General features: G+C 47.5%; 3 long non-coding RNA genes and 1 pseudogene across 5 annotated transcripts; 1 reads left to right on the forward strand and 3 right to left on the reverse strand.

Moving 5' to 3' along the window:
• Nucleotides 1-17,529: 17,529 nt before the first annotated feature.
• Nucleotides 17,530-21,592, reverse strand: LOC123092534 (uncharacterized). The gene is made up of 4 exons (XR_006444715.1): nt 21,140-21,592; nt 20,780-20,985; nt 20,013-20,217; nt 17,530-19,413 (listed from the first exon to the last, which is right to left on the reverse strand). It is a non-coding gene; the product is annotated as an uncharacterized lncRNA (long non-coding RNA).
• A 2,432-nt stretch (nt 21,593-24,024) lies between these two features.
• LOC123092533 (protein TIC 55, chloroplastic-like) lies at nt 24,025-25,523 on the forward strand (annotated as a pseudogene).
• Nucleotides 25,524-38,232: 12,709 nt separating this feature from the next.
• LOC123094938 (uncharacterized) lies at nt 38,233-39,054 on the reverse strand. The gene is made up of 3 exons (XR_006446048.1): nt 38,956-39,054; nt 38,325-38,439; nt 38,233-38,249 (listed from the first exon to the last, which is right to left on the reverse strand). It is a non-coding gene; the product is annotated as an uncharacterized lncRNA (long non-coding RNA).
• A 10,447-nt stretch (nt 39,055-49,501) lies between these two features.
• On the reverse strand, nt 49,502-53,112 carry LOC123092535 (uncharacterized). Of its 3 annotated transcripts, XR_006444718.1 has the most exons (4): nt 52,580-53,112; nt 50,929-51,075; nt 50,779-50,837; nt 49,502-50,169 (listed from the first exon to the last, which is right to left on the reverse strand). It is a non-coding gene; the product is annotated as an uncharacterized lncRNA (long non-coding RNA). The 3 variants fall into 3 exon arrangements; XR_006444716.1 differs by lacking the exon at nt 50,779-50,837 and having other exon boundaries at nt 52,580-53,111; XR_006444717.1 differs by having other exon boundaries at nt 49,502-50,837; nt 52,580-53,111.
• Between the last annotated feature and the right edge of the window lie 18,977 nt (nt 53,113-72,089).

Raw genomic sequence — 72,089 nt, forward strand, 5'->3', positions numbered from 1 at the left:
GACTGGACATGGGAGAAACGGGTGAGGGGTGGACAGTTTTGCAGAGTTCGGTTGGACAGAGCACTTGCCTTGCCAAGCTGGTCGAGCCTATTTCCTTTTGCTTGTGTTGAACACTTGACAGCGGTCAAGAGTGATCACAGTCCGATTCTACTTATGAATGACCTCGAGGCAGGAAATCTTTGTATAGCTTTGAAGAAAACGTTTCGATAGGAGTGTGCCTTGAAAGCCGATGATCGGTTTAGAGAAGTTGTGCAGTCAGCCTGGAACGGTGATTGAGGGAGTCCTGGATTAAGGGGTCCTCAGACGGCTGGACTACATGGCGTGGACCGGACTGTTGGGCTATGAAGATACAAGATAGAAGACTTCGTCTCGTGTCCGGATGGGACTCTCTTTGGCGTGGAAGGCAAGCTTGGTGTTCGGATATGTAGATTCCTTTCTCTGTAACCGACTTTGTACAACCCTAGCCCCTCCGGTGTCTATATAAACCGGAGGGCTTAGTCCGTAGAGGCAATCATAATCACATTGTCTAGACTTCTAGGGTTTTAGCCGTTACGATCTTGTGGTAGATCTACTGTTTTAGGCAATATTGGGCTTTATTATCCACTTTTATGTTATTTTTGGGACTAACCTATTAACCGGAGGCCCAACCCAGATTTGTTGTTTTATGCCTATTTCAGTGTTTCGAGGAAAAGGAATATCAGACGAAGTCAAAACGGAACGAAATCAACTGGAGAAGTTATTTTTGGAAGGAAAGCCACCCAATGGACTTGGAGTGCACGTCAGGAGATACGTGAGGTGCTCACGAGGGTGGGGGGCGCGCCCACCCCCCCGGGCGCGCCCCCCTGCCTCGTGGGGCCCCTGTAGCTCCTCCAACGTACCCCCTGCACCCATATATACCTACGTACCCTAAAACTTCCAAAACAGAAGATAGATCGGGAGTTCCGCCGCCGCAAGCCTCTGTAGCCACCAAAAACTTCTCGGGAGCCCGTTCCGACGACCTGCCGGAGGGGGATCCCATCACCGGTGGCCATCTTCATCATCCCGGCGCTATCCATGACAAGGAGGGAGTAGTTCACCCTCGGGGCTGAGGGTATGTACCAGTAGCTATGTGTTTGATCTCTCTCTCTCTCTCGTGTTCTCTCTCGTGTTCCTCTATGACACGATCTTGATGTATCCCGAGCTTTTCTATTGTAGTTGGATCTTATGATGTTTCTCCCCCTCTACTCTCTTGTGATGAATTGAGTTTCCCCTTTGAAGTTATCTTATCGGATTGAGTCTTTTATGAGAACACTTGATGTATGTTTTGCCGTGATTATCTGTGGTGACAATGGGATATCATGTGCCACTTGATGTATGTTTTGGTGATCAACTTGCGGGTTTCGTGACATTGTGAACCTATGCATAGGGGTTGGCACGCGTTCTTGACTCTCCGGTAGAAACTTTGGGGCACTCTTTGAAGTACTTTTATGTTGGTTGGATGAATCTGAGATTGTGTGATGCATATCATATAATCATGCCCACGGATACTTGAGGTGACAATGGAGTATCTAGGTGACATTAGGGTTTTGGTTGATTTGTGTCTTAAGGTGTTATTCTAGTACGAGATCTTTTATAGATTGATCCAAAAGAATAACTTTGAGGTGGTTTCGTACCCTACCATAATCTCTACGTTTGTTCTCCTCTATTAGTGGCTTTGGAGTAACTCTTTGTTGCATGTTGAGGGCTTGTTATATGATCTATCTATGTTATTATTGTTGAGAGAACTTGCACTAGTGAAAGTATGAACCCTAGGCCTTGTTTCCTATCATTGCAATACCGTTTACGCTCACTTTTACCACTTGTTAGCTTGCTGTTTTTATTATTTCAGATTACAGAAACCTATATCTACCATCCATATTGCACTTGTATCACCATCTCTTGCACCTATACAATTTACCATTGTATTGGGTGTGTTGGGGACACAAGAGACTTTTTGTTATTTGGTTGCAGGGTTGTTTAAGAGAGACCATCTTCATCCTACGCCTCCTATGGATTGATAAACCTTAGGTCATCCACTTGAGGGAAATTTGCTACTGTCCTACAAACCTGTGCACTTGCAGGCCCAACAACGTATACAAGAAGAAGGTTGTGTAGTAGACATCAAGCTCTTTTCTGGCGCCATTGCTGGGGAGGCTAGGTAAAGGGCACTCACTCACACCCCATCAACTAAGCTCTTTTCTGGCGTCGTTGCCGGGGAGGTGAGTGCTTGAAGGTATATCTTTAGATCTTGCAATCGAATCTTTTTGTTTATTGTTTTAGCACTAGTCTAGTTTATAAAAGAAAATTACAAAAAAATGGAGTTAAGTTTGTCTCATACGCTTCACCTTTTTAATATCTTTCGTGAGTATGATGGAAAGGATAATTGTGCTCAAGTGCTAGAAGAAGAAATCTCTAAATTTTTTGGCACTAAATCTTTGAATGATGAGCATGTCAACTTTTGTGGAGTGCATGTTTGCATGAACACACCAAATAGAGAAGATATTTATTGCAAGAGGCATAAGTACTTAGAAACCAAATTTTTGCAAGAAGAGCTAGATGAATGTGCTGAAAGATTCAATATTTTTCGCGCCCATTGTGAACTTTGCAATGAACATGGTCATTTAAAGCTCCAATGCTATTTGTTTCATGATCAAGTCGTTTCCAAATATTGTGATAATTTGATTACCCTTCAGCATCATAAAGAGCTTAGCCTTCTTTTGGGTTATGAAGAAATGAAACGTATAACTAAGGATATTCCAAAATTTGCCCTTGATAAAATTCTTGATTTTGATCTAGAAAAGATTTATATGTATTGTGCGGTGAATTGCATTGAAAATCCTTATATTGCCAATTACATAAAGAAAAGAAAACAAATAGAAGATTTAGAGAATACTAATTAAAGGGAAGAGACTTCCCAATATCCTCCTATTATTTCTTATGATGAATCAGGTAACGAGGAGGAGCCTTCTATTCAACCAATCTCATCAATAAGGAGCTCAAAGAGGAAGGTTGAACCCACACATAATATGAAGAAGAAGAAGAAGAAGAAAAGAAGGAGCAACAAAGGTAGAAAGGTATCCCTCCCAAATGATGTTGCTCCTACAACTCATTGTGATGATGATAATTGCTATACTATTGGTGCTATCAATATTTTTAACGATGAGAGTGATTATGCTTACGATATGAAAGGGCCCAAGCTTGGGGAAGCTATGTTTGATGAGGATGAAATATTTGAGAGTATATTTTCTGGAATTAATGCTATGTTTAATGAAGATGATATTTTTAGCATCCCAAGTTTTGATATGCAAAGTTGTTATGATGATAGCATGCCTCCTACTTATGATGATTATTGTGATGAAACTTATGCTATAAAAAGTAGTGATGATTATATTTATGAATCTTGTCATGATTATGATTACCCTTTTTCTAAACATTACTCTTTTAATGTGGAAACAATTTTTAGTGTTCAAGTCTCTTATGATACTCCCACTATTATTCATGAGAAGAATTTTGCTTATGTGGAGAGTAGTAAATTTTCTATGCTTGAAGATCATGAAAAGAATGCTTTAGGTGCTGGTTACATTGTTGAATTCATTCATGATGCTACTGAAAATTATTATGAGGGAGGATCATATGCTTGTAGGAATTGCAATAATGTCAAGTTTCCTCTCTATGTGCTTCAAATTTTGAAGCTATGCTTGTTTTACCTTCCTATGCTTGTTGATTATTGTTCACATAAGTTGTTTACTCACAAAATCCCTATGCATAGGAAGTGTGTTAGACTTAAAAGTGCTAGTCATATGCTTCATGATGCTCCCGTTATGTTTCAATTCTTATCTTTTATGTGAGCATCATTGTCATCATCATGCCTAGCTAGAAAGGCATTAAAGAAAAGCGCTTGTTGGGAGACAACCCAATATTTATCCTTACTGTTTTTGTGTGTTCACATGATTATGCTACTTTATTAATCATGTTTTATAGCTTTTATTTCAATAAAGTGCCAAGTAAGACCTTTAGGATAGCTTACGGTGATAGTTGTGTTGCTCCTGCTGAAAATCAGAAACTTTTGCACCCAGTAAATTAGTTTTGTTAATTCCCAGAAACGCGATTCTGATCTTATTCTTTTTGATCTGGATTGGTAGACGAATTGCTTAGGACTTCCTAATTTGGTAGGATTTTTTGAGTTTCAGAAGTATATGTTTGATACAGATTACTACAGACTGTTCTGTTTTTGACAGATTCTGTTTTCTATGTGTTGTTTGCTTATTTGGATGAATCTATGAATAGTATCGGAGGGTATGAACCATAGATAAGTTGAAATACAGTATATATTACACTAATATGAATTTAGAATGAGTTCATTACAGTACCTAAGTGGTGGTTTTATTTTCTTATACTAACGGAGCTTACGAGTTTTCTGTTGAGTTTTGTGTTGTGGAGTTTTCAAGTTTTGGGTGAAGATTCGATGGACTATGGAATAAGGAGTGGCAAGAGCCTAAGCTTAGGGATGCCCAAGGCACCCCAAGGTAATTTTCCAGGACAACCAAGAGCCTAAGCTTGGGGATGCCCCGGAAGGCATCCCCTCTTTCGTCTTCGTTCATCGGTAAGTTTACTTGGAGCTATATTTTTATTCACCACATGATATGTGTTTGCTTGGAGCGTCATTTTCTTTTGTTAGTATTTGCTTGCTGTTATTTATATTAGTGTTTTGCATCTTTACTTCCAATAAGAAAGTCAAGGATAGCCCTTGCCATGCTTATCTTGCTAGTATACATGTTGCTGTTTGAAAACAGAAAGTTTACCGCTGTTGCAAAAATTCCCTAGAAAAGTCAGAGAGTGGTATAATGTTGAATCCTTTTGCATAATGAGATCTGATAAATTTATCACAGTGGGATTTTTATTTCATAATTTTTGGAGTTAGGGAAGTATGATGACTCTTGCATTCTTTACAGACTGTACTGTTTTGACAGATTGCTGTTATGGTTGCATTGTTTGCATATGTTTACTTGTTTAATGATTCTATTTGAGGATAGGAGTATTAAATATGCAGAGGCGTTTAGTATTGAATGTTGAATAATAATTTTAGTGATTTGTTACAGTAGAAGATGATAAGGTTTTGCATTGGTTTATACTAACCGATCTCACGAGTTCTTGTTGAGTTTGTTGTGAATGAAGCTTTTGATAAAAAGAGAAACCATGATATGAGATGAATTAAGGAGACACAAAAGTTCAAGCTTGGGGATGCCCAAGGCACCCCAAGATAATATTTCAAGAAGTCTCAAGCATCTAATCTTGGGGATGCCCCGGTAGGCATCCCACCTTTCTTCTTCAACAACTATCGGTTAGTATCGGTTGAGCCTAAGTTTTTGCTTCTTCACATGAGTTGTGCTATCCTTGCAATGTAGTTTTCTTTAGCTTTGCTTGCTGTTTGAATAAAGTATCAAGATCTGAAATTATTAAATGAGAGAGTCTTCGCATAGTTGCATAATTATTTAGCTACTCATCGATCTTCACTTATATCTTTCGGAGTAGTTTGTTGTTGCTCTAGTGCTTCACTTATATCTTTTAGAGCATGGTAGTAGTTTTATTTTGGAGAAATAGTTGAACTCTCATGCTTCACTTAGATTATTTTGAGAGTCTTTAATAGCATGGTAATTTGCTTAATATTAATATACTTGGTATTCAAGATGTGTGAAACTTTCTTTTGAGTGCGTTGAATACTAAGAAAAGTTTGATGCTTGATAATTGTTTTGAGATATGAAGATGGTGATATTAGAGTCATGCTAGTTGAGTAGTTGTGAATTTAAAGAATACTTGTGTTGAAGTTTGTGATTCCCGTAGCATGCACGTATGGTGAACCGTTATGTGATGAACTCGGAGCATGATTTATTTATTCATTGTCTTCCTTATGAGTGGCGGTCGGGGACGAGCGATGATCTTTTCCTACCAATCTATCCCCCTAGGAGCATGCGCATAATACTTTTCTTTGATAACTTCTAGATTTTTGCAACAAGTATATGAGTTCTTTATGACTAATGTTGAGTCCATGGATTATACGCACTTTTTCCCATCCTTCCACCATTGCTAGCCTCTCTAATACCGCACACTTTTCGCCGGTATCATGCACCCACCATATATCTTCCTCAAAACAGCCACCATACCTACCTATCATGGCATTTCCATAGCCATTCCGAGATATATTGCCATGCAACTTTCCACCGTTCCGTTTATTATGACACGCTCCATCATTGTCATATTGCTAGCATGATCATGTAGTCGACATCGTATTTGTGGCAACGCCACCGTTCATAATTCTTTCATACATGTCACTCTTGATTCATTGCATATCCCGGTACACCGCCGGAGGCATTCATATAGAGTCATACCTTGTTCTAAGAATTGAGTTGTAATTGTTGAGTTGTAAGAAAAATAAAAGTGTGACGATCATCATTTTTAGAGCATTGTCCCAAGTGAGGAAAGGATGATGGAGACCATGATTCCCCCACAAGTCGGGATGAGACTCCGGACAAAAAAAATAAAAGAGGCCAAAGAAGCCCAAATAAAAAAAAGGAGGCCATAAAAAAGAGAAAAGGCCCAAATAAAAAAACAAAAAAATGAGAGAAAAAGAGAGAAGGGATAATGCTACTATCCTTTTACCACACTTGTGCTTCAAAGTAGCACCAAGATCTTCATGATAGAGAGTCTCTCATTTTGTCACTTTCATATACTAGTGGGAATTTTTCATTATAGAACTTGGCTTGTATATTCCAATGATGGGCTTCCTCAAAATGCCCTAGGTCTTCATGAGCAAGCGAGTTGGATGCACACCCACTTAGTTTCTTTGTAGAGCTTTCATATACTTATAGCTCTAGTGCATCCGTTGCATGGCAATCCCTACTCACTCACATTGATATCTATTAATGGGCATCTCCATAGCCCGTTGATACGCCTAGTTTATGTGAGACTATCTTCCTTCTTTTTTGTCTTCTCCACAACCACCATTCTATTCCACATATAGTGCTATATCCATGGCTCACGCTCATGTATTGCGTGAAGATTGAAAAAGTTTTGAAAATGTTAAAGTATGAAACAATTGCTTGGCTTGTCATCGGGGTTGTGCATGATTTAAATATTTTGTGTGGGGAAGATGGAGCATAGCCAGACTATATGATTTTGTAGGGATAACTTTCATTGGCCATGTTATTTTGAGAAGACATAATTGCTTAGTTAGTATGCTTGAAGTATTATTATTTTTATGTCAATATGAACTTTTGTCTTGAATCTTTCAGTTCTGAATATTCATACCACAAGTAAGAAGAATTACATTGAAATTATGCCAAAGTATCACTCCGCATCAAAAATTCTTTTTTATCATTTACCTACTCGAGGACGAGCAGGAATTAACCTTGGGGATGCTTGATACGTCTCCAACGTATCTATAATTTTTGATTGCTCCATGCTACTTTATCTACTATTTTAGGCAATATTGGGCTTTATTACCCACTTTTATATTATTTTTGGGACTAACCTATTAACCGGAGGCCCAACCCAGATTTGCTGTTTTATGCCTATTTCAGTGTTTCGAGGAAAAGGAATATCACACGAAGTCAAAACGGAACGAAATCAACTGGAGAAGTTATTTTTGGAAGGAAAGCCACCCGATGGACTTGGAGTGCACGTCAGGAGATACGGGAGGTGCTCACGAGGGTGCCCCCCCGGGCGCGCCCCCTGCCTCGTGGGGCCCCCGTAGCTCCTCCGACGTACCCCTGCACCCATATATACCTACGTACCCTAAAACTTCCAGAACAGAAGATAGATCGGGAGTTCCGCCGCCACAAGCCTCTGTAGCCACCAAACACCTCTCGGGAACCCGTTCCGGTGCCCTGCCGGAGGGGGATCCCATCACCGGTGGCCATCTTCATCATCCTGGCGCTATCCATGATGAGGAGGGAGTAGTTCACCCTCGGGGCTGAGGGTATGTACCAGTAGCTATGTGTTTGATCTCTCTCTCTCTCGTGTTCTCTCTCGTGTTCCTCTATGGCACGATCTTGATGTATCCCGAGCTTTGCTATTGTAGTTGGATCTTATGATGTTTCTCCCCCTCTACTCTCTTGTGATGAATTGAGTTTCCCCTTTGAAGTTATCTTATCGAATTGAGTCTTTTATGAGAACACTTGATGTATGTCTTGCCATGATTATCTATGGTGACAATGGGATAGGGGTTGGCACGCGTTCTTGACTCTCCGGTAGAAACTTTGGGGCACTCTTTGAAGTACTTTTATGTTGGTTGGATGAATCTGAGATTGTGTGATGCATATCGTATAATCATGCCCACGGATACTTGAGGTGACAATGGAGTATCTAGGTGACATTAGGGTTTTGGTTGATTTGTGTCTTAAGGTGTTATTCTAGTACGAACTCTTTTATACATTGATCCAAAAGAATAACTTTGAGGTGGTTTCGTACCCTACCATAATCTCTACGTTTGTTCTCCGCTATTAGTGACTTTGGAGTGACTCTTTGTTGCATGTTGAGGGCTTGTTATATGATATATCTATGTTATTATTGTTAAGAGAACTTGCACTAGTGAAAGTATGAACCCTAGACCTTGTTTCCTATCATTGCAATACCGTTTACGCTCACTTTTACCACTTGTTACCTTGCTGTTTTTATTATTTCAGATTACAAAAACCTATATCTACCATCCATATTGCACTTGTATCACCATCTCTTCGCCGAACTAGTGCACCTATACAATTTACCATTGTATTGGGTGTGTTGGGGACACAAGAGACTTTTTGTTATTTGGTTGCAGGGTTGTTTGAGAGAGACCATCTTCATCCTACGCCTCCTACGATTGATAAACCTTAGGTCATCCACTTGAGGGAAATTTTCTACTGTCCTACAAAACTGTGCACTTGCAGGCCCAACAACGTCTACAAAAAGAAGGTTGTGTAGTAGACATCACTCTGTCAATCATCTACAACAATACAGTCTAGGGGGAGGTTTTCCTCCCCGGACAGATCTTCGTATTCAATGGCTTCGCACTGCGGGCCAACTCGCTTGGCCATCTAGAGCAGATCGACAACTACGCCCCTGGCCATCAAGTCAGGTTTGGAAGCTTGAATTACGTAGCCGATACCCGCAGAGACTTGATCTTCGACGGATTCGAGCCCATGACGGCCGCTCCCTGCCACCACGATGAATGATGGCCAGAGGCCTTTATCCATGTAAAATATTTTATCATTGCTCATGCTTGCTGCGCCGACCTCCAACCTTTTTTCCTTTTTCTCCTTGGTGTTTTTTCCTTTGCCGCCGACCCTTCGGCTTTGCTTTCACCAGCCAGACGGTCGCTCTGCGGACCGTGGCTGGTTTGAGCATTCTAGCCATTTGTGATGGGGGCTAGGACTTAGCCATTCAGAGCTTTGGGTAGTAAGGTGGAGGTCGGTCGTCTGGATGCCAAGCAGCCAGACGGCAAGGTGCGAGGCCGCCTGCTACCATATGCGTTTTCCTCCTTAGTCGTTTTTTCGTGCGGGGCACCTCTTTGCAACCTTTGCCTGCATGCAGTCGCTCTGCGAGCTGTGGCTTCTGACAAAGGAAGCTTTGGTGCCAGCACACTACTTGTCCGGCTGCAGGAGGCGGCATATTGTAGAAGGCGGCGAGGCTCCAGGCCGACTGGTCGAACCCGGGCCAGGCGGAAGAAATAGACCATACATTCTCATGGGCATGACGCTTATCATATAGATAAAAAGAGGGCAGTCCCGAGCTTTTCTCGGGGGACCCGGAGTCTTTATATATAGTACAAAAGGTGGCGTGATACATACTGCTTTCAACTGTAAAACCTTCGAAGGAGGTTTGCATTCCACGGCCTCTCCGTTTCTTTGCCTGAATCATCTCTCTTGCGCGCCCTGGGCTTCTGTGCATCGATCAGATAGTAGGCATCGTTGCCTAACACCTTACTGATGATGAAAGGGCCTTCCCAAGGTGCCGAGAGCTTGTGCTGTCTGGCTATTCGCTGGATCAGCTGGAGCACAAGGTCTCCCTCCAGGAAGGACCTTGGCTTCACCTTGCGGTTGTAGTATCGGCGTAGACTCTGCTGGTAGATGGCCGACCGGCTAAGTGCCAACAGCCGGCCTTCCTCCAGCAAGTCGACGTCGTCCTCTCGTGCTTCCTTGGCGTCCGCCTCGGTGTACATAGTGACTCTTGGGGAGTCAAATTCGATACCCGTCGGGATGACAGCTTCGGCACCGTAGACGAGGAAGAAAGGCGTGAAGCCCGTTGATTTGTTTGGAGTTGTGCGCGGGCTCCAGAGGACGGCCGGCAGCTCGTCGAGCTAGCAGCCGACCGAATGCTCCAGAGGCTCGACCAGTCGGGGCTTGAGGCCGGACAAAATGAGGCCGTTTGTGCGTTCCACCTGGCCGTTTGACTGTGGGTGGGCAACGGACGCTAGGTCCAGGCGGATACCCTGTGTCGCACAGAAACGAGCCAAGGCTCCCTTGGTGAAGTTGGTGCCGTTGTCGGTGATGATGCTATGTGGGATTCTGTACCGCGTGGTGATGTCGGCGATGAAGGTCACGGCAGCCGGCCCATTCAGCTTCTTGATTGGTTTTGCCTCTATCCACTTGGTGAACTTGTCCACCGCGACCAGCAAGTGAGTCATGCCACCGCGGGCTGTCTTGAATGGTCCCACCATATCCAATCCCCACACAGCAAAGGGCCAGGCTATGGGAATGGTCTTGAGTGCAGAAGCCGGCTGGTGTGGCTTGGAACGGAATCGCTGGCACCCTTGACACTTCTTGACCAGCTCTTTGGCCTCTTCCAGGGCGGTCGGCCAGAAGAAACCATGGCGGAAGGCTTTGGCCACCAGTGCTCTTGAAGCCGCATGGTGGCCGCACTCGCCCTGATGGATATCTCTGAGTATCACTTGGCCTTGGTCCGACTCCACGCACCGCTGATAAACTCCTGTGACGCTTCTTCGCACCAGCTCTTTGTTGACCATGGTGTATGTTGCCGCTCGCCTCTGTACTTGTCGGGCTAAGATTTCATCGGTTGGCAGCTCCTTATTCACCAGGAACTTGAGGATCGGCTGAGCCCATGAGGGCGGCGCAATTTCTTCGACTGCAACCTCTGCGACTTGTACGAGGGCAGTTGGGCCGGAAGGTGGTGGGTTGGCGGCTGCTTCCGCCTGCTGTGCTGAAGAAGCCCCCGGGCCGACTGAAGTCCCTGGGCCGGGCTCCGAAGTCCTCGGGCCGGGTTCTGAAGCCCCCAGGTCGGTCATGGCTGTAGCAGTCCCCGGGCCGCCTGTCAAAACCCCCGTGCCGGCCTCTGGAGTCACCAAGTCGGATCCGACTGCTTCGGGGGGGACGGCACAAAGATGGAGTTTGAATCAGGAGACGGCTTGACAGACGGCTTCAGAAGGCGGCATAGGGCGATGCCGGCCGGTATTGCTTGTCGGGTGGAGCCAATCCGTGCCAAGGCATCTGCTTGCTCGTTGTCATTCCTTGGCACGTGAAGGAACTCGCACCCATCGAAGTATCCGCTGAGTTGCTGCACCAGGAAGCGGTAGCTCGCCATGTTTGCATCCTTGGCGTCCCAGTCGCCCGAAGACTGCTAGACCACCAAGTCGGAGTCACCATAACACAGGATCCGGCGAATGCCGAGTTCCTTGGCAAGCCGGAGCCCGTGTATGAGTGCCTCATACTGTGCTACGTTGTTGGAGGCGGCGAAGTGGACTTGCAGTACGTATTTAAGCTTGTCGCCTTTGGGAGAGGTGAGGACGACGTCGGCTCCCAGACCAGTGCGCATTTTTGAACCATCAAAATGCATCCGCCAGTGAGTGGAGTCTGGTGCAGATGGCAAATATTGGGTTTCGGCCCAATCGACGAGGAAGTCGGCCAACACTTGTGACTTGATGGCGGTGCGAGGCTGGTAATAGATGGTGTAAGGGGCCAGATCAATAGCCCATTTGGCCACTCGGCCTGAGGCATCCCGGCTTCCAATGATCTCAGCAAGCGGGGCTGTGTAGACGACAGTTATGGCGTGCTCTTGGAAGTAAGGCTTCAGCTTCTTGGCGGCAAAATGCACGCCGTAACACATCTTCTGGTAGTAGGGGTAGTTTTGCTTGAAGGCGGACAATACTTCGCTCAAGTAATACACCGGTCTCTGGACCGGCAATGCTTTGTCCTTCTCCTTGTGCTCTACTACCATGACTATGCTGACAACCCGACTGGTGGCTGCAATGTAGAGGAGCATGGGCTCCTTCTCAGTCGGAGCTGCCAGGACAGGAGGGGTTGCCAACATCTTCTTGAGTTGGAGAAATGCTTCGTCCGCCTTGTCGTTCCACTCGAAAAAAGTGGCCTTCTTCATGAGTTGGTACAGGGGAAGAGCCTTCTCGCCCAGCCGACTGATGAAACGGTTGACTGACGCCAGGCAGCCGGTGAATTTTTGCATGTCCAGCAGTCGGGTGGGCACCTTCATCATCTCAATTGCCTTGATCTTCACAGGATTGCACTCTATGCCGCGCTCTGAGACCAGGAAACCAAGAAGCTGGCCGGCTGGTACTCCAAAGACACATTTCTCCGGGTTGAGCTTAATCTGGAATTGGCGCAGGTTCTCAAAGTCTCCTTGAGGTCCTCCAGCAGAGTGCCACGCTTCTCCATCTTCACCACCACATCATCCACATATACATGGGCATTTCTGCCGAGTTGCTTAAGGAGGCACTTCTTCATGCAACGCTAAAACGTGGCGCCGGCATTTCTCAAGCCGAACGTCATGGTCAGGTAGCAGAAGGCTCCAAATGGCGTGATGAAGGCGGTCTTCAGCCTGTCGGCCGGGTTCAGCTTTATCTGGTGATATCCTGAGTATGCATCCAAGAAACTCAACAGCTCGCATCCGGTTGTGGAGTCGATCACTTGATCAATCCTCGGCAGAGCAAAGGGATCTTTGGGGCAGGCTTTGTTGAGGCTGGTGTAGTCAATGCACATGCACCACTGCTTGTTCTTCTTCAATACTAAAACCGGTTTGGCCAGCCACTCTGGGAAGAATACTTCCATGATGAATCCGGCGGCCAGGAGTCGGGCTATCTCTTCTCCAACAACTCTTCTCTTTTCTTCTGACAAGCGGCGCAAGGGTTGCCTGACCGGCTTGGCGTCAGGTCGGACATGTAGCTTGTGCTTGGCGAAATCCGTCGGAACACCCGGCAAGACTTTGGGGGACCATGCGAAGATGTCCCGATTCTCACGGAGGAAATCGACGAGCTCGCCTTCCTATTTGCTGTCAAGGCTTGTGCCTATGACGGCGTGCCTCTCCGGGTGCTCTGGGTCCAAGGGTATTTTCTTTGTTTCTTTGGCCGGCTTGAACGGGCCCTCAGCTTCCGACTCCTCGGGTGTGGGTGGCATTTTCGGCTTCTTACCTGCCAACGCCACCACCCGGTCAAGGAGCTGCTTCTCGGCTGCAATCACGAGGGACTCAGCCAGCCGGCTACTATCTGCGGCGCAAGCGACCGACTTCTTGTAGTCTCCGACTACTGTCAGGATCCCCTTGGTACTCGGCATCTTCATCTTGAGGTAGGCGTAGTGGGGGACTGCCATGAATTTGGCTAGAGCAGGCCGGCCTAGCAATGCATGGTAGGGGCTCTGAAGGTCCACCACTTCAAACCAAACTGGCTCTCGGCGAAAGTGATTCTTGTCCCCGAAGAGGACATCAATCTGGGTCTTGCCGATTTGGCGAGCAGGAAAGGCCAGGGACTATGCCATGGAATACAGTCCGACTGGGGACGAGCTGCTTCTGCTTGATTCCCAACTTCTCCATCGTATCACGATACAGGATGTTGATGCTGCTGTCGCCATCTATCAAGACTCTGGAGAAACAGGCTGCTCGTCTCTCCGTTGCAAGGGTCGCTTCTAGGACCAGGGCGTACGAACCGGGGGAAGGCATCACTTCTGGGTGGTCGGCCCTGCTCAACTGATAGGCTTCTCGGACCAATGCATGAACTCTGGGGTGTTGGAGGCCACTGCTTGCACTTCTTGTTGTCGTCGTCTGCTGCGTCTGTCATCGGCCGCGCTGGTGAACACAACATAAGCTCCGTGTTCCTCCGGGTACTCATCTTGGATGGCGCCGACTGGTCAGGCCGCCGGCTGCTGTGGCTGAGGAGGCGGCGGTCCAGCAGACGGAGGAGGCAGGAGTCCATCTCCCTTGGCAATTCTGGTGAGCTAGTGACACTTCCGAGTGGTGTGGTTGGAGGGCTTCGCTCCGCTATGGAACTTGCAGGGTGCATCTAAAGTTTGCTCGTAAGAGAAGGCGGGCAACCAATTGGACTTGCCGCCCTTCTGCCGCTTGGGGGCTGGCTGCCCTTCTGGCTCTGATCCTCGACCGTCGCCACCTGCCGGCTAGTGGAAGCCGGCTGAGTGGCCTTTCGCTTGTTATCTCCTGGCTGCTGTCGCCGACTGGTGTCGCCAGCCGGAGTCCGAGGTGCCTGGGGTGCCACCTTTCCAAACGTGTCAACCAGGATTTCCGCCTTCATGGAGGAGTCGGCCATGGCGTGCTTGTCGGCGATGACCAGCAGCTCATCAAGGGTCTCGGGCTCGTCGCAGAGGAGGCGATGCTTGAGGAGGGTGCCCTCTCGGCACCCGACAGTAAAGTACTCGATTGCCTGCACCCGTGCACGCCCTCGCAGGAATTGCGCAGCTCGGTCCAGCGCGTGAGGTAGTCGCGAGTGGACTCGGTGGGCCCTTGGACGCATAAAGAGAGCTACCGGGGCTTGGGGGCCCGCTTGTAAGTGCTGGTGAAGTTGCGGACGAAGACCTCGGTGAAATCAACCCAGCTGTTGATGCTGCGGGGCTTAAGGCTGTTGAGCCACGTCCGAGCAGTGCCTTGAAGCATGAGTGGGACGTACTTCACGGCAACGCGCTTGTTGCCGTTTGCTATGCTGACGGCTGTGGAGTAGTCGACCAGCCAGTCCTCCGGCTTCACGGAGCCGGTGTATTTGGGCGTGTCTCGTGGGAGGGTGAATCCTTTAGGGAAGGGCTCATCGCGGATTCGGGGGCCGAAGCAGGGCGGGCCCAGCGCATCTTCTTCTTCAAGCGCCAGGGATCGGTTGAGGCGATCGATCCGGTGGCGAGCATCATTCTCTCCGACTTCCTCTCGGCGGCCAAGGCGGTCGCCGAGCGTCGGGTGCGTGACAGGAGGCAGAGTGGGGTATCTCGCTCCACGAGGCGGGGGAGGCGGCAGGTCGCCTCGCCGCTCCACTGCTCGAGGGCGGCCTTCCTCATCCCGCTCGATGGAGATGCGTGTCCAACTGCGGCTAGCAGCCGGCTCATTGCCTTTTCCTCCGCGGGCGCCACCGATCGGCGTCCGGGAGGTCGCCCCATGGTCTCGGCGTGGGGGCAGCTCGTTGTCTCGTCCGGCTGGGTCTTCAGCGCAGCAGGCGGCCTCGTGCTGCGCGGCAGCCGCGTCCAGGAGCTGTTGGACTCGCTTTGTCATGCGGCGGAGTTCGTCGCCGTCGTACTTGTTCAGCTCATCCGTTACCGCCTGGGCGGCCCGGATGTTCTCTGCAGGCGTGGCGTAGACGGGGCGCTCTACCCCGAACATGGTGGCGACGGCCGCGCCATGCTGCCGAACTGTGCCGAGGCGGCTAGGCCCCCCAGGAGCCGGTGTGCCGCCTACGGCCCGGTCCATCTCGCGCCGATAGGCGTCCGACAGCCGGCGCATGCTGGCCAGGCGGCCAGCACTCTTGATAAGCTGGAGGCGACGTGCCTCCAGCACCTCAGCATCCGCGTCCTCGGGAATGGGCGCCGTGAGGTCGCGCAGGGTGGCCTCAAGGGGATCTTGAGCACGCCTGTCCGAGTGCTCCTCGCTGTTAATGACGAGCGCCTTTGTGACGGTGCTCCCGCTGCTGTACTCGCGAGGAGGCGGCTCATCATAGACCACCACGTTGGTGGGAAACGCATCGAGCGACGCCGTGTCGGAGTCGACGATCATCGGATCGGTCGAGCCGATGGACTCCAGGTCCACAGCGGGCTCGCTGGTGACATGGAGCTGGTCGAGGAGGCTGACGAGGCGGCTCCCGGGGTAGCTTGTGCCCGCATCGGAGGCCAGCTCGTCGGAGAGGTCAATCTCGTCGACGAGGTCAGCGAGGCAACTCGCCGCGCAGGCGATCTCCGCGCCATGCAGCGCGTCAAGGCTGACGCCGTCGGGCGTGCTGGGCTGGCTTCGCTCGCCAGGAAGGAACAGGGTTCCCGTCCAGAGCAGATCTCCGGGAGATGGTGCACCTCGCCCCATGGTGGGCGCCAAATGTCAGGGGTTGGGTGTGACATATGCCAATGGATGGCTTATCATGGTGGGAGCGAGTAGAACATCGCCGGTGCCTGGAAGCGGGATAAGGCGTAGACACGAACGCCGGCGTACTTTACCCATGTTCGGGGCTCTCCTGGGAGATAACACCCCTAGTCCTGCTCTGCGGGGTCTCCGCATGATCACTACGGCACAAGTGATACAATGGTGCTCCTCGAGCTATATGCTAGAGGCAGGAGGAGGCGAGGCTTAGCTCTCTTCCTGCTCTAAGGGGTGGCTAGTTCTAACGGGGTCGAACCCTTTGCATGGGTGGCCTGGGGGGTTTATATAGGCCTACCCCCCAGGGGTACAATGTTAATCTGGCCGGCTTCTGGGCCCGGCTGTCAGTGTCTCCAGCCTCCGGCTTCTCCGCCTGCCGCTGGGGCCCGCCGCCTGGTGGGCCCCGCTGACTGTTTGGTGGCTGCTTACTGTAGCCGTGCCGTTGGTGACGAGAGCTTGGTCACCTTTGCGTGGCTACAGTCCCGCCGCCTGGCGGGAGGCCACTGTAGCCACACCTGGTGTCATCAGCTTACTGGCGTGCATGCCTTGGGATAAGGGACGGTCGCCTGCTGGAGGCCGGCTCCTCTTGAATCCGCTTGATCGAGCTTCCGCCGCCCTCCTTGAGGTCTCTGCCCGATAGGGCCCGCCTCTGGCAGGCCGTACCGACAGGCCGTCGTGGGGAACAGGACTCCGCCTGCCCGGAGCGACGTCAGGGGAGACATGGCACGGTGCCCCGTAGTGCGGAGATCTCCGTCTGTACGAAGCACTGTAGCCATGCCTGTCCTGAGCATTGGAGGCAATGCGCCTTACTGTAGCCATGCTTTATCTTGTACTCTCAAAGGGGGGCTCGGCCATGCCGCAGTTGTGAGGTGGCCGCCTGCTTGTTGCCGCCCTCTCTAGAAGGCGGCTGCCAGGAGCCGGCCACTGAGCCATAGTCCTGGGTCACCCGCCCTCTGGTAGCCGGCCACTGAGCCAGCGGCCCCAGAGGGCGGAGTTTCGGCTTGGGGCCCAGCTAGGCGGAGCTGGCCCAAAGTCTTGGTAAATCTTGGGACTCAGGTGAGCCTACCCGTGGCCCATTACTCCAACACATTATATATCTTTATGTACCTGAAAGCACCCTCAGAATATTTTCACTTCATAATAATAAATATAACAGATTAATAACAAAAATGACCAGGAAATTATGTTTTTTAGTACAACGAAAATATGACATTCTTGCCCAGGGAGGCATCCCTTTATGGTCTGCACAGAGAAAATCAATAAGAAATAAAGTTACATATAGATTACTAACAAAATTGACCAGGAAACTAGGTATTTTCAGTACAATGAAAACGTGGCATTGCTTGTCCTCTAAGATGCATCTCTTCATGGTCTGCACAGAGAAAAGCGTTTGTAGCTTTTAAAAGGCAAAGTAATATGTAAATATCAGTAGGAAAACAGAAAAAATAGTATTGACCGTTGATATATGCAAATATGTAAAAATGGCGTCAGATCTGCATGTACCTATAACAGTTCACCACTATGACAATATATATAGAGAGAGGAAACATGTCATTCCAGCCCACTCGCAGCATGCACTAATCCAAATATTTCACATCATTTTCTTAACGCAGTCTTGCAAATGATTATAAACATATATCAAGTGCTACACAAAAGTTGATGCCAGGATTACGTATGCTCCATGATATCTAAAAATAAAGCACTGATAATTGATAAGGAAGTGCTTCTCTGATATATCTTGAGTAACAAAAGCTATGTAAAGGTTAATCTTGATGTATCAAATTTGCCTTGGAGCGTTGGTGCCAACTTCAGGCCTTTATTTCAAATTTCAAAGCCAAATAGCTTCATCCCTTTGTCACAAAGGAAGAGGTGCGAAAGAGATAGAACTGTCCAAATGGTGATAAGTCGAAAGCAACCAACCAACATTTAACTCCAAATGTTAGAAGGGATCGCAAGACAACCAATCTGTTTGGCCACACTAATCAAATTCTGCAATGGGGCGCTTGAGGATTAGGCCATGATGATGATGATGGGTGTCGAGAAGAACTATGCAATCTGATTATACTCAAATATAGGTTCAAACAATGAGAAGAAATGACAAACGTTGTAAGGATAAGATGTGCTCGTATTTACCTTGAGTTAACAACCTAGAAAATGTGATGCAGCAATCACTTGCTGTCCAAACCTCCTAGTACATTGTGAATCATTGTCTGATCTAGAAAACACAGTTAGGAAAAGCAATACAACATCCAAGGATATGCACATACTGACCGATGCAGCAAAACCAAATGCAAAAAAATCATTGGATGGTCAAGTCTCCTATATTGCACATCATCGCCCTATTATGTAGATCTGCAGGTAGCCGATCACATGAGAACCATGATCAAATGCAGTATGCCTAAAGAAACAATAGAAGTGAAATATTTCAAAATCTAATTTGGGAAGAAGCAAGGTCGTTTGCTTACATGAGAACTGTGATGATACAGTCAACGCATCAGTTGATAGTTGCGTTGGAGATGAAGAAAAGTAAACTATCAACATCTCTTTCCTACAGGTGTTATCTATCAACATTTCCATCTTTCTCACCCATCCTATATCTCCCTCTGCTCCAGTTCAGACCCATAAATTTCCCTCAACCTCTCCATCTCCCTTCGTATCCTCCCCAGTCACCACCGGCCACCTCCTCCGCCGTCTTGCTAGATCATACCATGACGCCACCTACTGACCAGCTTGCGAATCCTACCATGCTTAACAGTTGACTACCTAAACCTGTACACACCTAAACTACATGTGCACAAGACACTTGTATGCTCCTGCTAATTAATCAAGCCTAAATTCACTTGTTTGACCGGATGGATCCTTTGTTGATTCCTAAATTCACTTGTTTGACCGGATGGATCCTCTGTTGATTCATCCGCTCTGAGATGGATGGATCAGATCCCTGGCTTCACTTGAGCACATCTGGGATCGATGAGTGGGTCGCTCAACTCCATCGTCTGAAGCTTCTGCTCCAGCCCCCGGACGGACCTCAAACCTTGAATTCATCGATCATACGGTGGCATAAAACTACAATATCATCAAAAACAACTACTGTGAGGAACTCAAATCAAATAAATAGAGACATATATTGTTCAAAGAGAAATTTGAGGTGCTTCGCATTAATCCATATAGAAAAAGAGCAGCAATTTAACAACCATATGAAGGCACGACCCACAACTTGCTTAGGCTACTGTATAGTGTGCATTGTTCTGGAGGCCATGATCCACCCACAGCAGAATCCCTGACCTTTTTTGCCCCAAAATCGTACATAATATTATGCACAGAATTATCCAAATTGCTACTAAAAGCTACCAGCCAATAGCAAGAAGAACAAAAAGAAATTCTTAGTATTCTATATGTAAGTGTTTAAACAAAACTTCTACCTGGCTTTTCAAGGGAAAAAGGTAGAAGGATGTAAGCTAGTACTTTAGCACTAAAAAGTAATGTTGCATTAGAATAGTAGGAGTACAGAAAAAAAAATAGAAGAACCATCTCAATAGCAGAATTCTTCTACCATCAGAATTCTCACTACCACCAAGATCAAAAGCTCAGCTCGACAAACTGATTTAACTAATGCTAAATAAACTAATGATTTTCTGAAAAATTTCTCCAAGTAAACAACACACCTCTTTCAAATGTAGTTGTCGACTTGAATGGAATACTCGCAGCAGTGAGCAGTCAACATGCGTGTTGTATTCTCTCTATGACCATTTACCCGCCAACCTATTGCAAGCCCACAACTACACGGTGCTACTCATTTGTTTGGGAGATTGCAGACGCAGCTGCAAGTCAACATGTGCCCCAAGTGCATGTCTGCAGCTCCATGTCGTTCTGTGATGTTGACAACATGTGCTTAGCTCAAGAGATGGAGACATTATCAAAGAATCATAATTTAATTATCTGTGTATGCCATGATAACATAAAAAGGACATCACATTGCTGGAGGCATGAAACCAAGTGCCAGATTATACAGTTTCATATACACTTTTATGGTTTTATTCATATATCATATGGTGTGTCGACAAAATGGCACTACTGCATGAGATGCATTAATTCTGAATATGCAAGTCTAGGACAGCACTGCTCTAGTAATAATATATGTGTCACTATGACATAATTTCCAGAATATTCAGTTAGCAGTTGGATGAGTACTATTTTATATCATCTCAGATTCCTATCAACATGTCATCCATAGTCCTTGTTCTTATCATGATGTGATTCTTGAGATGGACACTAATATGATAAATTTTCTACCTGCACACAATTGTAACCTGCCTTTATATTAGTATAAATAAAAACAGATACTAAAATAGTTATCCAGGAAGGGTAGCTTCCTAGTTGTAATTATACCTAATTGTAGAACTCTGGGTACGATCTAGTGTGAACGACGCACCTCCTGACCTCCAGATATATTACTTTGCAGAGGGAACAATCAAATCGATCAACATATTGGATTGGCCTGCTTGGGACGTAGCTAGTAAGTCAGCTAGCTTGGATTGGGACATAGCTAATAAGCCTTGTGAAATCAATCCAGTGGCCTGCTTGGACGTAGCTGGTAAATCAATCCCAGCCGAAAACGTCCCAAGCACCAGCAGGAATCTGCTAGTTAGTAATAAAATCGATCAGCAAAGATGGTATATGTTCCGATCTTGGAGAAGTATGGCATAATATTATTCACTTCTTTTTGTTGCCAATGAACACTAAATTGCCCACTTGCTATTAACAAAACTGAGATTACCAGGAGCAAGCCCACCTGCTCTCACGGCGCTCCTTCCGCCGCCACCACGAAGCCAAGATTGATCCACCACATCTAGGAATCCAAGGGAGAGGAGAGAAAGAGAGAACCGGTCGATGGATTCCGATCGGCCGTCGCGAACTCTGCTTCCGTGCTCGCCCAACCTCGAGTGAAGTGGGTGCGCCGGGCGGGGCGGCAGGCTTCTAGGTCCTTAGCGAGTGCGGCGGCTGGCGCGCGGCGGCGTTGGGGGCAGGTGGCCCACGGCAGCGTCGGGGGCGTGCGGCCCGCGGGGGCGTCGGAGGCGGGTGGCCGATGTTGAGGCGGGGCGGGGCAGGACGTGGCGGCGGGCTGGAGGAGGAGGCGGCGGCGGCGGGCGGCGGCGGCGGGCGGCGTGCGGCGGCGGGCGGCGTGCGGCGCGCGGTGAGGCGGGGCGGCGCGGGAGGTGGCGGCGGACTGGAGCTCGAGATGGGATCGAGGAGGCAGGGTGTGCGGGTCGCTGGGCTGATTTTTCTCTCCCCCGTACCGGTTCGGGCTGACTTACGACGAAGACTGCGGGTTGAATACAGAAAACAGTAGGAGCTTTTTTGAAAAACTGCCGCGACCAGCAAAAGGGCCCGTGCGTTGCACCGGGTGAAAAAAACCACCCTTCCCTAACCCAATTGCACAAGACCCCCTCTCATTCCACGACACACCGCCAGCCACGATGACATGAACAAACTCTTTAAAATCCTCCATGCTGCCATGAAAATATGTACTGCAGAAAAAATATGAACGTATTTTAGAAGTGTACTAACTGTGTGTGGAATTTAAATCATAGAAATATCTACCTAGTTGTGAGTATCTCTTCAAGCCTTTATTGGATGCCCAAAACATATCGCATTATGCCGTAAATAGTAGAGTCCATTTTAGTATACAATGTTTTTTGCTTCATTACGGAGGTAACACACATTTTCACGAACCAATGTTGGCTAGGTTTAGGGACTATGTAGCATAGCACCATTCGTGTCCAACTATCAAGCACCTGTTATTAACGGCTACTATCTTTTTCATTATAATTCTCAAAAAAATTATTGTGCATGAACAATTAATAAACAATTTTTTATTATGATTTAGACATAGTAATTTTTTTGCAGGTGTTAAACAATTCTAACATAATTTTCTCTCGAGTTATGGACGGGGTAAGTTCGTGGGATGATAGCTAGTGGCGTAGGATGAATTTTTTTTTGAGGGGGACGACTTTTGATTGATTTCTAGCTGGTTTACTTCGTTCCCACAATCTTTTAAAGATCAATCAACTCATTACGGGACAAAACAAATGACAAAAAATCACCAGGCTATTTTTTTATCAATCCCAAAAATCCCTCTCTTTCCTTCTTTATTATCAGTTCCCAAAATCCCTCCTTTCCTTCTTTATTCTCTCCGTTCTTCCTTATTAGGACACTTTCTTATTACTATTATTATGGGACGGCTGGCTTCCCACTTTTTTCCCCAAATCCCTACTTTCCTTGTTATTACGGGACAACTTTCCACTTTCCTATTTTTTGCCCCTCTGGTTTCGAGAGCGTGCGCTCTCAGCTCCGTCGGGCCGGCCGTGCTCTCTAGTTTTAATATAAATCGACTCTTGAGATTTTTCTTTTACGAAATAGGATTTTTTTTACTGCTACATACTCAATTCTTACTTGAAATATTCAATTCAAGTGTAGACTTGAAAACTAAAATCGTGTGTAAGGTATCATGTAACCATATTGATGACCCATAAATTCGTTCAGTTAATTGAAAGTTTTTGACTTTTGATCAAGATAGGTACCCAAGCTCTAATAATTTCAGCGCATCCGAACTTTGACACATCATTTTATTTTAAAACTGTGATTATATTTGTCATCTGAAAACCAGACTCATGGGCAGGGATCTCCAAAGGGTTCTTTGTTATTTTTATTTTTTGGGGGTCCTCAGTTATGTTCCGGGACACCTCTCCTCTCTAGTTTCTTCTAGTAGCTGAGTGTGTGGGTGTTGTATTTCTGGCTAATATACAAGCAGGTTGTTGTGCTTAGAGGGTGCTTGGATCCAAGGGACTATTCTTAGTTTAACTAAAAATAGTCTTTTTTAAAGGCTAAAGTTCCAAGCACCCCTGACTAAAGAGAGGCTAGGACATGTCTTGAGGCTAAAATTTTTTAGTCAGTGGAAACCTACTAAAATATGGAATAGTCCTCTCTCCCCCCATTTAACTCCTCTCCTTTAACACATGCGAGTTCTGGATTGGAGGGTTTAGAGGATAATAAATGCTCATTAACTTGATTTTAGTTTGGATCCAAGCATGGATGAGGCTAGCAAGTTTTAGTCTCACTACTTTTAGGCCCCGTTCGCTTCAAAGGATTATAAACCATAGGAAAGTAAAAAGGTGTAGGAACAGGGATTCCTTGTAAGTGCTATACGGAGGAATTGAAACAGAGGAAAGAAACAATCGCTGTGCGTTCGGAATATCGGATGGGCCACTAGAGATCGTACTAGTATTAATCACGCAGCAGCAGTAGCTATGCGATTTTTTTTATTCGCATATGGTCATTCTTCTCTCACACCTCAACCCTATGGCAGTATATTTTACTCGGCTCGTCAGGAGGGCAGCCTCGGGCTTCCGCCCAAAAATGTGGTCAGGGCAAATGTGTTTATTCCTATGGAATGAACACTGTTATGATCATTTCCTCTAATCTAACTGTAGCAGCTTCCTTTGAAAAGAACGCGGCAAAGGAAAAAGAAACGGTGGAACTCACAATTCCTTCGGAATGTGTAGAAATCCTGTGAAGCAAACGGACCCTTAGTCATGGGACTAAAACTATCCAAGCACCCTCTTATTTTGCATCGCCCCATCTCTTCTCCCCTTCCTCGCACGTGTAGACAGTGTTTTTCCCCCTCCCTCTGGTCAAGGCGGTGGTCAGGATGGAGGTGGTGTCTTTGAATACGGTGCTTCACCGGTGCGTCACATTTGCTTCCTTTGATCTCTTGGAGCTTCGAGAAGATCCGCTGGCTTGGGGCTTCGCTCCATCGGGCCCGCTCAGCGGCTACGGAGATCTCAGAAGGGCAGCTCGTCGATGGCAAGCTGGAGTGCCTCTACCATGGCTGGCAGTTCGACGGCCAGTGCAAGTGCGTCAAGATCCCACAGGTTCGAATCAAGTTCATTCTTGGGTCAGTGCAAACGCATGAGAACACTCACGTTTGATCGATGCGCATGCAGCTGCCTGAGGGGGCCAAGATCCCGCGGAAAGCGTGCGCGCGCAACTATGAGGTGCGGGACTCGCAGGGGATGGTGTGGGTGTGGATGTCGCCGGCGAGCCCGCCGGACGCGAAGAAGCTGCCGTGGTTCGAGCCGTACGCGCGGGCGGGGTTCACGGACCTGTCTACGGTGCACGAGCTCCCCTACGACCACTCCATCCTGCTGGAGAACCTCATGGACCCGGCGCACGTGCCCATCTCGCACGACCGCACCGACTGGACGGCCAAGCGGGAGGACGCGCAGCCGCTGGCCTTCGAGGTCGCCGAGCGCACCGCCCGGGGCTTCGCCGGCCACTGGTGGCGCGAGCGCGCGCCACACCTCCGCAACCTGCTCCGCTTCGAGGCGCCCTGCGTGCTCACCAACACGCTCGAGTTCGTGGACAAGGACGGCAGGAAGCAGTGCTTCTCGGCGCAGTTCCTGTGCCGGTCGGCAGGGCAGGGGAAGTCGATGCTGCTCGTCCGGTTCGGGTCCACAGCGAGGTCGCCGCTGCTGAGGGTGCTGCCGAGCTGGTACTTCCAGCAGAACGCGTGCAAGGTGTTCGAGCAGGACATGGGGTTCCTGTCGTCGCAGAACGAGGTGCTGCTCCTGGAGAAGGTGCCCACCAAGGAGCTCTACCTCAACCTCCGCTCCTCGGACACCTGGGTGGCCGAGTACCGGCGGTGGATGGACAGGGCCGGCCACGGCATGCCCTACTACTTCGGCCACAACACCATCTCGCCGCCGCCCGTGCCGGCCGTCGTGGAGCAGGCGCCGGCAGGGGCCGCCGCCGGGATCTCCGCGTCGTTCCCGGTCTAGGGCGGCTTCGGCACGCAGCACGCGCCCAACCCGACCAGCAGGTACTTCCGGCACGTCGTGCACTGCAAGGGGTGCAGGGACAGTGTCAATAGGTACACCGCCCTGAAGAAGGCCTTCGTCGTGCTCGCTGCGGTGCCGGCCGCCGCGGACGTCTTGGCGGCCATGGCTGACAAGCAAGGGCCGTCCTGCCGATTTTGCTAATCCGATTTTCCTAGGTTTCCGAGCCCAGGTTTGCCATCGGGGAGTCGATTCGCTGTCTCCCTCTTCCCCGTGATTATTTCCTTCGTTCTCTTTCCTTCCTCTGCTTGTTGATGATATAAAGCCGTCGGCGTATATAAATTGCTGCCCAATGCTGGGATTGATTGCAAAGAATCGTGGTGAGACAATTTATTTTGATAACAAACCGTGTTTCGTCGCACAAGCTTACCAGCTCAGTTGGCCACAACCTTCGAGATGGAGCCTCTTGCGTGACTCAGTGGCACATAAGAAAAGGCCCAACAGTGGAACAACGTGGCCCAATATAGGTGAGGTGCGTGCGTTGCGAAAGACCGAGCGAGGCAGAAACTCTACGAGCGTGGGTTGAAATTAGTACCACCTCTCATATGTGTTTAAAATTCAAACTGAAAGCGTAAATTCATAGGAAGAAGCGTATTGTGACGGTGAACCCGACAAAGTCAATCCGTGCTTTATTATTAGATTAGAGAAAGACTAGCACAAATGCCCGTGCGTTGCAACAGGAGAAAAAAAATAAGACGACCCTAACTTGATAAGTATGCCCACTCATCCACACACACAATGGTCCAGATCCCCTATTTCAACAAATGTGCTTCACTGCGTAACAAACGCCATTTATCATTAATCAGGCTGGCTAGGTAGAGAATGAGTTTGATGATGACCCAAATGATTGTTCAATTAACAACATAATTCTTTTGTGGCACTAATTCGATGTGGATCCTAGTCAACTAACCCGATGAACAACCTTATCTTTAGATTACCGTATCGATAATTAAAATATCACCCGATGAACAACCTTATCTTTAGATTACCGTATCGATAATTAAAATATCGTGCACGCAATGCTTATTTTGAGCTATCATCAGACAATAAAAGTGGTGTATTTAGTTCGTGTGGCGTCCAGGCATGCATGCTTTTGTGGTGTGTGCTAACCGTGAAATCCTTGTAGTATAGATGTTTTAACTTCCTGTTTTGGTGCGATATACGCAGGATTCTGCATCGCAATTGAATCTTTTGCTTAGTCGGTCCCTAAAGTAGGTTATTTTATTTTACTATATTCTTTTGTTTAAATTAGATCTATGTACTATGGTAGTCCTAAATATAGAAATAAGCATGAGTGAGTTTAATTAATGGTGATGCATGTGTTGCTAGTGTTATGTTTTTCATGGATACAATTTAGAAAGCAAAAAATGTTACGACGTTGTAGATCAGATCGGCAATGCCTAGTGAAAAAGAAAATCACATCGATAGATTAATCATTATACTACCATTAGAAAAAAAATATGTTGTGCATGCATCACTTTCAAAGTAATTTTATCTGAATGCAATTGTTCTTGTTCCTCCATAACATCAATGTTTGGGGCAAAAGTGTGTATAAGGTGGTTGCGAAGTTGCTCCGTACCACATCCAATGTGTCCACCATTAGGAACATCATGCATGGCATCATTTTTCTGATAGAAACAATAACTTTGTTGAGATCAACTAAAGACTCTATTATCCTTACACGTAAATGTCCGTGTTTTGGCGCCGACGATTTGTTATGCGCTCGTATGCACCGAGATTAACAACGCATCAAGACAATTTATTTTGTATTTACTTTTATTGAACGTGCAAGCATATATGTTTTCCCTGTGTATGCTCTAACCTATGTGTGTATATATATTCGTCCAACATTGCCCAATTCTTATCCATCCACGTATGCTGTAAGGACCCAGAATGCACTTTAATTAAAAACAGAAAACAGTTCCCTCAAAAAAAATCAGAAAACAGCCACGCTAGCCAACTAACACGTTGGCTGGATAGAAGAAACCAGCCGCCTCGCTGGCGCTCGCTCGCAGCCTTAATCTCTCCTCCGTTTTCTTTTCTTTTCTCTTCTCCGAGGCTCTCGAAGAAACATCCCAACCTCGCCCCCATCCAGACACCGAGCTCTCACTGGGATGCACCGCCGCTGCCGCCTGAGCCCACACACCGCCGTCGGGATTCCGCCCCGCCCCCTCCCTCCTCCCCGCGCGGGAGGTTCTGGCAGAGCATCGGCCGGGGCGGCGGCGGTCTGCTCTTCGGCACACACATGGGGAGCCGAGCCGGGGCGGCGTCCCCGTGCTGTGTTGGTGGAGCCTTTCTTCCCGATGGGTGGCTGGTGGCGCCGTTGCTCGCAGCAGCCCCCATCGCCGCTGTCGTCCGCCGCTTCCTCATCTTCTGTTGTCCCCTAACGCCACCTCGCGCATCCCCTTCACCCCCCTGCTGCTTGCCATGGAGGCGCCATAGCCACCGCTCCCTTGCCTCGCGCGTGACCGTAGCCTCGGTCCAACGCCTCCAACTCCAAGAGGTGTGTTGACGCTGGTCACACGAACACGTCGATGTGTACCCGCGGGGCCGAGGGAGATGCTCCGCAACTCACACCGCGGGAGGCCGACTTCCAGCGTGATACGCAAAACAGCAAGCCGGCGCTTTTGGGACCTGAAACCCCACACGCCCGGGAGGGACCCCGTCTGGGCGCGCGGCGGCTATGGGCTGCCCTAGGTCGACCTGATCGCCCCTAGGGCCTCGAGGTTCGCCGCCCTGCAATGAAGAAGAACGAACGAAGAACGAAGAACGAGGAAGAAGAACTAGGGTTAAGGAGAAAAGATAAAAGATAAAAACGGTAGATTGATTGTTTGATTGTGTGTTGTTCAATCGGCCGTCACCCCTTAGGTATATAAGAGGTGGCTGGACTTCCCGTGCAAGGAAAAGGCTTGGATTCACGTCCAAAACCCTAGCCAAATTCGGATTGGTTTTGTCCGAACTTTTCAAAACTGTTCGGTTTAAACTGGCTGCATCTTGCGGGTAACTTTTGAGGTGGTAAAGAACCTCGGATGGAAACGAGCCCAAAAGCAATCTTGACCGTTTCGACGAGACGAACAACTTTTATGTTGTATGTTTTTTGATTAGAGTTCATCTTGAGGGTCAAATCGCTCGTGTAACACAGTCTGTTATTCGCGCTACCCATCAGACAGGGTGTCTGGTGGGGCACGCCACTTTTGGCTCGTGATAGTGTTGTATTAGGATGGCTCTAACTTTTGCATACGAACTCGGATTGGAACTATTTGTATATCAAAATTGATCGTTTCGACGAGACGAAGACAATCCATGTAGATCATTTTTCCATACGAGGCAGTCTTGGGGGCGTAATGTGCCGAATAGTGTTCTGAATACAAAATCTCAGTATTTCGAACACAACTTCGGCCTTCGAGATGAGATCAGATGGCGATGGCCCAAACTTCAAAGATGTTCGTACCGACAATACGAAACTTTTTCATGTATAACACTTCTCCATTTGAGGCCATTTTAAATAAGTTCTTGACTGTGCCAACATCTGGTGTCAACACATGCCCCCCTGTTTTTCGGCAAAGCCTGTGTGCCGAAAAATAACTTGCACATAGCTTGCTCTAAGGACGATGTCAACACTCCATCGGCCATTTTGGCATATTCTTAGGACGATAAGTTTATATCGGCCATTGCTCGTGTGAATATTTCGATGCAAGTTTGAGTGAAACTTTCCCAACTTCAACAACAATCCGGTGATGAGGTTCCATAGATCAAAACCATCCTCCGAACCATATTGTTCACCTTTTCGCTTGGATTTTGCAGATAACTATGAATGAACTTCCTTCAATCCTGACTTCTCCTGCATAAAAGTTTCATTAGTGGCCGAAGCGGTGGACTTCGGTTCAGCCTTACCTATGTTGACGAGACTAAGCATCGGCTATTGATAGAAATACAATACACCATGATTAACATAGTAGCCGGATGCTTGCTATGCAAACTCTTTTGAATTGTCATACCTAGAAATATGAACAGTTTTAAAGCAACCAAGGTAAATTTTGCATCTAGACATACCTCAAGATAAACTACAAGTGATTTGTCAATGTTGGAGTCATGTACCTAGGATAGGGTCATAGACCTGATCTAAATACCCTACCCAAGGACACCCTTAGAAGAGATCGCCTTCCAGTCGACCTGCGAGGACTCCACTCGACGTACTTGAAGGACTCGACCATGAAGACTCACTCGACCACCAGAAGGTCAAGAAGCACTCTGTACTGCAACGGTCTGTAATTAGTAGACTTTATTGTAGTTAAGACACTTTATGTGGGGCGTTACCAGTAACGCCCTAGACTTAATGTACTTTAAACCATGCATTACTAAGGGCCGGAGGGGGCTGGCAGGCACTATATAAGCCACCCCCCACCTCAGTATAGGGGGTTAGCACCCCTGTAATCCTTATACGCATGATCCACTCGACCGCCTCCGGGCTCCGAGACGTAGGGCTATTACTTCCTCCGAGAAGGGCCTGAACTCGTACATCTCCTGTGTTTACAACTGTTCCATAGCTAGGACCTTGCCTCTCTATACCTACCCCCACTCTACTGTCAGACTTAGAACCACGACAGTTGGCGCCCACCGTGGGGCAGGTGTCTTAGCGATTTTTTGGAGGAGTTGCAATTCTTCCGAGTACTTTCATCATGGTTGCTGCTGGAGTTTTGGTTGAGGGCCGTGAGATCCGTCTTGGCGCCCTCACCTTCATCGCCGATGACTCCGCTTGGCTCCAAGAGGCTCCACTCGACGTTGATGCGCTCCCCGTCCGCGGTGTGACGCATTTTCGCGCATGTGTCCGCGGCGTTCTGCTGCGACAACCGTCGACCCCTTATCGGTCGACTCCCCTATCGGTCACCCTCTTGGTCTCCCACCAGCGCAAGCGCTCTGGTCGGTCGAGGCTCCAGCGGTGGGTAAGGCACGCGGTGGCTCGCCAGACGGCCACCGCTCAAGTTGCGGCTATCGAGCCCGACGAATCCCTCTACGGCCTGTTCGATCTGTCGACTGGCTCCGTAGAGACTGCATCCGAGTGCGATAGCAGTGATCCGGCGGCGGAAATCTTGATGGTCAACGGACCTCGCAGTCCTCCTGGCTTCGCCCACGAAGGCGGAGTAGACGGTGGAGGCGACCCCGCACAAGGCCACGAAGAGTACCAACCTGAGCCACTCAATTCTTTGCAAAGAGAAGAGCTTCGCCACAGGAACATGGATGCCCTGCATACTCCCATCGCGGGAGAAACCCCCGAGGCTCGCGCCTTGGAGGAGGCACGTTTGGCCAACTTGGCTGAACGCGCTCGCCTGGAAAATCTTCAGCGAGCACTCGACGAGCGCGCACGGCAACGAGCACCCGACGCCAATCGATGTCAGCTCTTCCCGCCGACTCAGGTATATCAAACCCCGATTCAGAATTTAGCAGCTGCAACCCGTATAGCAGAATCCATCCAGCCCTCTCAGTCGGAAGCTGGCAGAGGCTTGATGCAGATCAGAGATTTGCTCCGAGCAGCAGGAGATCAGAATTCAGCCGTGTCACAGTCGCGCAACAGAATTCACAGTCGATCCGTCGCTGCGAATACGGTTCAGTCGGCTCACAGCCCTAGATCGCCTCTGCGGCGTGAAGGACGCGAGAATCGGCGAGACCAGTACGGTGACCGACACGATCGTGATGATAGGCGCCGAGTACCCACTCCTCCTCCGAGAGGTGGGTCTTACGCTCCTCGGCAGCAGGACGATAGGCGTCAACTCAGTGTGGGGTGAAGAGCTCCAGTCGACCCCCGGGAACCAGGCTTCGACGCACGATCCATCATCGTGCAAGGCTTGGTCGACCGAAACAGAGCCCATCGGGGCGGCCCCGACAGAGATGCACCCACAAGCAGTCGAGTGCATGTTTCTGGTCCAGAATGTTTCAGCAGGGCTATCAGAGCCACGGTGATTCCCCCCAACTTCAGGTTGGCAACCGGAGTAAGCAAGTTCACTGGTGAGTCTAAGCCTGAAACCTGGCTTGAGGACTACCGAGTGGCAGTTCAGATTGGTGGTGGGAATGACGAGGTGGCCATGAAGCATTTGCCCCTCATGTTGGAAGGTTCTGCCAGAGCGTGGTTGAATCAGTTACCTCCTAGCAGCATTTACACTTGGGAAGACTTGTCCCGAGTGTTCGTCAGAACATTTAAAGGAACTTGCAAGCGACCAGCTGGATTGACAGAGCTGCAAGTCTGTGTGCAAAAGACGAATGAGACTCTCAGAGAGTATATTCAGAGATGGATCACTTTGCATCATACCGTGGAGAACGTGTCTGACCATCAGGCAGTCTGCGCCTTCAAGGATGGTGTCAAGAACAGAGAATTGAGTTTGAAGTTTGGTCGAACCGGAGACATGACCCTGAGTCGGATGATGGAGATTGCTACCAAGTACGCCAACGGCGAAGAGGAAGACCGACTCCGAAGCGGCAAGTACAAGCCGAGTCAGTCGGAGAAGGGAAATACCAGTCAGAAACAGATGTGGAAAGCCGAACCAGCAGCTCCTGGAGAGGCTCTGGCCGTAACTCAGGGAAAGTTCAAAGGGAAACCTAAAGGATCCTGGAACCCTAAGAAGGTGAAGGATAAAGAAGGGAAACGACGTGATGGATATGCCGTGTCACATCCACACGAAGAAAGATGAAGAGGGCAACATCATTTACCCGAAGCATACCACTCGCCAGTGTCGACTCCTGATCCAGCAGTTCCAAGGAAAAAAGTCCAAGGACAAGGAAAAGGAGTCAGACAAGGCCGAAGACAAGGAGGACAGTGAGGGAGGATATCCGCATGTCAACTCCACTCTGATGATCTTCGCAGATGTGGAAAGCAAGAGCCGACTGAAGGTCATTAACCGTGAGGTGAACATGGTTGCCCCAGCGAAACCAAGTTATCTGAGATGGTCCCAAACACCCATCACATTCGACCAGTCTGATCACCCGACTCATATTGCCACCCCTGGGAGGCAAGCCTTGGTGGTCGACCCAGTCGTCAAAGGCACTCGACTGACGAAAGTGCTGATGGACGGCGGTAGTGGGCTGAACTTGTTATATGCAGACACACTGAAAGGAATGGGCATTCCGATGTCCCGACTGAGCACCAGTAACATGAGCTTTCATGGAGTTATACCAGGAAAGAAAGCCGAGTCACTCGGCCAAATAGCTTTGGACGTGGTATTTGGTGATTCAAAACATTTTCGCAAGGAGAAGTTGACGTTTGAGGTCGTGGATTTTCAGAGCGCGTACCACGCCATTTTGGGGAGACCAGCTTACGCACGGTTCATGGCTCGACCATGTTACGTGTACCTCAAACTGAAGATGCCCGGCCCCAAAGGAGTGATCACTGTCACCGGTGATCGGAAAAAGGCAGAAGAGTGTTTTCAGAAGGGCTCAAAGATTGCCGATTCCCAGGTGACAGCGGTCGAGTTTGAAGAATATAAGCAAAACGCAGATCCGAGTGATTTGTTGCGATCCAAGAAGCCCGCCACCGAATCTGCGTTTCAGTCATCCGGCGAGACGAAGCCTGTCCACATTCACCCGACCGACCCCAATGCAGCCCCGACCCACATCTCCACAACACTCGACCCAAAATAGGAAGAAGCGCTCAGCCAGTTCCTCCGTGAGAACTGGGACATTTTTGCATGGAAGCCAGCTGACATGCCAGGTGTTCCCAGGGGACTGGCTGAGCATCGTCTTAGAGTTGACTCATCAGCAAAACCAGTTAAAGAGCATCTTCGGCGGTCCGCCGTCCAGAAGAGAAAGGCTATTGGTGAGGAAGTGGCTCGACTATTGGTGGCAGGATTTATCCGAGAGATATACCACTCCGAGTGGCTCGCTAATGTCGTCATGGTTCCTAAGAAGGACAACTCACTCCGAATGTGCATTGATTTCAAGCACATCAATCGGGCCTGCCCGAAAGATCATTTTCCTCTCCCTCGCATTGATCAAATTGTTGACTCGACCGCGGGATGCGAGAGATTGTCTTTTCTAGACGCCTATTCCGGGTACCATCAGATCCGTCTGTACGGACCCGATGAGATAAAAACAGCTTTCATCACTCCATTCGGGTGCTTCTGCTATATCACCATGCCATTCGGCCTCAAGAATGCCGGAGCCACATTTATGCGAATGATTCAGAAGTGTTTGCTCACTCAAATCAGTCGGAATGTGGAAGCGTATATGGATGATATCGTGGTCAAGTCACGAAAAGGTTCCGACCTGCTCACTGACCTCGCCGAAACATTTGCCAACCTCAGAAGGTATGATATCAAGCTCAATCCATCAAAGTGCACATTCGGAGTTCCTGGTGGCAAGTTACTCGGTTTTCTCGTTTCCGAACGAGGGATCGACGCTAATCCAGAAAGATCGGCACTATTCTCCGAATGAAACGCCCTGTGCGAGTGCACGATGTCCAGAAGCTTACTGGATGCTTGGCCGCATTAAGTCGATTCATCTCACGACTCGGTGAAAAGGCATTGCCTCTTTACCGACTGATGAAGAAGGCAGACAAGTTCGAGTGGACTCCAGAAGCTGATGCAGCATTTGCCGAGCTAAAAGTTCTACTCTCCACCCAGCCGGTGCTTGCTGCTCCAATCAGTAAAGAGCCTCTGTTGCTCTATATCGCAGCCACAGGACAAGTCGTCAGTACAGTACTTACGGTCGAGCGGGAAGAAGAAGGGAAAGCCTTCAAAGTTCAGCGCCCAGTGTACTATCTGTCTGAAGTTTTAACTCCATCCAAGCAGAGATACCCTCATTATCAGAAGCTTGTGTATGGGATATACATGACCACGAAGAAGGTTGCTCACTATTTCTCTGATCATTCCATCACAGTCGTCAGCGACGCTCCGCTTTCAGAGATTCTTCACAACAGAGATGCAACTGGTCGAGTGGCGAAATGGGCGATTGAACTTCTTCCCCTTGATATCAAGTTTGAGGCAAAGAAAGCCATTAAGTCCCAGGCAATAGCAGATTTCCTCGCTGAGTGGATTGAACAACAACAGCCGTCTGAAGTCCACTCGGAGCATTGGACCATGTTCTTTGATGGCTCTAAGATGCTGAATGGTTCTGGTGCTGGGGTGGTTTTGGTTTCCCCCAGAGGAGATAAGCTCAGATATGTGCTCCAGATTCACTTTGATTCCTCCAACAATGAGGCAGAGTACAAGGCCCTTCTGTATGGGTTGCGCATGGCCATTTCACTCGGCGTCCGTCGCCTTATGGTTTATGGCGACTCAGATTTAGTGGTCAACCAAGTGATGAAGGAGTGGGACGTGAGAAGCCCAGCCATGACTGGATACTGCAATGCAGTGAGGAAGCTGGAAAAGAAGTTTGAGGGGTTAGAGCTCCATCACATACCCCGACTGAAAAATCAAGCGGCTGATGATCTAGCAAAAATAGGTTCCAAGAGAGAAGCCATTCCGAGTGGTGTGTTCTTGGAGCATATCCATACTCCATCAATCAAAGAAGATCCTTTCACTGAAGAAGCTCCACAGCCCAAGAGTGCCACAGATCCGACTGAGGTTGAGGTCCCAGCAGTGGTCGACTTGGTCATGGAGGTCTTAGTGGTCATTCCTGACTGGACAGTTCCATATATCGCGTATATCCTGAGAAAAGAGCTCCCGGAGGATAAGGAAGAGGCTCGACAGATCGTTCGTCGATCCAAAGCCTTTACCGTAATCAAAGGACAGTTGTACAGAGAGAGCGCGACTGGAGTTGGTCAGAAGTGCATAACGCCAGAAGAAGGTTGAATCATCCTTGATGATATCCACTCGGGGACCTGTAGTCATCATGCGTCCTCTCGGACCATCGTGGCCAAAGCATACCGAGCCGGATTTTACTGGCCAAAGGCGAATGAGATGGCAAAGGAAATAGTGGACAAGTGCGAAGGATGTCAATTCTACTCAAATATGTCACACAAGCCTGCGTTAGCTCTGAAGACCATTCCACTCGTCTGGCCCTTCGCAGTATGGGGGTTGGATATGGTCGGCTCCTTGAGAACAGGTCGAAGCGGTTTCACGCATGTATTGGTGGCAGTCGACAAGTTCACCAAGTGGATCGAGGCAAAACCCATCAAGAACCTTGACGCCGGTACTGCTGTTAGCTTCATCAGGGAACTGATATTCAGATATGGAGTCCCGCACAGCATCATTACAGATAACGGGTCGAACTTTGACTCAGAGGAATTCAGGGATTTCTGCAACTCTCAAGGCACACGAGTCGACTACGCTTCAGTCGCCCATCCGTAGTCGAATGGACAAGCAGAGCGAGCCAATGGCCTGATCCTCAAAGGGTTGAAACCCCGACTGATGCGTGATCTCAAACATGCGGCTGGAGCATGGGTCGACGAACTTCCCTCGGTGCTTTGGGGACTGCGGACCACGCCTAATCGGTCGACCGGGAGAACTCCATTCTTCTTGGTCTATGGAGCTGAAGCAGTTTTGCCGAGTGATCTTCTCCACAATGCTCCTCGGGTTGAACTCTACAACGAAGCAGAAGCTGAACAAGCGCGGCAGGACGCAGTCGACCTTTTAGAGGAGGAAATGGAGATGGCCTTGATCCGATCGACCATCTACCAACAAGACTTGCGTCGCTTCCACGCCAGAAATGTGAAGAGTCGAGCCTTCCAGGAAGGAGATTTAGTTCTTCGAGTGGATCAACAGAAACAACACAAGCTTGCTCCTTCTTGGGAAGTACCCTTCATCGTCACTAAAGTTCTCCACAACGGAGCATACCGCATCTACAACGTCAAGCACAATATCGATGAGCCCCGGGCTTGGAACGCGGAGCTACTCCGCCCATTTTACACTTAAAGTTTTCACTCAGACGAGTTGTAATAAAATACTTCTGTAGTTCATGGATTACAAAATAATAGTGTCATAATTTCTCCATAATTTTTGTCACTTTTTATTTGTCCAATAAAATCTTCCCCTCAGTGGGTGACTTAGCTGCGAATCCGTTTCGCCTAAGTTTGTAAAAAATCCTTGTCGAGTGATGAGCCAGACTCCCACTCGGAAGGCTTAGCTGCGAATCCATTTCGCCTAAGTTTAAATAAAATCCTACCGAGTGGTGAGCCAGACTCCCACTCGGAGGCTTAGCTACAGTCCAAGTACTCGCCTAAGTTTAATAAAATCCTGCCGAGTGGCGAGCCAGACTCCCACTCGGGGGCTTAGCTGCAGTCCAAGTACTCGCCTAAGTTTAAATAAAATCCTACCGAGTGGTGAGCCAGACTTCCACTCGGAGGCTTAGCTGCAGTCCAAGTACTTGCCTAAGTACAAGTACAACGTGCGCTCGCAAGGAGGACGAAGTGCAGGTCGACTGCGACCCTCTCCTCTGAGCTACGCCATAAGTACAATGTGCGGTCGTAAGGAGGATGAGGTGCAGGTCGACTGCGACCCTCTCCTCCGAGCTACGCCACAAGTACAATGTGCGGTCATAAGGAGGACGAGGTGCAGGTCGACTGCGACCCTCTCATGCGAGCTACGCCACAAATACAACGTGCGCTCGCAAGGAGGACGAGGTGCAGGTCGACTGCGTCCCTCTCCTCCGAGCTACGCCACAAGTACAATGTAAAAATCCTACCGAGTGAAAAGAAAACCTCTCACTCGGGGGCTTAGCTGCAGCTCAGTGCTCACCTAAGGTATAAAAATCCTACCGAGTGAAGAGCAAACCTCTCACTCGGAGGCTTAGCTGCAGCCTAGTGCTCGCCTAAGGTATAAAACCCCTGCTGAGTGAAGAGCAGACCTCTCACTCGGGGGCTTAGCTGCAGCCCAGCGCTCGCCTAAGAAATAAAAATCCTACTGAGAGAAGAGCAAACCTCTCACTCGGGGGCTTAGCTGAGCCCAGTGCTCGCCTAAGGTATAAAAATCCTACCGAGTGAAGAGCAAACCTCTCACTCGGGGGCTTAGCTGCAGACCAGTGCTCGCCTAAGTGAATTAAAGAGAAAGTCGATTGCAGTAGGCACCTTGCTTTAAAACCTGCAAAAGACATTTCAAGCCAAAAACAAGTGTATTCAAATGTCGAATCCAAGTTCAAAATCACTAAGGGAGCCGAAGGTGCTCAGGCAATAAGCCTGTTAAAGTTTATCGGTTACAAAATCACTCGGCATACCGAGGCAAATTTAAAGTGTCGAGCTAAAAGAAGTTTTTTATCCCTCCTGTGGAGGGCTGGAAGGTGCAACAAACTCGTCAAGGTCAATTCCGTCCGCGATCCGAGTGGCAGCAGCAATGAAGGTCTCCATGAAGGACCTGAAGTCGTGCTTCTTGGTGTTGGCCACCCGAAGAGCCGCCAACTTATCTTCTCGCGCGTCCTTGCAGTGGACTCGAGCCAGACACAGAGCAACATCTGCGCCACACCTCGCAGAGGACTTTTTCCACTCCTGCACTCGACCAGGAACTGTGTTCAGTCGAGCCATCAGAGACTCGAGATCGTTCTGGAGTGTCTCCCTGGGCCAAAGCATGCTGTCGATGCGGGAAGTGGCGACTTTCAGCCTTGCAAGATAGTCAACAACAGCAGCAATGCGGGACTCGAGTCGGAACACGTTCATGGCAACTTCATCGTTCACTAGAGAGTTGACGGGGTCCAGATTTGGTTCCAGTCGACTAGTTTCCTCTTCAAAGTTTTGGCAGAACTCTGCAAGTACAATTACTGAGTCAAGGCGACGGTCGAATGGAAAGATCACTATAAAAATGGTTGTTTGACGCAAAGGATTACCTTCGAGCATGAGGAACAACTTCTTGGCAAGTCCACTCAGAAAAGCCTCCAGATCTCTCTTCTTCCCAACCAATTGACTGGCCTTGTCATTCAGAGCAGCTTTGTCGTTTTTCAGTCGACTAACCTCCTTGTTGGCAATCTCAAGAGCAGCTTTCAGATTAGTATTTTCTTCTTCGAGCTTGGTGACCGAAGCTAACTTCTCGTCGGCAAGTTTGGTCTTCTCAGCCAGTTCAAGATCTTTCTTCTTCTGGGCCTCCTTCACCTTGCCTGTAAAGCAGGTGAAGGTCAGATTTTGAAATAGATGAAGGACAAAAACAGTCGCCGAGGTCTCACCGAACATACCTTTGGTCTCCTCCTTCGCCTTCGTCAGATTTTCCTGGACCAGCTTCAGATCCAGCTCGAGCTGGATGTGCTTGTTCTCCAGCTCGGTATAACGAGCCGCAAGGTCGCAGGATTTCTGCGAAGAACCAATCGACAAAATGTCAAGGATAATTCACTTCCGAGTGGATAAGAGAAAATCATGCATTTCTAAGACTACAGCCGAATACAAACATTCGACCGTAGTCTCGGGGACTACACCCAGTGGATGCACTCAGCGTGCCCCCACTAGTTCTATTAAAGATAGAGTCGACCAGTCGACCCACAAAAAAAAGAGGCAAACAAGACGCATTCTTCAGACTATAATCGACGGCAAGCAGTCGACTACAGTCTCGGGGACTACACCCAGTGGGTGCACTCAGCGTGCCCCCATCGGTTTCAGAAATCCATTCGACCTAGTCGACTGATGGAAAAACTTAACTTCTATACTGCCAGCAGTCAACCATAGCCTTGGGGACTACACCCAGCGGGTGCACTCAGCGTGCCCCCGCTAAACCGGAGTCTCAATCGACACACCCAGTGGGTGATTGCTATGGATTCCGGAAAGAAAAGCTTTTTGATAGCATATCCTAACAGAACAGACGACTCGACTGACCTGAACATTGCTTTGAAGAGCAGAACTGGCGTCGTAGGCTGCCTGGCTTGCCTCCCGGATGGCCTTCACCTGCTCCATCATGATCCCCGCCTGGCGTATCACTTCCTTTGCAGCACTGGCTTGGTCCTCTGGGACGTGGTGCATCGTGAAGAGAGAAGGCTGTGCGACACTCGACGAAGCAGGGAGAGCACTCGTCAGTGGCACCGCGAAGGACACAGTGTGCCGAGTGGTGTCCTCCTCCCCCGCGATCAGAGTCTCGGGTACCGTTACACCCTGGGCCGCCCTGCCGGCAGACGCTTTCCTGCTCCTCCTGTGCTTCAGCGGTTCCTCGTTGTCGTCGTCGTCAGGAAGGGTGATAACGACATTGGATGAAGCTACAAAAAAGAATCAGAATTAGAGATGAAGAGTCAATCGACTAAAAATGGAATTAAGAGAATGGTACCAGGTTTTGAAGTTGCGGCATCCTCCATCTCATGATCATCAGCCCTGGCTGAGGTATCGGAAGTAGCAGCACTGCAATTCCAAAAAAATCAGTCGGCTAACTCAAGTGTCAACTAAAGATAAAGCTCGCACAAAACAAGAAGACTCAAGCAGCATGTTTACCCTGATATGGTGGGGATGGACACCTTCATCTTCGGCAGGACCTTGGTCGGCTTTGACGATGCCACCCTGGACTGCTTCGGTGCCTTTTCAGTCGGCACCGGAGAAGTGGTCCGAGGGCGCTTGGTCGACTGCGCGACAGTCGCAACCCCCTTACCACGTTCAGTCGCAGGGTCATGGGCAAGCTTCGAACACCTTTCCAAGCGCGGTGGTGCGACCTCCTCCTCCTTCTCTTCTTCTTCCTCCTCATCGTCATCATCATCATCTTCTTCTTCAGCAGCATCCGAGTCCCACTCCTCCTGGCTCTCGCCCCCGCTCGCTTCTCCCTCTTCAGTCGGAGTTTGTGCTCCATTAGGCATTGAGTATAGTTCGGTAAGGGCCTGTTGGACATCAAGACAAAGATTAATCGACCAATTTGCGGAGGAAACGGAAATAAATATGGCAAGAATACAATTGGAGGTAGAGTGGGCATACCTTGTCTGGAATGCTGCGATGGTCGAGTGGAGGGATCCTCCTGGCTCCACGAGGGTTATCCTTGTTCCCAGTGACCGCGGCCATCCACCTTTCCAGCGTGGCATCGTCGACTGCTTCTGGATTGATCCGAGTCTCATCTTCAGTCCCACGGTACAACCACATGCAATGACTCCGGAACTGAAGAGGCTGGATACGCCTCCTAAGAAAAACCTCCAGGAGATCCATACCCGTCACTCCCTCCCGAACCAACTGGACTACGCGCTCCATCAGCATCTTCACGTCGGCTTTCTCCTCCGGAATCACCTTCAGAGAGGAGGGTTTGTTGACTCGGTCCATGGTAAACTGAGGGAGTCCACTCGACTGCCCCGGCGTCGACTCATTCTGGCAGTAGAACCAGGTCGACTGCCAGCCTCTGACCGATTCGGGAAACGTCATGGCTGGGAAGGTGCTCTTGTTCCTCATCTGGATCCCCAGACCTCCACACATCTGGACAACTTTGGTTTTGTCGTCATCTGGACTCACCTTCTTCACGGTCTGAGAGCGACACGTGAATATGTGCTTGAAACGACCCCAGTGCGGTCGGCAACCCAGAAAGTTCTCACACATGGACACAAATGCAGCAAGGTAGGCGATAGAATTCAGGGTGAAGTGGTGGAGTTGCGCTCCAAAGAAGTTCAAGAAACCACGAAAGAAAACACTCGGTGGCAAAGAAAATCCGCGGTCGATGTGGGTAGCCAGAAGCACGCACTCACCCTCTTCCGGCTGGGGCTGCCACTCGTTCCACGGGAGCCTTGCTGCTCCGTGGGGGATCAGACCATCGTTGGCCATGTCGAGGAGATCCTTCTCCGTGATGGTCGACCAGATCCAATCTCCTTGGACCCAGCCGTTCGGCAGACGAGATCTAGACGAAGACCCGCCGCGACTGGTGGTCCTCCCTTTCGCCTTCGCCGTCGCCGACGCTTTCTTCACGCGTTCCAGTGCCGCCGTCTTCTCCTTCACCATGGCTGCCGGCGAGACGTGCGAGGAGCGGTTGTGCGGAGGCGAGAGCGGGCGCGGTGGGCGGAGGCGAGGAGAGCAGAGAGAGAATGCAGAGATACTGTTCAAAGTCCCTCGCCGGGCGCCTTTATAAGATCCCTTCCGAGTGGATGACAGGTGGGCCCGGCCGATCCAATCACATTCCGAAATAGTAGCGGACGCGATACGTGGCGAAAAAGGCGGCGCGAGAATCGAGGCGTTTAAGCCCTATCCCATTCGAGCGCCGTGGTCCGCCCCGCTTCGCGCGCTTCCCCAAATTTCGTATCCCGCAGAATCCGCGAATGGCAGATCGGTCTGTCAGACGCGAGATTTCCTGCGATCCGTCGCTTGGAAATTGTTAAGTTCAAAAGGTCATTCGACGAAAGAAAAGAATGGATCAAGTCGACTGAAGAAAAGTTGATGATTATCAACGAAGAGATTATTGGTCCAAGGCAACACATATCCAGAACGCAGAAGCCAGTCGGAAATAATATCAACTCCTTCCTCACTCAAGCCTCAATCCATTCGGGGGCTAATGTTGGAGTCATGTACCTAGGATAGGGTCATAGACCTGATCTAAATACCCTACCCAAGGACACCCTTAGAAGAGATCGCCTTCCAGTCGACCTGCGAGGACTCCACTCGACGTACTTGAAGGACTCGACCATGAAGACTCACTCGACCACCAGAAGGTCAAGAAGCACTCTGTACTGCAACGGTCTGTAATTAGTAGACTTTATTGTAGTTAAGACACTTTATGTGGGGCGTTACCAGTAACGCCCCAGACTTAATGTACTTTAAACCCTGCATTACTGAGGGCCGGAGAGGGCTGGCAGGCACTATATAAGCCACCCCCCACCTCAGTATAGGGGGTTCGCACCCCTGTAATCCTTATACGCATAATCCACTCGACCGCCTCCGGGCTCCGAGACGTAGGGCTATTACTTCCTCCGAGAAGGGCCTGAACTCGTACATCTCCTATGTTTACAACTATTCCATAGCTAGGACCTTGCCTCTCTATACCTACCCCCCACTCTACTGTCAGACTTAGAACCACGACAGTCAAAACATTCATAACCCTTGGATATTTGTTGTACTACTCATAACGAATCACCAAAAGCCTCAATATGTTTAGCACATATGGCAAAAGTTCCAAACCGAATAACATTGCATATTCGGCTTTGATTATTGTGCAATAAATATTTTAAGAGGCATGAGGCTTCACATAGCAGCACCATATGGAGATATATAAACAACACCAACACCATGGCCATTGTTATGAATTCAACCATCGAAACATAATCTCCATAGCACTAGAGAGACAAGGTTAATATCACTTAACATGTACATTGTCTCGGTTCCAATTGAACTAAGGACGATGTTAGAATTTCACACCGGCCATGATCGGATAGTTTCTTAGGACGATAGTTAATTATCGGCCAGTATCATGAGGTCCATGTAGAATTCATCCATTAAAGAATGTATAGCCGAAATAAACAAATAAAATAGCAATAAAATATTTCGGCCCCTTTGTCTTAGCAACAAAAAAGTAACTAACCAAATGTATAGTGATTTGGTAATACTCTGTCATGATATGGAAAATTATGTTGCATCCATGGATCAAAATAAGTCCATGGGGGGTAACTGATCATACCTGTGGATGAATTTCCATGGCAAACACGTCAATGGCATTGTTGAAGAAAATGGATGACGTGCTAACCAAAGATTTTGATGTTGTGATGCGCACCTTCGGCTTAATTGTTTGTGGCTTTCATTATTTTCCTTCTTCACTTTTATTGTACTTGTTGCAACAGAAGCATGCACATCATTTTTGTCTTGATTGATCTTCTTGGGAACCCATGCCATGTTCTTTTTTTTCAGCTCTTGTGCACTAAGATTTTGTAATTTCTTCTTTTGCCAATATGATAAGCCGACTGGGTATCTCGGCTGTGATTCTGTTTTGACCAATGGCAATTCTTTTTTGGCTTTGTGCACTCTCAACTTCTTTTCTTCAGATTTGGCACTCTGAGTCTTAACAATTGATTGCTTCATCTCATTGTATGTAGTACACTTTCATTGGCTCTTTTTCATTTGAGATCAAATCTGAAGCAGCACACTTACGACCATCTCTTTTCACGCGGTAAACTTGCTTTACCACCTCTTTCTTCTTCCTTGAGCTCTGGACCGATTCCTTATGATTGAAACGGTCTTTGACGCGTGATTGTTCAAATGTTGATCTCCTTGGAGCTGCATAGTATTGGTGAGATGGTCTAGAGTAAGATGGAGAATGTGCCCTTGTATCATACATGTTCCATGATGAATATGTATCTATATGAGCATAGGGAGGCATCCACAGCATTGGCATTGGCGGCCCAAAATAAGGATATGAATATGTTGCATTAAAATTATCACTTTGCCAATATCAATCCGCATATTTGCGCCTTGGGGATGATCTTGGTTTCTTTGCATGATTTGGCCGATAAGCATTCTTTTCTTCACTCTTCTTTTGATATTTATCTAATAGTTCAGCAAAGGTGATTTTTGATCTCTTACACTTGCGCTTATTCTGGCCTTTGTTTTCTTTTGGTTTGCTTTCATCGATCATTAGATTTGCTTGCTGCCCCCCAGTCCTTGGCATCTCCATTGTAGCTTCGATGGAACTCCCGCCCTCAAGATTATGCCAGTTATGCTCTTCAACAACTTCTTTACTTGAAAGCTTGATCCCATCACCTGCAGCTTTTACATTCTCTTTAAATGGATCGGCTTGAAGCAGCCGATGCAAAAATATTTTGCCATCGGGACCAATCGGAATAGACTGGTCATCTCTTGGTGTTTCAACAAACTTCAATCGTCCTTTTTCAATGGCCGATTTAACTGTTTGACGAAACATGTTGCAATCCTCAAAATTATGCTTGGACGAATCATGCAACTTACAATACATTCGTCCTTGGATTGATGGCTTAACATGGTGATCAAGAATTGTAATGTAATTATTTTTCAGCAACAAATCAATATTTTATCACACATGCTTGAATTGAAGGTATACTTCTTGTTTCCTAGCCGATCTTGCTGTTTGAACGGCTTTGGAGATAAGCAAACGAATGGTTCAGATTTGGAATCTCCCCATTCGGCTATGCATTGTGTTTTCCACTCTATCTCCGATGTCTTTGGATAAGATATTATATTAGCATCGGTTTTCTTAATAGAATTTAACCTTGGCTTTAAATTTCTGAAACGAAGATATTTAGAACATACATGTCTCAGTTGAGACCAAGTGTAAGCCAAGTAAGAAATAAGCAAAGCTACCCAACTAGATATGAACTTTAGAGAAAGCAACGGGAAAAGCTTTGGCTGTAACAATAAGTCATTATCGGTCTTTATAAATGGCGCAATGGGTTGACCGATATGTTCCAATTCAATTTTACTGCTAACAAGTAAATTACCCTTCTTCATCGGTCTTTCAGAATTACTTATGAGAATATTTCTTATAGATGCAGCAATAATGAAGTTGCGACCAAATCTGAAAATAGGTAAATTACTCGCTATGCATACCTCTTCAAATATGTTGGGAGAGCATGATAGTGGTGCCATTTGAAGAACATCCTGCTCCGTCTTTGGATGGCTCCCCAACACCTTGTCATCATCTTTTTCTTGAATCCGTGCATCATTGATTTGAAGATTTTTGTCAGCCGAACTTTGTTCGGCTACTTGTTCTTGTCCTTGAAGCTTGTCAATTTCTACGACACGGAACTCATAGGGCAGGAAGTAGGTTCCATTAACTTCAGAAAAATCAAGCACCGTTGTTTTCCTATGCTTGCCATGCCCTTTCTCAATAATGCTTGCCTCGTTGGATTTGATGGATTCAGAATATATACTACTTGATTCGGCTTTTTCAACCGAAGCACTTTCATGTTCCGAATCATCCTTCTTTTCATTGATACTACCAATTGGCAATGCTTTTTTTATCTGAGCCAATTCTTTTTCTATTTGTTTCTGACGGCGAGTGGCAAAATTAGCTTTAAGCTTTTTCTCAATTTCAGCCCACTCCGGATATGATTGCCCCCCAATGCTTTTAGATTCTTTCGGCAATGACACACGGGTGTTGCCGAAATTTTTCAATTGTGTAGGGGGTGTATAATATGATGTAGTACTAGGTGAAGGCATATGCATTGTTGTAAGACCATACTTTTGCTCGCCAATTTTATCAATTGACAAAGATTCATCTTCTTGCAAAACTCTAGCTTGTATTGCGGCATAATCAGGAAATAGCCCCTTTTCATGTTGTTCAAGGCAAAGAGCACTAATTCTCTTATTTTGGGCTAAACTCTTTAATGCAGCCACCACTACCTCATCTTCTACAATGTTGGGCACAACCGCTCCTGTAAAATTTACATTCATTCGGCTATAACCAGGAAGGTGTGAAGCCGAATTATGAGCATCTACAGTTGTGTATGGTGCCGAAGAATTAGTAACATGAGGTGTAGCATATGACGGTTGAGAGTAATTGGTCGAATAGCCATTAGTAGCATGTCCAATTCTCTCATTCATCGCCATGGTTGGATTACTATATTGCACATTAGCTGCCGATGAATAAAAGGGTGAAACACTTTCTTGTATGGCATTGGAAATTCTAAATTGGGGTGTTTCAAATTGATTAATCGAACACATCATGTTGCTCATCGGCATATGAATTTGCTGGGTTGCCGATGCATGTGAGTTGGGATACATATGGTGCATGTTACTAATATCATAAGAAGTTGAAGTATATAAATTACTTTGAATCGGCCCTTGCACGTAGTTAGTTGCATGATTAAAAAAAACTAGGGTTGGCCGATAGAGTATACTCATTGAACGATCTAGTAACACCATATGAATTATTTGCATCTACATAAAGGGATTGGGTATTCATATTACCTTTGTAGACTGCAAACCCTAGATGACGATCTCTTCGTAGCAAGAACGGGCCGGAGACCGTTCGAAGCTTCGTCCCCAGTGGAGTCGCCAAAAAGTGTGTTGACGCCGGAACGCGTCACACGAACATGTCGATGTGTACCCGCGGGGCCGAGGGAGATGCTCCGCAACTCACACCGCGGGAGGCCGACTTCCAGCGCGATACGCAAAACAGCAAGCCGGCGCTTTTGGGACCCGAAACCCCACACGCCCGGGAGGGACCCCGTCTGGGCGCGCGGTGGCTATGGGCTGCCCTAGGTCGACCTGATTGCCCCTAGGGCCTCGAGGTTCGCCGCCCTGCAATGAAGAAGAACGAACGAAGAACGAGGAAGAAGAACTAGGGTTAAGGAGAAAAGATAAAAGATAAAAACGGTAGATTGATTGTTCGATTGTGTGTTGTTCAATCGGCCGTCACCCCTTAGGTATATAAGAGGCGGCTGGACTTCCATGCAAGGAAAAGGCTTGGATTCACGTCCAAAACCCTAGTCAAATTCGGATTGGTTTTGTCCGAACTTTCCAAAACTGTTCGGTTTAAACTGGCTGCACCTTGCGGGTAACTTTTGAGGTGGTAAACAACCTCGGATGGAAACGAGCCCAAAAGCAATCTTGACCGTTTCGACGAGACGAACAACTTTTATGTTGTACGTTTTTTTATTAGAGTTCATCTTGAGGATCAAGTCGCTCGTGTAACACAGTCTGTTATTCGCGGTACCCATCAGACAGGGTGTGGTGGGGCGCGCCACTTTTGGCTCGTGATAGTGCTGTATTCGGATGGCTCTAACTTTTGCATACGAACTCGGATTGGAATTATTTGTATATCAGAATCGATCGTTTCGACGAGACGAAGACAATCCATGTAGATCATTTTTCCATACGAGGCAGTCTTGGGGGCGTAATGTGCCGAATAGTATTCTGGATACAAAATCTCAGTATTTCGAACACAACTTCGGCCTTCGAGATGAGATCAGATGGTGATGGCCCAAACTTCAAAGATGTTAGTATCGACAATACAAAACTTTTTCATGTATAACACTTCTCCATTTGAGGCCATTTTAAATAAGTTCTTGACTGTGCCAAAATCTGGTGTCAACAAGGTGCTGCAACCCTGAGCCTCCTTTGTCCTGCGACTCCACCTCTGGACGCCCAGGTTTGCATAATTTCCTTTAATTTCGAGCGAACACCACCAGCACAATTTATGGAGTCCCTCTTTTTTTCTTGATGATTGTTAAGACAGCTTCCTTATTTTTGGATGAACCAGTGAGATATAAAAAACGGTGGGATTTACAATGAAAAATCAAGGTGGGACTATTCCAATCACGCTAGTTTTTTTTAGGGTCAAAGCAATAGCTTTATTACTCAACCGGGTTAGGCAAATCGCCTAATACAAAGGCCGCCACAGAAGGCGGGACAGTAGACTCCCACACAGTGGGTTCATTTTCATTACAATCATATCCAAGCTTCGCTAGTTCATGAGCCGCGCAATTGGCCTCTCTTCTACATGCAATAACCTCACATCGTGAGAACCAGAGCTTCATTTGGACCTTCAGGTCTTCCAGGACCGATGCGTACGCCGTGAAGCTTGGCTCATTTTGCATAAGGGCCGCCTGTAGTAGCTGAGAGTCCGTTTCAATACATATCCTAATCGCTCCAAGATGTGTGGCTAGCTCCACAGCCGCCGCTGCCGCTTGTAACTCCGCTGCGAAAGCATCATGGACATGCTCACTCTTCCCAGCCATTCAAGCAACAACATCCCCGGTATGGTCGCGGGCGATGACCCCCCATGCAGACTGGGCGTTCTCCGGCATGTGTGCTCTGTCAATGTTGAGCTTGATGATCCTGTCATCTGGAGCTCGCCACCTGGTCCGATCTTTAGGGCTTTGCTTTTTGTGCTTCCCCACTACCTCCCAATATTCCATGGTGGCAAGCTTGACCCGGTGCACGAGTTCCTCAGGCCGCATTCTCTTCTCCTTTGTTCTGACCCTATTCCGCTCGTTCCACCATTCCCACCAAAAGTACATGATCTGCACTCTGTCCTCCATTTTGAGCGTCCATAGGTGATCCATGACATCACCCACTACATTATATCTCTCCAGGTCTCTTCTCATAGCTTCCATGCCCATTGCACGCCACACCATTTTCACTTCTTTGCATCTTATAAACAGGTGCCCACCATCCTCGGCGTTCCTGGAGCATAGCGGACAGCTAGTATCCTCGATCACCATCCCCCTCCCCGCTAGGTTTGTGCGCAGAGCAAGCGAGTTGTGTGCTAGTCGCCATGTGAACATCTGGATTTTGCTTTGGCAAGGCATCTTCCAGATACGGCTCTAGTACGTGCTTTCACATACATCCGGCGACCCATGCGCATAGCTCAATTGGTCGTATCCATCTATATAGGACGGGAGGTCCTAGGTTCAATCCCTCTTGTTGTGGCCAATACTTTTTTTACGGAAAGAGAAATACGGGACTGGCCCATCAGATGTAGGACGGGCCGAGGCCAGACGCCCATCTGAGTCTGGTGCGCGGGGACCTAGCCTAGTCCCAGGTGGATGACGAAAATACTAAAAGCGTAAATTCACGGGAAGAAGCGTATTGTGATGGTGAACCCGACAAACTCAATCCGTGCTTTATTATTATAGCAAACATGCCTGTGCGTTGCAACGGGAGTAAAAATCACACTCCTGTCACAGTAATCATGACTCAAAACCCCTCCGCAGGTCCATGTTATCTATTTGAACATAGTGTCTCATCCGTATTGTCGCTTATTCTTCTTCCAACCTTCATCGATCATGCCATGGTGTCCAAGTGATCGCAGTGCGTCCTAACGTGGTCAACCCCAAGGTGATAATCTCGGCCACCGCACTCACACCTGTCACTAAACCACGCCATCGCAAGTCAATGTCTAATAGATTTAAAACTAATATTGTCGAGCTAGGCAGGACAGCTGTCCTTCCCGAGCTATGGCCTATGCCTAGTTCATACAACTCTTACACCCTCTCGGTTTAAAATGGTATTTTTTTTTTGAAAATGCATCAACATTCTTTTTTAAACACAAACACTTTTAAATCACATAGTATTTTAAAGAGAGTGAATATTTTTTAAATTGCGAATATATTTTTAAGCATGTGAACACTTTTTAGAGTTACATGTTTTTTCATTTTGAGAAAAGAGTTAGTATTTTGTAAATTATAAAAACATTATTTTGATAAATGAACACTTTTGTTAGTACTACACAAATATTTTAAGATGCATAAATGACACAAAAACAATTAAAGGTGAGCACTTTTTATGAGTAATTGGATTTGGAGTGCAATTGAATCAGGAGGTATGCACGCCCAAGGTTTTCTCCTTAACAGGCACTAGTAAGTATGCACGTGCAACGCACGTCTCGACTAATATTATAATCATATATGACAATTATAAAAATATTTCCTTCATTCATTAATATAATATGTTTTTGAATATATTAATATAGACTACATACCGATTGGAAATAAGTGAACAAACACACTAAAACATGAATATATACATCCGATTCACAAACCACAGTTCAAAAACCAGTACGTAGAGAAAGAGGAAACAAAATAAACAGAAAATGAATTGAACTTTTTACATGCCTTTATTCTTTTCTTCTCGTATCTATGAAGTTCACATGCAGTTCTCCTCCATGGTTTAAAAAACGCTGAGAAATGACTAAATAACTCATGAAAGCCTGGAACTTGTCCAACATGATCTTCTCAAAGGACATAAAAGGATGACTATAATCTCCAACTCATTGTTGGCAACAGTCTTAAATGTAATTAGTATAGCAGTGCTAATCTCATGTCATGTCTCGTGAGGAACTTCTTCCATCCTTGCTTGAAGAATAAACCGTCGAGTGAGGTGTCATAAACGGTCCTCCTGAAGCTCTCTTTGCCCAATCTTAGTCTTGCCAGCCCGTGCTTTGGGGTGTCCAAACAAGAGGCAACTTCTTTTGGAATTTTCTAGGTGGCCCGTAATGTACACACACAAAAAATGTGTGAGGACCCCAGTTAGAAAACTGTGGAAAAACAAAAACTGAGGAAATAGTGAAAACTTACATACACCATCATCTGTACTTCAGCGTTAGTCCTAGTAAAGCGGTGTATGAAGGACGACCATGTGACCCATGGCAGAGCGGCAATAGGTTGCACAATTTACCTATGGCATAATAACAATTAGCTAATTGAACTGTGTATGAAAAAATACAAGACAAAATGGGGAAAAGACACAACAAATATGTCCCAAAAAAGGACCAGCCACTCTGTGAACCGTGTTTCGAAAACAATTGACAACTTTGAAACTTTCAGCTAGAATACCGATTAATGGAGCTAGAATATCGATTAATGGACAAATTGTAGCGACACAAAAATTGAAATGAAAGTTCTAGGATAGGTGAAGCGCTGCAAGCATGTATGTAGCTCTGAGCATAAAAATCAGTCAAAAATTCTTACGTGTATCAATCTAGTTTGGAACACCCTACTCTGAGTTTCCATCAGATCAAGAGCACTGCTATGTTTTTGCAAAAATCTTGTCAAGCTAAAATCTGCCCCTTAGAAAGCGGCAAGTAGCCAATGGAAACACATATCATAGCTGATCAACAAACAGGTCATTTTGTCTACTAATACATTCAAGCATCAGTCGAATTGGCAAATTGACAATACAGAGAATGGCAAGATTGGTAAATGAATAGTCATTTCTCTTAGTTCCTTTCAGGCTCATCTGGTTTGACAGTCTGGCAAATGAGCAGTTCATCAACAATAGTAATACCAAAGCCAAATGAATAGTCATTTCTCTTAGTTCCTTTCAGGCTCATCTGGTTTGACAGTCTGGCAAATGAGCAGTTCATCAACAACAGTAATACCAAACCCATATCCATCTCACCGTACTTATGCACGAACATGGAGCATGGCAACTTACCTTGGGGAGATACAAAAGAAAGGCAAGGATGCAGGTCGAGGGGAGGTTCTAGTTGATGCTGATGGAAATGGGCTTGATCTCCTTCAGTGCAGTGGAGATGGGAGTGCCAATCCGTTCGCGTGCATCATCCATATTTCTCACTGATGCCTACAATTTATGGAATAAGATCATATCGTTGAAAAAAACCAAATAGACTGAAGAAATAATACAGTAAGGACAGATTTTTTTTTAGGAAATATGACTAAAAACACTAATTGACAAAGAGAAAAAAAAATAAAACAAGAGGGTCTGAAGACTGATATATAACTAAAATCTCAGAACTAAAAGACTGAAGAATGATGCATTTGTTGTCCTAACACTTTCACATTCACTCAAGGAAGTGTTCTGATATCTAGATACAACAGATGGATACCCTATCCCGCATCATGTGTTCATGTGTGTCGATCTGTAGCGATGGCGTCATTGCCATGATCGTCCCTTCCATAGATCCAACTTGTCAAAGCCGGATTCGTGCAGATTGAGGTCAGCGTTACCGGATCCGTGCAGATTGAGGTCGTGTTCACCAAATCTGTGCACATCCAACTTCCATATACCTATTGGCAATGGTATAAATTCTTGTCCTTTTCTGACTGTTTTTCTGGAGCACAACATTTAGTTATATCCTTGTTGTCAAAGTGAAATTGCAGATTATGCCTCTTCTGTATGCATTCCTAACAGCTTAGACTGGCCTCGTTATTCTCCTTGTAATTATAAGGAATCTGTTTAGTCTTGCAAGTTGCTCTTTCCAGCATACAATCGTGTTGTTATGAATATTTATTTGCTTCATATACCATACATTTTGTTTTTCATAATGCAAAAATTGCTTGTGCTGTAACTAACATGTTGGAAGTAGAAATTATTGTTTCCCATGCACCCATTACATTTTCCTAACACTGATAATATACTTTTTTGCGTGTGAACAAAAAAAATGGATAGAATTTACATATCCACGTGAGAACAGTATCATTGACTATTTCTTTTCACACCGGATCAATTATTCCTTGTCTTGCACCTATTCTTAAATTTTGCAGTGTAGTTTGTTGCTTCCTGGGTTTCTATATTGTCAGAAATTTTCAGCATGTATCACTGGTATTGCTGTAGAGTCCATTTCTATCCTGGAAAGCATGCATTCTAAAGCGTAAACATGCATTTCCTTACCTTCCCCGCTCTTGGCCATCTACGAGATGCGTGTTTGCAAGGGATCAAGGCCGCCCACCCCATCTGAACAACCAGGCTGCTGTTAATTTAGGTGATTTCCCTGCATAACTTTTTGTTTGTCTAGGGCTCTGAGCCATAACTTTTTGGTTGATTCATTCAACTTTATAGCTGCATGGAATCGATGAACTCAGGGCATTAATAGATTTCTCCTCGATTGGAATGTTCAGACAATCAAAAGAGAGAATGAAAAGCTTTGTGAGCATAAACACAAACACTTGGTGGTCAGGTTTTTTTGGATTATCCTATTTATGCTAGATCTGAGGCATGAATCAACAAAAATAATGCTTATGCGCCAACACAAGAATCCCAGCTCATTCCACCGTATGGTATAGTGGGCGAGATAATTTAGTAATCTTCTCTTGGCTTCAAGGAAGAAAAGAATGAAACTACTAACCTTTCTCTGGCCAGCGGACAGAGGGCATGGGATGGTGTTGTGCATGTCCAGCGGCGGGAGGAAGGAGGAGCTGGCATCAGGGAGCACGACGACAGCAGGGAAGTCAATGCCGCGGCATGCCGAAAGCCAAAGGAATGCGCCGCCTTCACGCACGCGCCCTCCACCCCACAGCCGCCATGGAACCGTCGCGCCCCCGTGCCACAAGGGCCGGCTCCCTCAGCTTCGTTGCCGCGCCTTGCACGCAGCGCCGTCTCCCTGGCCGCCTGTTGCATTCGGTGCCGCCGCCGATGGTCGAGGGAGGAAAGGGACCCTGCCGCCACCGACGAAGGCCGAGCCCGCTGCGTCCCGTGCCGCTGCCGCTACTCGATGGAGGAGAGGGACCACGCCGCCCGTCGACATAGGTTGAGCCCCTACGCGCCGCTCCGTTGCTGCTGCTCGAGGGAGGAGGGTCGTGCGTCGTCGGCCGTCAGGCGTGTGGGTTTTATTTTAGCGAGGGGCGGTGGCGATAGGTGCGGGGAGGCAGGGGCTAGAAGAGATGCAATCACGGAGAAGTTAGCGATTACATTTGCGTGATTGTAGGGACATCACACGCGTAGGTGGAATATTCTCTGCAGGTGAAGCACGGTCAGCCAACGGAAATTGCTACATACACACCGTAGAGGTATTAGATCAATGATGGCTATTAGATCCAGATTTGTGGGTCTAATCGTGCGGTGGTGAATGAGTTGTCCGGTGTGCTGGGGGTAATTGCGGGGTGCACTTAAAAAAGTTCTTGTTGGATTGTTTAATAGTAGTGGATGGAGAAGTGGAGATAATAGTAGTGGAGATGAGGGACATTTTTTATTCCTTTCTTTTTGGAGGCAAGACGAACTAATTTTTTTTCTTGAGGCAAGGCTAAATTTATTCCTCCATTCTTTTAATACCTTTTCCTTCGTCAGGCACAAGGGGAATTTTTCCTCTTTTTATTTCTTTCCTTTCGGAGATAAAGCGAACTTTATTCCTTCATTTAATTATTTTCTTTCTTGAGGCAAGGCTATATTTTCCCCCTTTTAATTTCTTTCCTTTCCTGAGTGAAGATTGACTTTTCTTCTTTTATTTCCTTTTGTTCTTAGAGGCTTCTGCTATAACAGGCTGGGATTATTTAACAGAGGAAAGAATCCACTTTTATACATAAAACTGTGTCCTAGCTTGGTGGATCGTACGAGTTTTGAAGGCAAGCAGGTTCAGGGTTCGATCCCCAAATGCAACCTTTCTTTTTCTCTCCTGGTTTTCTTGGGCCACACTGCAGCGGTCTCAGCCCCAAGGGGGGAAAGGGTGGCGAACGAGCCCAGAAGCGCGCGTGCGTTCCAAAAATTGACGAACAAATTTTTCTACGTGTTCCCTAAATTAGTACCACCTCGCATATATGTTTTAAATTCAACTGAAAACAATCATAAAAAGAAAGCATATTGATAAATGAATGTGTTCGGGTTTTTGAATACTCACGATTTGGCCAGGGGCTTGTCCCTGGGGCACCATTCTGACGAGTGGAGGCCGTCTTTTTCTTTCTTCCCCCCTCGGGGGGGGGGGGGGGGTGGCGTTCTTCTTCTTCCTCCTCCTCTTCGTCCTCGCGATGGAGGAGTAAGTCTCGATGTTTTTGGACGTCACGTACGAAGCACCCTTGCGACGGAGACCACCTCTGGTCCCCTTGGCCTTCTTCTTCGGCACCTTATAAGGCGCCGGAACCAGCATCTTCGTTAGGAGCGGGATTTATGGGTCTTCGGGCAGCGGAGCCGGACATTGGATCCACTCCGCCTTCTTTGTCCAGCCCTAAGAGAATTAGTAGGGATGCTTAGGCATCTTCCTCGATTATGCAAATGAAAAATACACCTTGAAAACATGAAAAAACTTACCGGACTAGCGGGATGGGCCAAGTCGTGCCCGCGGTCCTCGGTCGTAGCCGGCCGCGTCTCGTTGGCCTTGAAGAGCACCTTCCAGATATCTTCGTGCGTAGTGCCGAAGAACTGCGGCAGGGTCTGGTGCTTGGCCGGATCGAACTCCCATAAATGGCAAGTCTGGCGTTGGCATGGAAGGATCTGGCGAATAAGCATCACCTGGATCACATTGACAAGCTTGATGTTCTTGTCTGTCATACTCTTAATGCACGTCTGAAGCGGAGTCAGCTCGTCCGGCGAAGACCAGTCCAGGCCCTTCTCCGGCCAGGAGGTGAGCCACATCAGGGCTCCGGACCGGAATTCGGGAGTCGCGACCCAGGTGGTGCCGCGTGGCTCTATGATATAGAACCATGATTTCTGCCACCACGTGATGGTCTCCATGAAGGAGCCTTCGGGCCATGTGACGTTGGGCATCTTGCTCACCATGGCGCCTCTGCACTCTGCGTGCTGGACACTCACCACCTTTGGCTTCACATTGAAGATCTTTAGCCATAATCCGAAGTGGGGTGGGATGCGGAGGAAGGCCTCACACACGGCAATGAATGCCGAGATGTTGAGGATGGAGTTGGGGGCCAGATCGTGGAAATCCAGCCCGTAGTAGAACACGAGTCCGCGGACGAACGGGTGGAGAGGAATCCCAGCCCGCGGACAAAGTGGGGATGAAAACTACCCTCTCATGGGGCTGCGGGGTGGGAATGATCTGTCCCTTGGCCGGAAGCCGGTGGGCGATTTCCTTGGCCAAATATCCGGCCTCCCGGAGCTGGGTTATGTCCTTCTCCTTAACGGAGGAGGCCATCCACTTGCCCTGCGCTCCAGATCCGGACATGGTTGGGGTGCTTTTTTTGGGTGGAAAAGATGAGAACTTGGGCGCTAGAGCTCGAGAATGGGGGAGGCAGAGAGAGAGAATGCGTGGGTGAAAGGGATGAATCCTTATCTCTTTATAAAGGCAGTGAATATCAGCCCCTTCCCACTCGCCTTAAAACTCACTTATTCCCCAAGGGCCGTGCAGATGGCACGGTTGGGTTACCCATGCCCGCATTGATGAGGATCCCGCAATAAAGGGACATGATCTCTGCTTTGACAAGACGTGCCAATGAAACTGCATCTCTAAATATGAAGCGACAGGCTAAAAAATGGTTTGAATAATGGTCGGGCGGTGACGTGATGTCACGCTACGAAAAGTTGTTAGTGGATTAGACTCTTGAAATACTATACTCTCTGCGGTTGTTTGTGGTACTCGTTTTGCAGAGCCGGACACGTTTCTTGTGTTCGAAGACTATTTTGGAGTATTCGGAGGAGGAACCCGCCTTGCAATGCCGAAGACAATCTGCACGCCAGACACCCAGTCATTGAAGCCTAGTTCAGGGGCTACTGAGGGAGACCTATATTAAGGGGTCCTCGGACGGCCGGTCTACATGGCGTGGACCGGACTATTGGGCTATGAAGATACAAGATAGAAGACTTCGTCCCGTGTCTGGATGGGACTCTCCTTGGCGTGGAAGGCAAGCTTGGTGTTCGGATATGTAGATTCCTTTCTCTGTAACCGACTTTGTACAACCCTAGCCCCCTCCGGTGTCTATATAAATCGGAGGGCTTAGTCCTTAGAGGCAATCATAATCACGTTGGCTAGACTTCTAGGGTTTTAGCCATTACGATCTCGTGGTAGATCAACTCTTGTAATACTCATATCCATCAAGATCAATCAAGCAGGAAGTAGGGTATTACCTTCATAGAGAGGGCCTGAACCTGGGTAAACATCGTGTCCCCTGTCTCCTGTTACCATCGACCTTAGACGCATAGTTCGGGACCCCCTACACGAGATCCACCAGTTTCTTCACCGATAGTGATGGCCCCGCAAGTTCAGTTTCTGACCTAGCGACCAAACTCCATACGATGGCAACCTCTATGTCACATTGGAGCAAACAAACCTTTGGTTCAGTTCGTCATGAGTTACGCTCGCTACACCGTCGGCTAGCTGCACTACGGGCTGACCCATTGAGAACTGGACCGACTGCAGATGAGAAGAAGATCGAGGATCGTATGGTCGAGCTTGCTTACAGGGAGGAGATCATGTCAAGGCAACGGTCACGCATAACCTGGTTGTTCGAGGGCGACAGTAACACGAATTTTTTCCAGAGGAAAGCGAGTGCACGCCGTGCAAAAAATAGGATCACTAAACTAGACCGGCATGATGGCTCAACATGCACAGATCAGAGTGAGTTGGCAAATATGACCACATCCTTTTACTCAAACTTATACACAATCGAAGGCACAGTTGGTATGGAGGAGGCCTCTCGCACATCCCTATGCGGGTGGATGGCAATATGAGTGCTCGGTTGAACGCAAGTTACAGTAGGGAGGAAGTTAAAGATGCTCTTTCAAATGTTTCCCACTAAAGCTCCTGGCCCAGACGGTTTTCCTGCCCACTTCTTCTAGAAGCATTGGGATTTATGTGGTGATGAAGTCACGAGGATGATAATCAGAGTGCTTGATGGAGTAGATTCGCCGGAGGAGATTAATAACACATTCATCATTTTGATTCCCAAGATTGCATGTCCAAAAGTTTTAGGACAATTTCGGCCAATAAGTCTTTGTAATGTGATCTATAAGATTGCTTCAAAGGTCTTAGCAAATAGGCTAAAATCTATTCTCCCTGAGATCATCTCCGAAGAGCAGTCCGCTTTTGTCCCTGGGCGTCACATTACAGACAATTTCATTACAGCTTATGAGTGCTTACATTATATGAAATCCAAGAGGGTGAAGGGCAATAGATATTGTGCACTAAAACTTGACATGACGAAGGCATATGATCGTCTAGAATGGCCCTACTTGAAAGCAGTAATGCTCAAGTTGGGTTTCAGCCCCCGTTTCACTGAGACAATTATGAGGTGTGTGACATCGGTATCTTTCTCTGTTTTGTTTAACGGTGGAAGTTTGGATGTTTTCAGGCCCACTCAGGGTTTGAGGCAGGGAGACCCCATCTCGCCATATCTGTTTCTGCTAGCAGCTAAGGGGCTCTCTTGTTTGATGAAAGCGAACGGATGAGTAAGAGGGATATTTGTGGCTCTGAGTGCCCCTTCGGTTAATCATCTTCTCTTTGCCGATGACAGTCTGCTATTCTTTGAAGGGAATGCGGCTAGTGCCACACATATTAATGAGCTATTGATGAAGTATTGCAATGCGTCTGGCCAGCGGGTTAACATGGAGAAATCCTCCATCTTTTTCAGCAAGGGTGTTGCTGAAGAAAATATGCCCTAGAGGTAATAATAAAGTTATTATTTATTTCCTTATTTCATGATAAATGTTTATTATTCATGCTAGAATTGTATTAACCGGAAACATAATACATGTGTGAATACATAGACAAACAGAGTGTCACTAGTATGCCTCTACTTGACTAGCTCGTGAATCAAAGATGGTTAAGTTTCCTAAACCATAGACATGAGTTGTCATTTGATTAACGGGATCACATCATTAGGAGAATGATGTGATTGACTTGACCCATTCCGTTAGCTTAGCACTTGATCGTTTAGTATGTTGCTATTGCTTTCTTCATGACTTATACATGTTCCTACAACTATGAGATTATGCAACTCCCGTTTACCCGAGGAACACTTTATGTGCTACCAAACGTCACAACGTAACTGGGTGATTATAAAGGAGCTCTACAGGTGTCTCCAAAGGTACATGTTGAGTTGGCGTATTTCGAGATTAGGTTTTGTCACTCCGATTGTCGGAGAGGTATCTCTGGGCCCTCTCGGTAATGCACATCACTATAAGCCTTGCAAGCAATGTAACTAATGAGTTGGTTACGGAAAGATGCATTACATAACGAGTAAAGAGACTTGTCGGTAACGAGATTGAACTAGGTATTGAGATACCGAGGATCGAATCTCGGGCAAGTAACATACCGATGACAAAGGGAACAACGTATGTTGTTATGCGGTTTGACCGATAAAGATCTTCATAGTATATGTAGGAGCCAATATGAGCATCTAGGTTCCGCTATTGGTTATTGACCAGAAACAGTTCTAGGTCATGTCTACATAGTTCTCGAACCCGTAGGGTCCGCATGCTTAATGTTACGGTGACAGTTTTATTATGAGTTTATAAGTTTTGATGTACCGAAGGTTGTTCGGAGTCCCCGATGTGATCACGAACATGACGAGGAGTCTCGAAATGGTCGAGACATAAAGATTGATATATTGGACGACTATATTCGGACACCGGAAGTGTTCCGGGTGATTTCGGAGAAAACCGGAGTGTCGGAGGGGTTACCGGAACCCCCCGGGGAAGTATTGGGCCTTAGTGGGCCTGAGGGAACAGAGAGGGCAGCAGCCCAGGAGGTGCCTCGCCCCATGGGGAGTCCGAATTAGACTAGGGGAGGGGGGCGCGGCCCCTCTTTCCCTCTCCCTCTCCCTCTCTTTCCTTCCCCCTTCCTCCTTCCTAGTTGGACTAGGAAAGGGGAGTCCTACTCCCACTAGGAGGAGGACTCCCCCCTCCTTGGCGCGCCCCCTAGGGCCGGCCGACCTCCCCCATTGCTCCTTTATATACGGGGGCAGGGGGCACCTCTAGACACACAAGTTGATCTTCGTGATCGTTCCTTAGCCGTGTGCGGTGCTCCCCTCCACCATATTCCACCTCGATCATATCGTTACGGTGCTTAGACAAAGCCCTGCGTCGGTAGAACATCATCATCGTCACCACGCCGTCGTGCTGACGGAAGTCATCCCCGACACCCTGCTGGATCGGAGTCCGGGGATCGTCATCGAGCTGAACGTGTGCTGAACTCGGAGGTGCCGTACGTTCGGTACTCGGATCGGTCTGATCTGAAGACGTACGACTACATCAACCGCATTGTCATAACGCTTCCGCTTACGGTCTACGAGGGTACGTGGATAACACTCTCGCCTCTCGTTGCTATGCATCACTATGATCATGCGCAAGGTTGGAAAAAGTGATAGGCATAAGCGAGGCGGTTGGCCTTCGCCTAGTGCCTAGGCAGTGCCTAAGCGCCCTAGGCACGGCCTAGGCGGTAATATAGTTTTTACTCGTAGTGTATTTGTGATTACTATATGGGTGTTGATGTTAGTTTATAGCATATAAATAAGTTAATTGCCGTCTACTTGCTATTGGAATATAACCAGTTTCACATATCAGTGCAGTATGTGGCATGTTTTCTTGCTTAGGTAGGTAATTCCTTTCTTGCCCTGCCTATACCTCCATTTATGCCCTAGGCGAGGCGTTTGGCCATTGCCTAGCGCCTAGGCGTGCCTAAGCGCCTCCTAGGCACTGCCTTTTCCAACAGAGATCATGCGTGTGTGTAGGAATTTTTTTGAAATTACTACGTTCCCCAACAGTGGCATCCGAGCCAGGTTTTATGCGTAGATGTCATATGCACAAATAGAACACAAGTGAGTTGTGGGCGATACAAGTCATACTGCTTACCAACATGTCATACTTTGCTTCAGCGGTATTGTGAGATGAAGCGCCCGGACCGACATTACGTGTACGCTTACGCGAGACTGGTTTCACCGTTATGAGCACTCGTGCTTAAAGGTGACTGGCGGGTGTCTGTCTCTCTCACTTTAGTTGAACCGAGTGTGGCTACGCCTGGTCCTTGCGAAGGTTAAAACAACACTAACTTGACGAACTACCATTGTGGTTTTGATGCGTAGGTAAGAACGGTTCTTGCTCAGCCTGTAGCAGCCACGTAAAACTTGCAACAACAAGTAGAGGACGTCTAACTTGTTTTTGCAGGGCATGTTGTGATGTGATATGGTCAAGACGTGATGCTATATTTTGTTGTATGAGATGATCATGTTTTGTAACCGAGTTATCGGCAACTGGCAGGAGCCATATGGTTGTCGCTTTATTGTATGAAATGCAAACGCGCTGTAATTGCTTTACTTTATCACTAAGCGGTAGCGATAGTCGTAGAAGCAATAGATGGCGTAAACGACAACGATGCTACGATGGAGATCAAGGTGTCACGCCGGTGACGATGGTGATAACGACGGTACTTCGGAGATGGAGATCACAAGCACAAGATGATGATGGCCATATCATATCACTTATATTGATTGCATGTGATGTTTATCCTTTATGCATCTTATCTTGCTTTGATTGACGGTAGCATTTTAAGATGATCTCTCACTAAATTATCAGGAAGTGTTCTCCCTGAGTATGCACCATTGCGAAAGTTCTTCGTGCTGAGACACCACGTGATGATCGGGTGTGATAGGCTCTACGTTCAAATACAACGGGTGCAAAACAGTTGCACACGCGGAATACTCAGGTTAAACTTGACGAGCCTAGCATATACAGATATGGCCTCGGAACACGGAGACTGAAAGGTCGAACGTGAATCATATAGTAGATATGATCAACATAGTGATGTTCACCATTGAAAACTACTCCATCTCACGTGATGATCGGACATGGTTTAGTTGATTTGGATCACGTGATCACTTAGATGACTAGAGAGATGTCTGTCTAAGTGGGAGTTCTTAAGTAATATGATTAATTGAACTTAAATTTATCATGAACTTAGTCCTAGTAGTATTTTGCAAATTATCATGTAGATCAATAGCTCGCGTTGTTGCTTTCATATGTTTATTTTGATATGTTCCTAGAGAAAACTGTGTTGAAAGATGTTAATAGCAATGATGCGGATTGGATCCGTGATCTGAGGTTTATCCTCATTGCTGCACAGAAGAATTATGTCCTTGATGCACCGCTAGGTGACAAACCTATTGCAGGAGCAGATGCAGACGTTATGAACATTTGGCTAGCTCAAAATGATGACTACTAGATAGTTTAGTGCATCATGCTTAAACGGCTTAGAATCGGGACTTCAAAGATGTTTTGAACGTCATGGACCATATGAGATGTTCCAGGAGTTGAAGTTAATATTTCAAGCAAATACCCGAGTTGAGAGATATGAAGTCTCCAACAAGTTCTATAGCTAAAAGATGGAGGAGAATCGCTCAACTAGTGAGCATGTGCTCAGATTGTCTGGGTACTACAATCGCTTGAATCAAGTGGGAGTTAATCTTCTAGATAAGATAGTGATTGACAGAGTTCTCTAGTCACCATCACTAAGTTAGTAGAACTTTGTGATGAACTATAGTATGCAAGGGATGACGAAAACGATTCCCGAGCTCTTCGTGATATTGAAATCAACGAAGGTAGAAATCAAGAAAGAGCATCAAGTGTTGATGATTGACAATACCACTAGTTTCAAAAGGGCAAAGGTGAAGGAAATATGCCCTAGAGGCAATAATAAAGTTATTATTTATTTCCTTATATCATGATAAATGTTTATTATTCATGCTAGAATTGTATTAACCGGAAACATAATACATGTGTGAATATATAGACAAACAGAGTGTCACTAGTATGCCTCTACTTGACTAGCTTGTTAATCAAAGATGGTTATGTTTCTTAACCATGGACAAAGAGTTGTTATTTGATTAACAAGATCACATTATTAGTTGAATGATCTGATTGACATGACCCATTCCGTTAGCTTAGCACCCGATCGTTTAGTATGTTGCTATTGCTTTCTTCATGACTTATACATGTTCCTATGACTATGAGATTATGCAAATCCCGTTTACCGGAGGAACACTTTGGGTGCTACCAAACGTCACAACGTAACTGGGTGATTATAAAGGTGCTCTACAGGTGTCTCCAAAGGTACTTGTTGGGTTGGCATATTTCGAGATTAGGATTTGTCACTCCGAATGTCGGAGAGGTATCTCTGGGCCCTCTCGGTAATGCACATCACTTAAGCCTTGCAAGCATTGCAACCAATGAGTTAGTTGCGAGATGATGTATTACGGAACGAGTAAAGAGACTTGCCGGTAACGAGATTGAACTAGGTATTGGATACCGACGATCGAATCTCGGGCAAGTAACATACCGATGACAAAGGGAACAACGTATGTTGTTATGCGGTCTGACCGATAAAGATCTTCGTAGAATATGTAGGAACCAATATGGGCATTCAGGTCCCGCTATTGGTTATTGACCGGAGACGTGTCTCGGTCATGTCTACATTGTTCTCGAACCGTAGGGTCCGCATGCTTAAAGTTACGAAGACAGTTTCTTTATGAGTTTATGTATTTTGATGTACCGAAGGTTGTTCGGAGTTCCGGATGTGATCACGGACATGACGAGGAGTCTCGAAATGGTCGAGACATAAAGATCGATATATTGGAAGCCTATATTTGGACATTGTCAGGACCCCGACTCAATGCCACATCGATCTAGCATGTAACACCTCATATCACTTTGCGGCCTCACGCACGGTATCCCCACGGGTGTCGCCTTACCTTTGCCCGGGACCGTTTGCGCATTTTGGCACACGTATATGATGGTGTCGCTAGCATCCATATGATAAAGAGCCCGGGCTGACATGGCTAGTCGTAAACCCAAAGTGGCACTAACTTACAGGGACAGGCATCCATGACCCAGCATCGAACGTGTCGGTCATCAACGAGTGAATCCAGGCTGTAGCACTGGGCTAACAGGACTCCGGTGAACCGGGCTGTAGCGGGCTAGCAGGACTCCGGTATTCATCGCGTGACATTTCCCCGAAGGGACAGACACAGGATCGAAGAAGGACACATGCCGGCCTGCCTAAGTGTTCCGGAGCAGTAGCAAGCTACCAGGGCTCAGTGGAAGCACTAGGAGACATTTCCCGGTAAGAGAGGCTACTAAGAATAAACAACTAGATAGTCAGATCCCACACATAGCAATACACATTACACGTACGCATAACATGCAAGTATGTGCTGTACAACATGGCATCACAGCATAACTCAACAATCATATAGATAAAGGCTCAGAAGAGCCATCATAGCATTTATTGCAAACAGGGGTCACAAAACCCCTCATACAGAGCATACAAGCAACAAGCGGAAGCATTACATGTCTGGGTATAGACATCTACAAATGAAAAAGGCTGAAGAGCCTGACTATCTACAACATCCGATCAAGATCGTAGCTGAGGTACTAGCTACTAGTCGAAGTCCATGAGAACCCTAGTAAGACCGAAGTCTCTGCTGCAAAAACATAAATGAAGCAACATGAGTACAAAGGTACTCAGCAAGACTTACATCGGATCCTATCATACATGCATTTGTATCAAGAGGGTAATGTGGGGTTTAGTTGCAGCAAGCCAGCTTTGACTCTGTGGCTATCCTGTTCTACGACTACCAGAAACTCTGGAGGTGAGACAACGTACACGAGTCCACTAATCACCATACAATACACTACTATGGATTCATCACCGTCTCCCTACGAGAAGGCCCTCCATAGCACTCACACTTGTCTTGAGCATTTTAGAGTATCCACTTCAGGTTGTCTATGTACCATGTAAGCATCCAAGAAGTCCATAACCGCGGACCCGGCTATTCGAATAGATCATGTTAACCCTGCAGGGGTGTACTTCTTCACACACGCTCTCGCCACTTACCGCCATGTACACGTCATGTATCTCGGCAACCTTCAAGCGGAAGCCTGGCGAGGGTGTCGGCCACGACCTGACTAACCACACAAGACTCTAGTCCAGGTTTGTCGCCTATTCGGGTTCCATCCGCAAGGAGATCCGGCCGGGGTGTCGCTCACGGCCCCAAACGATGTGAGCAGGGTTCCCAAGCCCACCATCCGGGTGCCACTTGGTACACCGTGCCACTTGTGCCTAGTCTGTCCCAAGCCCACCCTGCCGGGTGCCACTTGGTAGAAAAATAGCACTACCTACAAACACCAGAAACTAGTTGCGACTCCTGGACAGAGATCAGGTCGGTTAATAAGTCGAGAGGGGCACTTAAGCATTCCAATGTGTGGTAGTATCGAGTCATTGGACAACATACATAGAACTCAGTGCTTAAGGACGGTTCCAGTGAGACAACCCACCATGTACTCCTACATGGCCTCTCACCGCTACCTTTACCAAATCGTGTTCACACACTTCACTCTCAGCATCAGAACATATCATAACACTCTAATTCATTCCCAATGAACCAGACCTGACACAACTCTAAGCAATAGAAGGCATAGCATGGTAGGAACACAACAAAGGCTCAATCAACTCCTACACATGCTAGTGGGTTTCAACTATTTACTGTGGCAATGACAGGTCATGCAGAGGAATGGGTTCAACTACCGCAGCACAAAGTAGCAGATGAATCGTTGTTGTCCTAATGCAATAACTGAGAGCAGGAGCGAGAGAGTAGGGTTTTATCGGAATGAACAAGGGGGTTTGCTTGCCTGATAAATCAACAGAGGAAGCACTGCTTCACCGACAGGTACTCTGGAACAGCTCCGGAGCAGGACCTATCGAGAAGGAACGGTGCCAACAATCAAAACACAAGCATATGCAACACAATGATGCATGAACATGGCATGAAGATGTGATGCTGATTGTGCTAATGCAACTAGTACTCATTTGGTTTGAAGTCCATTTGAACCAAAGCTCAAATGCAATTCTAAATTAAGTCTCTTATATATGCCATAAGGTGTTTTCTCATATTCAGCATGTATAAGTTGGTTTGTCATGCATGAAACTAGTACAGATGAAAAGATTGCATTTTTCTGATAATTTTTCATATATAAATCATTTCAATCTGAGCTACGGTTGAATTTCTATGAATTTTTGAAGTTTAAAACAATTTATGGAATTTCCTGAATTAATTTAAATCCAGAAATTATATATTGCGCCAGCATGACGTCATCACGACGTCAGCAGAGTCAACTGGGCTGGTCCGGGTCAAACCTGACCAGTGGGGCCCACTAGTCAGTGACTACGGCTAATCCTAATATAATTTAAACCTAACCTAGTTTAATTAGCCGGGCCGGGCCCGCATGTCAGTGAGTCAGTGGCTAAAAAAATTAGAAAAACTAAACTAATTAACAGGGGCTGGCCCCACCTGTCATCGACCCAGGGGGGTCAAACCCCTGGTCAACAGGGCCTAACCCGCCGGCGGAGAGTCGCCGGCGAGGCCGAGGCGGCGGAGGCCTTCGGGTTTCTTGCTCCGGCGACCAAACGGACGGAGGAGGGGCTCTACGGATAGCTGGAAGGGCGCCGCGTCTTCCTGTGGAGTCGGTTGGGGTCGGGGCGGCCGGAATCGGCGCCGGCGTCGACCTAGGTGGCCGCCGGAGTTCGGCCGAGGTCGAACACGGCACTGCGGTGCACTAGAGGGGAAACGGAAGGGCTCTGTGGGATCCTGGGAGGGCGGCGAACTTGGTAACATGCTCGGGCGCAAGCTGGGGTGACCCTGGCCACGGCAGCGCCATGGCCGGCGGCGAGGAGCAATCGGCTCCGGTGAGAAGGGCGGCTAGAGTGCGGAAACGAGCGCGGGGAGGAGGGGGAATGGAAGAGGAGCTCACAGCGAGGTCGATGAGCAGCTCGGTGGTCTCGGGGAGGCGTCGGAGGCGGCGAATCGACCGCGGCGATCTTCGGTGGCCGGCGACGGAAACGGCGATGGTGGCGGCGTTGCAGCGCGTTCGGGACCTCGTGGCTCGGTGGAGAGGAAGAGGGGGTCGAGGCGGAGCTCGCAGGCACAGCGAGGGGTCGAGGGGGAGACGATGGCCGCGGCGTTACGGTGGCGCGGCTGCGGCTGCGCTCGGGCTCGAGAGGGAGAGGGAGCAGAAGAGGGGGAAGAGTTCGGGAGAGAGTGAGAGGGCGGTCGGGGCTGCGTGGCGTCGTCCGGGGCGTTCCAGGGCGACAAGGAGGAAGCAGGAGGTGGACAGGGGAAGCAGGAGGTGGAGGCCCGGCCACGGCGCGTCGACACGCCTCTGCCAGTAGGCAGAGGTTGAAGACGGCAGTGCCCCTGGTGGGCTGGGCCGCCAAGTGGACTGGGCTGCACAGGGGGGGAGGCCCAGTAAGTCTCCCTCTTTTATTTTTTTTGTTTTCTAATTTTCTGACATTTGTTTTGATTTAATTAAAATATTAAATCATTTTATTACCTTATGCCAATTTTTGCAGGAGCTAGATATATTATTCCAGAGCTCCCCAACAGGTGGCATAATTTTTGGACATATATTAATATATATAACTAATATATTTCCAATGCAATTATTTATGCATTAATTCCAAATGGCCAAAATAAATATCCATGAGCTCCTAAAAATATTGGTTTGATTTTTTTTATCTCTGTCCAATATTTTCAGAGAGCAACATGAGCATTTTCTTGGACCCTTTTGGAGAAATTTTTATTTGGGTCATTTTCAAAATGATTCTGAGGGTTCCACCAATCCTCATTTCAAATTTAAATGAAATTTAAACATGATGCACAAATGACTAGCTAGTCTAGGTCATACCAGAACTAGGGATGTGACAACTCGCCCCCACTTGAAAGAATCTCGTCCCGAGATTCAGGGGTCGACGGAAAGAAAGCGGGATACTCCAGTCGAAGACGATCTTCTCGCTCCCAAGTAGCTTCTCTCTCGGAATGATGAGACCACTGAACTTTGAGAAAATTGATGTTCTGACGTCGGGTAACACGCTCAGCTTGATCAAGAATGCGAACCGGGTACTCTCGGTATGTGAGGTTATCTTGGAGATCAAGCATTTCGTGGTCCACTCCGCGGATGGGATCCGAGAAGCAACGCCTGAGTTGAGAGACGTGGAAGACATCATGAACTCGAGAAAGATATGGGGGTAGTTCCAATTGGTAGGCAATCTCTCCTCGTTTGACTAGAATACGAAAAGGACCAATGTAACGAGGAGCCAACTTGCCTTTGATACCGAAACGATGGGTACCCTTCAAGGGAGTAACCCGAAGGTAGGCCTTTTCGCCAACTTCATAAGTCATATCCTTATGATGACGATCATACTGACTCTTTTGACGAGACTGGGCTGTTTTCAAATTCTCACGAATGATGCGAACTTGCTCTTCTGCCTCCTGGATCATGTCCGGTCCAAAGAATTGTCTTTCACCGGTTTCTGACCAGTTCAAAGGTGTTCGACATCTTCGTCCATAGAGAACCTCAAAAGGAGCTTTCTTGAGGCTGGATTGATAGCTATTGTTGTAAGCAAACTCGGCAAAAGGAAGACATTTCTCCCAATCCATACTGAATGAGATAACGCAAGCTCTAAGCATGTCTTCGAGAATTTGATTGACCTGTTCCACCTGACCACTCGACTGAGGGTGGAAAGCAGTACTGAAGGAAAGATGGGTTCCCATGGCAGTTTGGAAACTCTCCCAGAAATGAGAAGTGAAAAAACTGCCACGGTCTGAATTGATCTCTAGTGGAACACCATGAAGTGATACTATTCGAGAAATATATAAGTCAGCGAGCTGGCTAGCAGTGATATTTTCTCGAACAGGAAGGAAGTGAGCCACTTTGGAAAGACGATCAACGACTACGAAGATAGCGTTATTCCCTCTCTTGGTCCTGGGAAAGCCGGTGATGAAGTCCATACCAACTTTATCCCATTTCCATTCAGGAATAGCTAAAGGCTGAAGGGTGCCAGCAGGTCTTTGATGCTCTGCCTTAACACGACGACATACGTCACAATTAGCAACGAAGTCGGCGATTTCTCTCTTCATCCTAGTCCACCAGAACCTCTGGCGTAGGTCCTGATACATCTTAGTGCTACCGGGATGAATCGTGAGAGGAGATTCATGCGCCTCCTTAAGAATCAACTGCCGAAGATGTTGCTTCTTGGGAACCACCAAGCGATTCTCAAAGAAAACAACACCACGATCATCCATAGAGAAACATCCACCAACTCCCTTCTTAATGTTTCTCTTAATGCGGATAACACCCCTATCAAACTTCTGGTCAGAGATGATCTGATCCTCAAGGGTAGGTTTCGCCACTAAGGTAGAGAGGAATCCGTGAGGAGCGATGTGAAGGTTAAGCTTACAGAATTCCTCATGGAGAAGTGGTTGGCCTTGCTGCAACATGAGATTGTTGCAATAGGATTTACGGCTTAGAGGATCAGCCATGACATTGGCTTTGCCTGGGGTGTAGGTAATCCCTAGATCATAATCTGTGATCAACTCCAACCAACGTCTTTGCCTAAGGTTCAGATCCGGTTGGGTGAAGATATACTTGAGACTCTGGTGATCGGTGTAGATCTCGCAACGTTTACCAAGAAGGTAATGTCGCCAGGTCTTGAGTGCATAGACTACGGCTGCAAGCTCTAGATCATGTGTAGGATAATTCTCCTCATGTGGATGCAACTGTCGAGATGCATAGGCAATCACATGACGATCCTGCATAAGAATGCAACCTAGTCCCTGTCGTGAGGCGTCGCAGTAGATAATAAAGTCTTTAGTGAAATCCGTTGGCACAAGTATGGGAGCAGAAGTCAGGCGTCTTTTCAGTTCCTGAAAACTGTACTCACACTGTGGGGACCACTCGAACTTTTTATCTTTCTTGAGAAGTTCCGTGAGGGGTTTGGCTACTTTGGAGAAGTTTTCAACAAAGCGGCGACAATAGCTGGCTAGACCAAGGAAGCTCCTAACTTGTTTAACGGTCTCAGGTGGAGTCCAATCGAGAACGGCTTGAACTCTCTCGGGATTGACAGCAATGCCCTTACCAGAGATTACGTGGCCTAAGTAGGTCACTTCTGGCAACCAAAATTCACACTTGGAGAACTTGGCATAAAGGCGGTGCTCTCTGAGTTTTTCTAACACAAGTCTAAGATGTTCGGCATGCTCTTCCTCGTTCTTTGAGTAAATAAGAATGTCATCGAGGTAAACCACGATGAACTTATCTAAGTACTCCATGAAGATCGAGTTCATCAAGCGGGAGAATGTGGCTGGGGCGTTGGTTAGGCCAAAGGACATGACAGTGTACTCGTACTGACCATAACGAGTAACAAAAGCTGTCTTGGGAATGTCCCCGTTTCTGATTTTGATTTGGTGGTATCCTAACCTTAAATCCATCTTGGAGAAGACTGAGGATCCAGCGAGCTGATCATACAGGTCGTTGATCCTGGGGAGCGGATACTTGTTCTTTATCGTGACCAAATTAACGGGACGATAATCTACAACCATCCGGTCCGTACCATCCTTCTTCTTGACAAAGAGGACGGGGCAAGCCCAAGGAGAAGAACTAGGACGGATGAAACCCTTTTGCAAGGACTCATCAAGTTGTTTCTTAAGCTCGGCTAGTTCTAAGGGTGCCATCTTGTAAGGTCTCCGGGAGATTGGAGCTGTTCCTGGGATAAGATCTATGACGAACTCTACATCTCTGTCAGGTGGAACACCTGGCAGTTCCTCTGGAAAGACATCCGGAAAGTCACGGACTACCGGGATATCTTCAAGGTCTGGAAGAGGGCTGGCATTAAGAGAATAGAGCTGACGCTTTGCAACTCTAGTGGAGACGGTGACTATCTTGCCAGATGGGTGTGTAAGCTGAACAGATCTGGTGTAACAATCAATCTTGGCATGATGAGCTGTCATCCAGTCCATACCCAAGATGATGTTAATATCTGAGGACTTGAGGGCTACAAGTGATGCAAGGAATACAAGTCTGTCAACAAGGATTTCATTACCATGGCTTACACTAGAGGTTTGCCATTTGGATCCAGGAGTTTGGATGACTAGCGGAGTTGGCATATCACAAAATGACAGATTGTGCAAGTTAGCATAGCTTTCCGAAATGAAGGAGTGAGATGCTCCAGTATCGAATAGAACTGATGCTGGGTGACAATTGACAAGGAGTGTACCAAGAACGACATCCGGATCATCATGAGCGTCTTTAGCTGAGACGTGATGCACACGTCCACGTTCAGTGGGGGCTGACTTGACACTGATCATCTTGCGTGATGGCTTAACACAGCCAACAGTCCTCTCGGGCTGGGGTGGAGCATAACTAGTCTGAGAGCAGTCACGTGCATAGTGTCCTGGCTTCCCGCATGTGAAGCAAGTCCCTGAGGTTGGACGTGGACCCGCACTGACAAGCGGTCTACCAGTAGGCCTGGGTGGAACATATGACTGAGCTAGGGAAGACACCACATGGAATGGCCTCGGTGTATAACCGGAAGGAAGAGCGGAGTTTGGAACCCAAATCCGGCGCTTCTGGGAACTAGAGCCAGAGGAAGATCCCAAATTACGGGTGTGCTTACGAGACTCCTCGTAAGTGAGCTGAGCTGTCTCTGCATTGATGGCCTTGTTCACAAGGGCTTGGAATGTATCACAATGATGCAGGTGGAGATCACGGCGCAACTTGGGGTTGAGACCCTTTCGGAACCTAGCCTGCTTCTTGGCGTCCGTGGACACTTCTTCTGTGGCATAACGGGCGAGGTTCTCGAACTCTCTGCTGTAAGCATCAACAACCATCTTATTCTGGGTGAAACTACAGAACTCTTCTCTCTTGCGATCAATGAGGGCCTGGGGAATGTGATGCTCGCGAAAAGCCTCAGTGAAATCCTTCCAGGTAGGAATCTGGCCAGCTGGAAGCAAAGCCTCATAGTTCTGCCACCAAAGACTAGCAGGACCTTCCAGGTGGTATGTGGCATAAGTGACCTTGTCATCTTCAGCTACGCTCGCGGAATGCAGCTTATGAGTGATGCTATGGAGCCAGTCATCTGCATCGAGTGGCTCGATGGAATGATGAAAGGTAGGTGGGTGCAAGCGAATGAAATCATGAATGGTAGCAGACCCTTTGAACTGATGTGCGGTGTTCTCCTCGATACGTGCCAACAAACGGTTAGACTCACGCTTGTTCCTCTCCATTTCTAACATGAACTCTGCCAACGAAGGCTGGTCGGGAGGATCCTCATCCCTAGCATCTCCATGGTTCTGGCCACGAACAATAGAACTTGATGACATCCTGAGAAACAAAACCCAGGGATGAAATCAACATTAACTATAGACTGTAGAATGTAGGACAAGGAGTTAGTATCTCTTGAACTCCTAGGGAAATTCCGGCAGCATAACGGCAGTAAAATGCTCAGAATGAGACATCCTACTAAAAATGGGGTGGTAACATACTCATCATCATCGCTCAAGGTTCTGAGATAGTACTAAACAGACTACACCGGAAGTACTCGAAAACTGGGGTATGACTCTGATCAACCAATCCTAAGGGACTACGGAGTAGTAACACATGATCCTGATAGACGGAAGAGAAGCCTAGTTCCTTAATCCCGTCGGAAAGATAGGATGACTCAGACCAGAAGGTCATGAGGTATAAGGAGTAAAAAGAGCCTTACGTTCCAATCCACAATCAATTCCCTTACATAACTAAAGATTTTCTAGACTCAACTTCGACCAGTTTGGCTTGGTAATCCTACAGGCAGTCAGGCTCTGATACCAGCGCTGTCAGGACCCCGACTCAATGCCACATCGATCTAGCATGTAACACCTCATATCACTTTGCGGCCTCACGCACGGTATCCCCACGGGTGTCGCCTTACCTTTGCCCGGGACCGTTTGCGCATTTTGGCACACGTATATGATGGTGTCGCTAGCATCCATATGATAAAGAGCCCGGGCTGACATGGCTAGTCGTAAACCCAAAGTGGCACTAACTTACAGGGACAGGCATCCATGACCCAGCATCGAACGTGTCGGTCATCAACGAGTGAATCCAGGCTGTAGCACTGG

The sequence above is a fragment of the Triticum aestivum genome, chromosome 4B, assembly GCF_018294505.1.
Source record: "Triticum aestivum cultivar Chinese Spring chromosome 4B, IWGSC CS RefSeq v2.1, whole genome shotgun sequence".
Taxonomy (NCBI): domain Eukaryota; kingdom Viridiplantae; phylum Streptophyta; class Magnoliopsida; order Poales; family Poaceae; genus Triticum; species Triticum aestivum.